This window comes from Gossypium raimondii, chromosome 10, assembly GCF_025698545.1.
Source record: "Gossypium raimondii isolate GPD5lz chromosome 10, ASM2569854v1, whole genome shotgun sequence".
NCBI classification, from domain to species: domain Eukaryota; kingdom Viridiplantae; phylum Streptophyta; class Magnoliopsida; order Malvales; family Malvaceae; genus Gossypium; species Gossypium raimondii.
In genome coordinates this window covers 42339297-42411385 of record NC_068574.1, presented here as the reverse complement: position 1 = coordinate 42411385, position 72089 = coordinate 42339297, and the positions used below count along the sequence as shown (strand labels likewise).

The window sequence follows — 72089 nt, the reverse complement described above, 5'->3', positions numbered from 1 at the left end:
GTAATGGTTACTATGAGATAAAATATGATCATATTGGGAGAATGAATTTATTCCAAAGAGATAAAAGATATCCCATGAGGGTAACAACCTTATGAAAAGGTCATTGGACAAGAACTGACTGATTTTGTAACGCCCTAAAAATTTGAGTTTTTAAGTGTTCGATTCTAGCATAATTAAGTATCTATATTTGTGGTTCTATACTCTACTTATGTGTTCGAGGTTGGAGTTTGAGTCGTATATTTAGAAGTTTTGTTCATTCAATTTTTAACTAATCTCTGCTCTTGAACCGTTGACTTAAATCTAATTTTGTGTAAATCTGTAACAAGAATGGGCCTACTAGTTTACTGGTTAAGCTTCTATATACCCTTTGGTCCTGTGTTCGAGTCTCAGCGTATGCGTTAGGAAATATTTTTGCTTATTATTGAAAAACTTATTGCTGGTTAAAACAAAGTTTTTAAAATATTTTCTCTTCTTTCCCTTTCTCCAAGTTCTTTTCTTTTTCCTTTTTCATATCTCTTTTTCTTTTCTTTTATTGATCATTGGACTTCTTGTTCTGATCTACTGTTCGAGTTGGGTAAGTATGTTTTCTGTGATATCAATTGAAAGTTAACTGTGTAATTCTGTTAGAAATTCTAAAAAACAACGGTTTCTTATTGCTATGATAATTTTGTGCTAATGAATAAATTCTTTTAGTTAAACGATTTTGGTTTCCTTATTTTAGGAGTAGGTGTCGGAAGTAGCGAACCTCAACACGTCAATTCGAGTAATCGTTGTTGACCTTTCTGTAAGTGTTCATTTTGTTAAACATTTTGTGTCAAAACTTCCGACATAAGTATTCTGCGTATAATTGTGCATTACTGTTGATAAATTGGTTGATTGAGTTATTGGATGGTCATTTTCGGCTTAGGAAATATTTTACGTTGTTCCTTCTTCGATATCACTTCAGGTACATACCAAAAACCTGAGTTTTTGCAAATTTCGAATGCCGAAAAACATGGTTGTTGGTGCTACACAGTTGTGTGGCAGGTAGTGTGTTAAGCTGTGTAACACATTATCTACCTAATACGAGCCACATGAGAAAAGGACATGGGCGTGTGTATAGGCCGTGTATGGTCATGTTAGTGCAGGGTTCACACGGGCCAAGGACACGGGAATGTGTCCAGGCCGTATATCTCACTGATTACAAGATAAGGATCACACGGTTTAAGGACAAAAGCGTGTGTCTAGGCCGTGTGACTCACTGTTTGTGATTTAGGACCACACGGGCAGACAACACGGGCGTGTGTTAGGCCGTGTGAGACACACGGGTGGGCACACGGGCTTGTGTCAGGCAGTGTGGAACCACACGGACGTGTAGGTCAGATTTGGAATTTATCTCTGAGGCTATAAGCATCGTCTAATGCAAATGTAGACCTTCCATAGTGTATTTATGATCTAAATGAGATAGTATGAGTACTATTTGAGATTGAGATATTTATTGTACAAATGTATACTGATTATGATGATTGTCGATGATATTGATCTATATCACTTAACTATGAATTGAGTCTGAATGACTGTGTGTACGCTCTTGACATATGTAATCTGCATTTGCATCGGATGGGGATTATGTAAAGGAGGAAATAATCTGTTCTGATTTAGTGGCTAAGGCACGACTTATATATGAATCTGGAATTTTATCGCAATTTGATCTAGCAACTAGCCTACATCTCATTCAACGTCTCAGACCGACACTATATGGTGTGTAGTGCTAGATAGGTATTAAATTCCCTTAACGGTGTGTTGGGATGGTCAAAGATGGTGTGTAGCGGATGGGGTAGGAATAACTGCATCTATTTCTAATCTATTCTATATCTAAAATGAATTGTTCTACCATATAAATAATATGTTAAAATTATACTGGATATTCTCTGATTCTTATTGGAACTTGAGTATAAGAATTCATTACCATAGTTGTGCTTCTAATTAAATCTATATAGGTTATACACTGAGTTCTCAACTGATTTTGTTGTTGACTGAATTTTAGGTAACTCATAGCCTTGATCGGCTTGACGCAGTGGAGCTTGGTCAATCTACTTTATTCCCCTTTATTTATATTATTAGTAGTTTCAGGATTCCTTAGTAATAAAGCTTATTAAGACTGTTGAGTGATTGATTGGCTTTTATAATTGTTATTGTCGAAACCACTTTTTTGTAATTTTAAAAAACAGGGATCGACTTCGAAAATAAAATGGGAGTCGCCACTGATCTTTAATGAGGCGTGATCGGATCACCTTGAAAACGATTTTAGGTCTACGAATTTTGAGAAAATAGGTTCGGGAGTCGGTTACGCACAAGGAAGGGTTAACACCCTCGTAACGCCCAAAATTGGTGTCGAATTGATTGTTTAATGTCTTAGTGTCGAGAATTTGAAACGATTTTAAAATACGATCCTCTGAAAAGAAAATTTGAATGAAATAAATTGGATGATGATACTCACTTATTTCAAAGAAATAAATTGTCGCACTCAGTAAGTTAGAGTGCAACATTTTAAATCCTCAAAATTAAGTTTATCTTCTGATTTTCAAAACCTATGCATTTTAAGAAGGGTATTTGGCTATTTGGGTCAAATGAAAAATCAAAACCCAGTAAGTTAGGGTTCAATTTCCCAAAATTCCTAAATACTACATATTGCCTTTATTTTTAGAAAATCCTCGTCTCGAGAATATAACATGTCATATCCAATGCATTAGGACACAATGTATCGAATTCTTGAGAATGAGCTTTTATTTATGTGTTTTGATTAAAGCATATCCTCAATTATTTAGATTCAACGAGGAAAATTGGAACCCAATAGGTTTGGGCTCAATCTTTTCGAAGATCCCAAATGTCGAGTATTGCGTCATTTTTTAAAACTTTTTGAATAAAAATGCTCTTGGTATTTGAATGATATTAAACGTAATCTTTTGAACAAATAAAACAATGAAATAATAACGTACAACGCAAAATGGTGATTCAGAAATTAGAATGTACACTAATGAATAATGAATAATCAATAAATAAATTTAAACAAGCATAGCAATAATTATCTCAACCATATATCATACAAATACCAACATTGGCAAGTAATAGAAGACTAATTGAAACCAAGTAAATTTACATAAACATAAATAAAACATACAAATTTAAAAATAACTTAAGAAATAAATAGCCACGAAAGAATGGGAATGATCATTGATAAACCTTATGCTAAAATGAATTTAAAGCAAATAATATATATATGAGAGTTTCAAAAGAAATCCAAAAATAGATTAAAAACATATGAAATATAACATACAAAATAATATATATACTTAACCTTAATAAGTATTCATACTAAAAATATATATATAAGACCAACAACATCATGTATGTGAGGTAAAAATAAATTTAATGAAAGTTATATATGTATAAAATATATATAGTTTAAGATTAAATAACATATATTACATATGTACGTATATATAATAAAAACAGTTTAAATATAATAGTAAATAATAAAGTAATATATATATAGAAATATAATCAAATATAATAATAACAATATAAATAGTGATGAAAAATAATAATAGCAATAATAATAAAAATAATTAAATGATTAGAGAATGCAAGAGGGATTAAACTGCAGTCAAAACAGAATTAACGGGCCGCAAATGTAGTTTAAAAAACATGGAGGGTCCAAACTGTAATTCGCGGATTATGAGGGAGCTAGATTGGAAATTATTCCATTCCCCAAAATGCAGCGCAGTGACACGGACCAAAATGAGGCAATATCAAAATGCAGGGCAAAAATTAAAAAAGAAAAAAAAGAGGACCGATTTAAAAACCCTGTAAGATCTGAAGGACCTTTCGCGCAATATACCCAAGTGTTGGAAAACGCGCGGATCCTTCCCCGGGTCGGGTCACCGCGCGGATCAGATGCTAATACAGCACCATTTTTGAGCCACTGAATCTAGCCCCAAACGGTGCCGTTTTGAACACTTATAAATGCCTCTTGAAACCCTAAAAACCTAAGATTCAGAGGACCTTTCCTTCTACTCCCAGTCGCCTCAAAAACCCGGTAACTCTCCACTATCAACTTCGATTTGGAACGGAGCTAGCAGAGGTTCCGACGTCGTGCCGAGGTAAGCCCTTTTCTTCCCTTTCTCCTCTCTACTTTCTTATTAGTAATATCAGATTTTAAAAAAAAGAATCAAAAGAGAACAACCGATTACCTCTTTTCAATATTTTTCCTTTTTGTATTCAATATGTATCTGTAGAAAAAAAAAGTTCCCTTTACATATTCAAAAACGGCTTTATATAGCCAGAAATAAAATAGAAATTTACAGGAAATTCTTTTCTAAATTTCTGCTATTTTTCTCTGCTATTCTAGTGTATTTTGCTGTCCAATTGTTGCACCTTTCTTTGCTATTGCTATATGTTTTGCTGCTTGTTTGTTTGTCCTTCTTACAGGTACAACGTACGGAGGGTGGACGTGGCGTGTGGAGGCGTCGCATGCGTGCGAGGGAGAGCAGAGAGGTGCTACTGCTGCAGCGTTGAGAGCCATTGCTGCTAGGGTTTCTGACTTTTGGTTTAGGCTAGTTGGGCTAGGGTATTGGGCTAGGCTAGTGTTTGGGTAGTTTAGGTTAAAATGATTTGGGCTATGTATTTGGGTATGGGTTTTAGATGTAAATGGACATTAACTGGACATTTTACTATGTTTATCTTACATATATATATATTTATATTTGGGTTTTAATACTTGGGTTCGGGTCAGGCAAAATTTGGGTATTACAGTTATAATTGTCGAATGGTTTTCTTTTATTTGTGTTTATGAAAATGGGTTTTTCTAGTAACGTCAATGTAACTCTTCGGACTTGTTCTTGGTGCCTAGGCAAGGTTTGGGGTGTTACAGAGTATGTTATACCCCCTACCCGTATTCGTCGCTAAAATGGGCTATGAGGCATTACCAGATTTTACCGAATAATTTTTTTGCAAAATCCTAAAGTTTTTTTTTGAACTCAATATAACCCCTTTATAAGTATCTAATCTTCCCTGAAATTTTAAATCGAGACCAATCCAACACAACCAATCCATTTCAACATATTTTCAAGATAGATTTAACGTATTCATAAGATAACCTCATCACATACCAAAACCAAAATTTGTTAGCCATACCAATGGCTAACCATACATTCATTTCACATTAAAATTTACTTTACTAGCTTATACATGCCATTGATTTTCAAAATAAAGTTTCTTTATATACCGAGATCTTGAGGTTAATAGTGCGATGCGTCTCCGACCAAATCCTAACACTACAAAACAGGGGAAAAGGAAACAAGGTAAGCACTTTGTGCTTAGTAAGCTCATATAACAATAATTATACTTACTTAATATTTTCAATACAATGCAATAAACATTCATACATCCATTCAATGCATTATTCCCTTAACATGCACAAACTCAACATTCAAGTTAGTTCAATAATTTCCATGTATCAATAATATATATATACCATGATTGATGAGCTCATCAATACCATGATTTCCATTTCCTTATTATTTTTCCATATTTATCACGTTGAACTACTTGGAATTTCGATGGATCTAATACATTTCATGTTCATATGTAACATTCTCTATAATTCCATTATTATTTATAGTGCATTCAAAGTTGTCTCATTGAGTCATATTCACAAAATTATTTATATCTTGAGATACGGGACTCCAAATCAAGATCCGCTAATTTTTCCTGAAACTAGACTGACATATCTTCTTACCATAAAATTTTCAAAATTTTTGGTTTAGCCAATAAGTACAGTTTATTCTTTAAAGTTTTCTCTGTTTCACTCTTCGACAGTTCCAACCCCTCTTCACTAAAAATTAATTATCTTATTGTACAGAATTTGGATAATGTTCTTGCTAGTTTCTTTCGAAAATAGACTCATTAAGGATTTTAAACATATAAATTTAAGCCCCTAATTATTTTTCTCCAATTTTTGACGATTTCCCAAATTCATAACAGGGGAACTCGAATTCATTCTGACCTTGTCTCACAAAATCTATTATCTCTCAGGATTTACAATTCCATTGCTTACATCGTTTCTTTCATAAGAAACTAGACTCAATAAGATTTAATTTTATATTTTATTCATCCTCTAATTCGATCTCTATAATTTTTGGTGATTTTTTAAAGTTAGACTACTAGTGCTGTCCAAAACTGTTTTAGTGCATGGTGTTAATTACCATTTTTCCCTAAGCTTTCAATAAATGATAATTTCATCCCTGCTCAATTAACCTCCCAATTGAGTTGATTTTTTTCTCAATTAACACTTTATCCCATCACTTTAAACTACTTTATAACCTTTGGATATCAGAATTTTAGCACTTGACTTTAATTCCAAACCTTTTCACATTAGGTTCTACAAATCAATTTCTATTGAAATTACCTAATAAAATCATCTAATAAACAAATTAAAGCTTCAATATCATGCTATTTCATCACAAAATTCTAGCACATATTCATAGAAACTTTCAATTTCATTCATAAAATCAAAAACTAATGAATTTAGTAATAGGACCTAGTTGTAAAAGTCTTAGAAACACAAAAATTACAAGAAAAAGGCAAGGATTAACTCACTTGGTGCAAAAATTATGAAAAACCAGCTTGAATAAACCCTTAGGATGTTTTGGCTGATGAGAATGCAGAAAAATAAAGAGAATTCTAGATATTCCAATTTGGTCCCATTTTTATGTTAGTAAAATTTGTTATTTTCCCATTTTACCCTTATTTCACCAATTCTCCTAATTTTTCTCAGCTTATGCCGCCCAAAATATCTCCTTTTGGGCTTATTTGCAAGTTATGTCCCTTCTCATTTAACAATTGAGCTATTTAATCCTTCTAGTAACTTTTACACCTTTTTCAATTTAGTCCTTTTCACTAAATTGACTACCCAAACACTAAAATTTTCTAACGAAATTTTAATACCATATTACTAACACTTCATAAATATTTATAAAAATATTTTAGACTCAGTTTTATGAGATCGAGGTCTCGATACCTTGTTTTTACCCAATTTCTCTAATAATTTCTTTTTCTAACTAACCACTAAATCGGTAAAATTCTTCTATCTATATTTTCATACAATTTTCCTATCATATCAATATTCGTGCAAAAATATTAAAATAAATTTATCTTTAAATCAGATTTTTGGCAACGAAACCATTGTTCCGATAACCTTGAATTTAGGCTATTACAACTCTCCCCCTTTAAGGATTTTCATCCTCAAAAATCTTACCAGTTAAGAGGTTCGGGTATTGTTTCCTCATTGCCTCCTCCGGTTCCCATGTCGCTTCCTCAATCCCGTGCTTTTGCCATAATACTTTCACCAAATTTATCTTTTTATTTCTAAGCTCTTTTGTTTCCCGTGCCAATATCTTGACCAGTTCTTCATTGTAAGTCGTATCTGGCTGAATCTCCACTTCTGTCGGAGAAATAACATGTGAAGGATCTGATCGATAGCGCCGTAGCATAGACACATGAAAAACATTATGAATTCTATCGAGTTCCGGTGGTAATGCCAATCAATAAGCGACAGGTCTAATTCTTTCTATGATTTCATATGGCCCGATAAATCTTGGACTCAATTTACCCTTTCGACCGAACCAGAGAACTTTCTTCCAAGGAGACACTTTTAAGAATACCTTATCACCCACCTGAAATTCAATCTCTTTTCGTTTAAGATCAGCATATGACTTCTGACGATCGGAAGCTACTTTTAGATTATCTCGAATCACATTGACTTTTTCTTCTGTTTCCTGGATCAAATTAACCCCATGTATCTTCTTTTCACTGAACTCTGTCCAATATAATGGTGTTCTACAGTTTCTACCATACAAAGCTTCATACGAAGCCATTTTAATACTGGACTGATAACTGTTATTGTAAGCAAATTCAATCAAAGGTAGATACTTCTCCCAATTACCTTCAAACTCTAACATACAACATCAGAGCATATCTTCCCAATAATTTCTTTTTCCAACTAACCACTAAATCGGTAAAAGTCTTCTATCTATATTTTCATACGATTTTCCTATCTTATCAATATTCATGCAAAAATATTAAAATAAATTTATCTTTAAATTGGATTTGTGGCTACGAAACCACTGTTCCGATAACCTTTAATTTAGGCCATTACAGAGTAGCTTTCATAATGATATGTAGTTGGGGAGAACTTAGTCATGATACTATAGTGGAATGACTTAGTGACTAAATGAGTTTATAATTAATAGAAAGTTGGAACTTAGTTGTAACTCATTTGAGCTTTAATAACATATGTCTAATTGGTCCCTCTACTAGCTCGTTGAAACCAAAAATGAATTGCATATTGAATCAAATGAACAGAAATGGATAAGAATGATAAATTTAGATAAATGAGTAACATTCAAAAATGAATGTGGTTTTCTCACTAAGTGTGGAAATTATTCGAGAATTAATTTATGGTTTTTCGATTAATTAATTAATTGAAGTTAAAAAATGGAATGAAATTAACTAGTCATTGTGAATCCGTTGAATGTAAAAAATAAATATATTTTCTCATAAATTCTTTTATGGTAAAGTTTCCATGATTTTAATGGAATTAGAATTGGGTTGAGAAAATTATTTAATTAGAAAATTAATTTATTTAAATTAATTGGATTGGATTAAATTATAAAGTGTTGGATTAAAAGTACAGAAACACATATAATTTGACCTAATATAAGAGATGTCTGAATCCTCATCATAATACATATGAAGGGAAGCACACCCTATTAGCCCCTCTTTTTCCTAGTTCAACTAGAGGATTGTTTTTCTATTAAATAGGCATTAAATGTATTCTACTAATTGAACTAGGGTTTCACTTCCTCTCCTTATAAATAGATGACACCGGTTGGGCTAAAAATACAAGTTATATACAACTTTGAGATATTGTTATTCTCCTAGAAAATAGTGAGAATTTATTTCTAAATATAAATTTTATTTTCCAGGAATAATAATTACATTAGTTTCTATAAGAGAGAACTAAAACTAAATACAATATTTTTTGGTTCTGTGTTTGATTCAAAAGTGTTTGAGCCTACACTTGAAGTAGTTCGTGGTATGAGAATAGCGGAGAAGGTCGTTTAGTTGAAAGCTAGCACGTAACGGCCCATTTTAAGTAAAATTGAAATAGTGGTTTCAAGACAACAAATCTGATGAGTAAATTAATATTTTATTATTATTTTAATGTCTATGGGACATTGGTAAGGTCGTATTAAAATTTTGTTAAAAAATTTTGACGTTTACATGATTAATTAAGTGAAAATGAGTAAATCATAAAAAATATAAAAGTAGAGTTCTATTAGTTAAAAGGGTTAAATGATTATGAAATTTTAAAGGAGAGGACCTAGATGGTAATTAGACTAATTTTAGGGTTAGTGGATATTCATGGATTTGGTTTTGTTGAAATTATGAATGTTTCTAAAGGTTAAAAATGTAAATGAGTAAATAAAGTTAAAATAAATAAAACAAAAACATTTCTCATTTTCACTCATCTTCTTCCACCGAAATTAAAAGAAGGAAACACCATAGAAGCTTGCTAGGCACTCAGCTAGGTTGCTATGCTTGCATGGTTTGTTTTACAACTCTATTTTTAATGATTTTTATGTTTTCGGGATCGTTGTAGCTTAACCTAGCTAGCTCGGAGATCAATTTGAAAATTTTTTAAAGATTTAGGGTTTTTCCATGAATTTCTTTGCATTATTTTTTATTTTTAATGAAATATTATGAATCCTTGTTGATAAATAACAAGTTTTGTAAAGTAATTTTCGATGAAAATGGCATTTAGGGACTTATTTGTAAAACTGATAAAATTTCATGGTAAATTTGTGAAATGATGGTTTGTATGGATTAATTTAGGTCCATAGAGAGTTTGGCTAGCATGATGAAAGGATTAAAATGTTTAAATTTCAATTTATGAGCTTAAGGACTAAATTGTAAAAAATTAAAATGTTAAGGGAAAATAGTAATTTTTCAAAAAAGATGAAATGTGGACTAAATTGAATGCTAGAGATATTAAATGAGTTAAATTTTTTATTTAGATCAAGATAGACCACGTAAGGAACTAGGTCAATGAAAAGCTAAAGCTTTAGATTAGTTGATCTCATTTCTACGTCCTTATCGTCGAGCTAATTTCAATTATATATTAATATATTAATTACTATGTAATTGAATGATAAATATCCAACGATGTCATGACGGTTATCGAGTCTCGGTTGAACCTTAAGAATCCGTAGGATACAAATGACATGTCATTAGGGATTTCATGTTTTGGATGCTGCTTTTAAATTTCCTACTGATGGCTGAGGTCATGCATTTGTTGTGGATATTCCAAAGATCGTGTGAGTACCATCATATAGCTTACATTCCGACCCACAACTTGTGTAAGTAGGCCCATTTCACAGCTCGTGTAAGCAAGGATGTAAAGAAAAGATAACGGTTATTTGTTTAAGCACACTTTGTGTGAGCTTTGCCGAGTATCTGATGATATTCTAAGTGGTTCAAAAGGCATGAAAAGGAAAGGAATGGTAAGTGTTCAAATAAACTAAATCATGTAATTATGAAAAGGGTTGAAATGGTAAGCTTCAATAGAAGTATGATTATGTTAAAGAAAATGATGAATTAAAATGAAGTATGTTCATGTATAATGGCTTACCTTATGTTAAATTCAAGTGAATTATGCATGAATGCACTAACATGTGTTGTTGATGGTGCTTAGGCTTGTGCCAAGCTTATGGTTGGATTACATTATACTTATTCTTAATCTTTTTTAATGAAATGGTAAGTTATTTTTCATGTTCTACGAACTTACTAAGCATTAAGTGCTTACCTAGCTTTCTTTCCTTTGTTTTATAAATAATCGAAAGCTCAATCGGTTTGGAAGCTTGTCAGAGATCTATCACACTATCCAACATAAATATTGATAGTTTTTAATGTTTTAAACAAGGTTATAATGGCATGTATAGGTTGAATTATAATGCCATAGTGATGAATGTTTAGTTGGTGAATTGGCTTGTAAAAGTTGTAAATGTTATCTTATTTTGGTACTTTGATGCATGGTCTAGCATACGGCCAGGTACACGGGCGTGTGTAGTTATTTCGAGAGTTACACAGCCTGGTACACAAGCGTATGACTTGGTCGTATGACCCAACTCAGAGAGTTACACGGGTAAGAACACTGGTTGGGACACAGCCATGTGTCCCCATTTTGATTGTTACATGGCCTGAGACATGGGTATGTGTCTCAGTCGTGTGAGGCACATGGCCGTGTGACTCCTGTAGTCCAATTTTTCTAACTTTTTCTTATAGTTTCTAATTGTTTCCAATTTTGTCCCAAATTGCTCCTAAGGTATTTCTAGGGCCTCGAGGGCTCGATTAAGGGACGTTATGTATGTGATTGAATGTAATTAGATTATGTTTGGAATGATGTATGGAATCAATGTTTTAATGTTCCGTTTGTACAGTAATGCTTCGTAACCTTATTCTGGCGACAGATATGGTTAGGGGTGTTACACAGAAACTATAAGGATCCGTCTAGCCCAAAGCATAGGTGCAATTTCGGGAAAGAATTTATTACTATAAATATAAAAAACAATCCCGGTCTTCAAAATTTTATTTTTTTTGCTATGCAAGAAAGCCAATTTCGAACCAAATATTTTCCATCAATATGTAACACCCCTTGCTCGACTTGATCGCCAGATCCAAACTATAAGATGCTGCATTTGTTGATGGACCAACTACAATAAATTTCAATACATTTTATCATTTCAACAAATTTGCTTGTAACGCCCAGGAATTCAAGTAATTGATTTGCTGGATTTAATCAATAATTTAGTATGTGTCTCAATGGTTGTGAGCCTTATTAGGAGGGTGAGGTTTTGGGTTCAAGACTTGTGGGAGTCTATTTATTTTGTGTCCACATGGGTTGTGGTCATGTTGAGATTCTGGTTAGTGGGAGGTGGTTAGTAGTGGGGTGCTAATTTTACTCCTAAAATCCCTCAACTTTATCCCCAAGTCTCTCATTTTTTTTAAAATATATTTCCATTATTTCATTTTGTTTCCTAACATTCTTTTCCTCTTTTGTTCTTGTCTGTTGACGTCTTTATCCCTCAACTTTGTTCTAAAAAGGTATGCGTTAGGAGTTTGATTCTATGAATGTGTTGTTTAGAAGAGGATCGAGAATCATTGGGTTTCCCTTCGGCAACCTAATTTTCGTTGGTGGGCTACTATTTTTGTTTGAAGGAAAAAGATTAATTTGATATGTTAGGTTGATTGTAACGACTTTGTGAGTCAGATTTGGTAATGATTAAAGTGACTGCTTTGGTGAGCTAATGTTCATTTTTAGGTTCTTGACGATTCATAGGGGTTTTGGCATCGAAATCGGGTCAGATGTGTAACGAGAAACTAAAAAACAATGAATGGAAAAAGCTGGAATTAGGGCCTATCGACGCCATACGGCCGTGTGCCTGGCCATGTGGTAGGCTGTGTGTGAGGTCATGTGTGACACACGGTCTAGGCCATTTTGGGCCATGTGGGCCACACGGGTGTGTAGACCTAAATTTTAGAAATTTTCCCTAGGGCAATATATGTCGTCCCGATTGATTGTGGGCCTTCCGTGTGGTCGATATGTTTTATATAAGCCTTAAAGCACGAAATCTGCTATTCTATTATTCTATTAGTATGAATTCGACGTAAATAACACCTAAATGCAAGTAATGTGATGCGATGTGTTTGATCTGTTATGTATAAGTATGTTAAATATCTGTTATTCGAGCATTCATGATATTTATATATATTCTGATATCTGTTAATCTGTTATATCTAGTATTTTGTTTGTATCTGGTTATGGGGGCGGGTTATGTATTATGTGGAGGAAGTGTTCTCTATGATGCGTTAATTTGCCATTATATTGGCAGCACTATTGCGATTATTCTAAAAAGTGTCGTAAAGACACTAAGTGGTGTGTAAGGCTGGGTGGGTGTTTTATACCCCACATGGTGTGTTGGGATAGTTGGAGATGGTGTGTAGCAGATGGGGGTAGGATTGTAATTTGCATGCGACTTTGATTCTGTATGAGACATTCATTAGTAACTGTTATGTTATGTATTCAGTCTGTGATTCTGTTTTTGTTAGTTACACATTGAGTTATAAAACTCACTATCTATTGTCTGTCACTTTCTGGTAACCTACAAACTTAGGCGAGTCGGTGCGACGGGGGCATGGTTACATCCATTATTCCATAAACTACTTTTACTTAAATGAAACTTAATTAAAATCCTAGGTTAAAAGCTTTTGTAAATTTTGGACTCTATGGACTTTTCGGTTTTATTTTGGATTTGGATTTTAATTTGGAATTTCTGGCATAATGTTTGATAAAACGACTTTACGAAAATAATTGTTTTATGCAATCAACCGTTTTGAGAAAACAAAGAAGGTTTTTGAAAAATAATATCTTAAAAACTTCCGTTGGAAATTATTCAATTTATTTTGAAAATGTAAACAATTGACGGTTTTAATTAATAAGTATAACAACACGATTTTAAATAAAGTGGCCTCTTTTAGTAACAAAGATATACGATGGTTTCATAGAGAAAAATTCAAATTTATAACTTTTTTTGTAACATTTCCAGATTCGGCCATAACGTTTGGGCCGAGAATAGAGTGTTACATTTAGTGGTATCAGAGCCAGGTTGCAAAACTTAGACTGTGAAAATTTTAGGTTCAAAATTATATTTGTAAAAATTATTTTTCGAGTAAACTTTATTTTTAATTCGAAAAGTAAGTTTGTGGAATATCAAGTCTCCAGCGCCAATCCTATAAGTACTTCTAACTTAAAAATACTTTAGTTAGAAATCTTTGAAACGATGAAAACTGCACTCTTGAAATTTCTGAAACTACTTCTGATAATTATTTGAAGCATAAAATACTTGCTAATAAATATAGAAATTGATACATAAAATTTTGTAATGTAGATAATCTAAGAAGATAAGTGCTCGTGGTCGTGGTATTCGTGGGTGCGATGGGTGCCGTAGAGGGACTCAAGTTGAGTCAACCTCGATGGGCAATATGTCTAATCTGGATACGAATTAGACACCGGTTACACCTACTGTTGAGACCGGGTCTCAAAGTCGCTCGGCTCGAGATGACGCATTGTCCCAAGCCATGCTTAGAGTGTTGGAGAGGGTCGCTAGGCCACATTCTGGATCTGGGTGCTGTGCGTCGGTAACTGAAGGACTTTATTTTAATGGTGCTGAACTGTTTAGGGGCATCACTAGGTTTCCCCAACCATGGTCGAATACTAGTTGGAGGCCACCGAGAGAATCATGAATGATATTGACTGCACCCCTGAGTAGAAAATGAAGGGTGCAGTATCTCTGCTTCGCGATGAGGCGTATCATTGGTGGTTAGTAATTGAGGAGGGTACTCAACCAGATCGAGTTACTTGGGAATATTTTAAGACCACCTTCTAGAGTAAATATGTGGGGGTGAATTATGTGGATGCTCGTATAAGCGCATTTATGAATCTCATTTAGAGGAATAGGACTGTGGCCGAGTATGAGGCTGAATTTTTGAGATTGAGTCGTTACACTCGTGGGATGGTGGCAATTGAGTATGAGAAATGTGTCCGCTTTGGGGATGGTTCAAGGATAATCTGAGAGTTTTGATGCTCCACAGAAGGAGTGGAATTCGGCGTCTTGATGGACAAGGTAAAAATTGCTGAGGAGGTTTAAACGCGTTAAGCGTTAGAATAGGGACCGAGAGAGTTGTAAGAATAAGAGGGATTTGGTGCCCTCTAGTTTTATTTAGAGGCCTAATAAATGGGCTAGGTCTGATGGGCCTTCGAGAGTTGGGGTTCTAGTTACTTCTACTATGGTTCAAACGTATGGGGATTGTGGTAGGCGTCATCCAGACGAGTGTTAGAGGAGATTGGAAGTGTTTCTACGATGTGGGTCGATAGAGCATTGTACCAGAGATTGCCCACAGCGTTCTGATTAGATGTAAGCTCCAGCTTCGAGTTTTGTTCCGCCTCAACAGGCAGTTTAAAAGCCATTTAGGGGTCATGGTCCGGCCAGGGGTGGTAATGGTATGGGTAGAGGGCAGAGTGCACCTGGTAGAGGTGCTAATCAGACTGAGGTGAGGTGGGTTGCGTTGGTTCAGGCTGCTAGACATTGTGAGGACAAAGATGCCACAAATGTGATTACGGGTACATTCTTTATTTATAATGCCCCTTATTTTGTATTGATAGACATAAGGTCAACACATTCATATATAGCTAGCTCTATTTCTGTAAACTTGAGGGTTTCAGTTGAGAGCACTTCTGGTGAGATTACTGTACTTAATCTGTTGGGCCAATTCATTCGGGTCAGTAAACTGTATAGGAATGTACCGTTGGAGGTACAAGGGTTTGTGTTTCTGGCTAATCTGATGGAACTACCATTTAGAGAATTTGATCTGATTCTAGGTATGGACTGGCTTGTAGAGCATCGAGTTAGTTTGGATTGTGCTACTAAGAGGGTAGTTCTGAGATCTGAGAATGATGTAGAGGTGGTTATGTTCGGCGAGCAGTGTGATTATTTATCCAATGTGATCTCCGTTCTTGTGGCTGAAAAACTGGTTTGAAAAGGGTGTGAAGCGTACTTGGCTTTTATAAGTGATTCAGCTTCTATGGATTCATTTGTTGGGAACATCCAAATGGTGATAAAATTTTTGAATATTTTTCTCAAAGAGTTACCGAGTTTACTCTGAATCGGGAAGTCGAGTTCGGTATTGAGCTTCTGCCAGGTACAACTCGGGTGTTCATTGCTCCTTATCGTATGGCACCGTAAGAGCTTATGGAGTTAAAGACTCAGCTTTAGGAACTCCTTGATCGTGGGTTATCAGTCCTAGTGTGTCTCTGTGGGGGGCACCGACATTGTTTGTAAAGAAAAATGAAGGTACTATAAGAATGTATATCAACTACCGTTAATTGAATAAGTTAACAATGAAGAATAAGTACCCACTTCAGAGGATCGACGACTTGTTTAATCAATTTCATGGGGCTTCTGTCTTTTCGAAGACAGATCTTCATTTTGGGTACCATCAACTTAAGGTTAAGAATGTTGATGTCCATAAGACTGCTTTTAAGACTCGTTTTGGGCATTACGAGTTCCTAGTCACGCCCTTTGGTTTGACAAATGCTCCGACTGCATTCATGGATCTTATGGATTAGGTTTTTTAGCCGTACTTGGATCAGTTCATCGTGGTCTTTATAGACAACATTCTGGTATACTCTAAGATCGAAGATTATCATGATGAGCATCTTAGAGTAGTGCTTCAGATATTTCGTAAGAAGCAGCTCTACGCTAAATTGAGCAAGTATGATTCTGGTTGAGCAAGTGTGGTTTTTACAAAGGGATCTGAGTTGATCCTAGGAAAATTAAGGTTGTGCTTGAGTGGAAACAACCCAAGAAGGTTGTGGCTTATGCGTCCCGACAGCTTAAGTAACACGAGGGCAACTATTCGACGCATGATCTCGAGTTAGCTACTATTGTCTTTGCCTTAAATATTTGGGGGCACTATTTGTATGGTGAGAGGTGTATTATTTATGCCGATCAAAAGAGCCTTAAATATCTCCCTACCCAAAAGGATTTAAACCTTATGCAGCGTAGATGAATTGAACTGCTTAAAGATTATGATTACACGATTGAGCATCATCTCGGTAAGGCCAATATGGTGGCCGATGCTCTTAGTCGTAGGGAAATGTCTAATTTGAGGGCAACGTTTGCTCACCTAAGTCTATTTGATGATGGGGGTCTATTAGCTGAGTTGCAAGGTAAACTGACTTGGATCGTCAGATTCAGGATAAGTAGTTGGGGGATGATTCTCTAATTCTACGATTCCTTTAGGTAAAGGATGGTGTAAGCCTGATTTTGGGCTAAATAGTAGCCTATTCTGAGGGAAGCGCATAGTAGCCTTTATGCTATGCATCCCAGTGGAAATAAGATGTATCGGGATCATCGTAAATTTACTAGTGGCCTAGTTTGAAATGGGAGGTGACAAATTTTGTTTCTCGTTGTCCAACATGCCAACAAGTTAAGGCTGAACACCAATTACCTGTGGATTTGCTTCAACCCATTAAGATTTCCATGAGGAAATGAGAGCGTATGACTATGGACTTCGTTAGTGGGCTTCCCCTAACAACTACTAAGAAGGATTCTGTGTGGGTCATCGTAGATCAGTTGACCAAGTCTGCCCACTTCATTCCTGTTCGGACAGATTATTCTCTTTAGAAGTTGGCCAAGTTGTATATTTCAGAGATCTTGAGACTTTATGGGGTACCAGTCTCGATTATTTCTGATAGAGATCCTCGCTTCACTTCTAAGTTTTGAAGGAAACTTCATGAGGCTCTAGGTTCGAGGTTGGACTTTAGTACTGCTTTTCATCCTCAGACAGATGATCAATCTAAGAAGGTGATTTAGAGACTGGAGGATATGCTTCAGAGTTATGTGATCGATTTTCGAGGTAGTTGGGAGGATTTTCTGCCATAAGTCGAGTTTGCCTACAAAAATAGCTTTCAGTCTAGTGTTCAGATTGCACCTTACGAGACTCTATATGGTCATAAGTATCGTACTCCTCTATGTTGGAATGAGTTTGGTGAGTGGCGGGTTTTTGGTCTTAAGTTGGTTTCTGAGACTGAAGATAAAGTTAGACTGATTCGGGATCATCTTAAGGCGGCTTCTGATAGACAGAATTCCTATACAAATCTGAAAAAGAAGGGATATTAAGTACTCCGTGGGTGATTATGTGTTTTTTAAGGTATCTATATGGAAGAAAGTTTTATGGTTTGGGCGTAAGGGCAAGTTAAGACCTAGGTTCATTGGGCCATATCAGATTCTGAAACGTGTGAGACCATTTGCTTATCAGTTGGAGCTACCTCTAAAGTTATGCCTTATCCATGATGTGTTCCATGTCTCTATACTAAGGCGATATCGATCGGACCCATCTCATGTTGTTTCTGTTGAGGAGATTGAGGTTAGACTGGATTTGACTTTTGAGAAGGAGCTAATTCAGATTCTGGACCGTGATGTTAAGGTATTGAGGAGGAAATTTATTCCATTAGTTAAGGTTCTATGGCAGAATCATGGCACAGAGGAAGCCACATAGGAACTTGGGGACTCGTTTCGTCAACAATATATGCATTTGTTTGAATCGGGTAAATTTTGAGGCAAAAATTTCTTTTAGGGGGTAAACTTGTAACGCCCAGGAATTTAAGTAATTTATTTGCTGGATTTAATAAATGATTAAGTGTGTGTCTTAATAGTTGTGAGCCTTGATTAGGAGGGTGAGGTCTTGAGTTTGAGACTTGTGGGAGTGTATTTATTTTGTTTCCACGTGGGTTGGCCATGTAGTAGAAGTGGGTTATGTTGGGATTCTGGTTAATGGGAGATGGTTAGTAGTGGGGGTACTAATTTTACTCCTAAAATCCTTTAACTTTATCCCCAAGCCTCTTATCTTTATTTTTAAAAAGAACATATTTCCATTATTCTATTTTGTTTCCTGACGTTCTTTTCCTCTTCTATTGCTGTCTGTTGACTTCTTTTTCTCAAAAAAGAAAGAATTTCTCTTTTCGATACTTGGTTGTGGGACTTTATTCTTGTTTCATAAATTCCTTCGGTGGTGGTTCTTAGTGCAAGGTAAGGTTTAAGTTTTATTTCTACTTGTGTTTATTGTGTTTCGGTGGATGGTGGCAAAAAGGTGTGGATTAGGAGTTTGATTATATGAATGTGTTGTTTAGGAGAGGATCAAGAATCATTGGGTTTCCCTCCGGTGACCTAATTTTCGTTGGTGGGCTGCTATTTTTCTTTGAAGGTAAGAGATTAATTTGAGATGTTAAGTTAATTATAACGACTTTATGAGTCGGATTTGGTAATGATTAAAGTGATTGATTTGGTGAGCTAATGGTCGTTTTTAGGTTCTAGATGACTTGTGGGAGTTTTGGCATTGAAATTGGGTCAAGTGTGTAACGAAAAACTCAAAAAATAGCTAACAGTGAAAGCCGAAATTGGGTCCTATCGACGCCACAAGGCTGTGTGCCTGACCGTGTGGTAGGTCATGCGCGAGGTCGTGTGTGACATACGGTCTAGACCATTTTGGGCCGTGTGGGCCACATGGACGTGTGGGCCCAAAATTTAAATTTTTTTGCTAGAGGCATATATGTCGTCCCGATCGATTTTGGGCCTTCCGTGTGGTCGGTATGTGTTATATAAGCCTTAAAGCATGAAATATGCTATTCTGTTAGTATCAATTTGACGTAAGTAACGCCTAAATGCATGTAATGTGATGCGATGTGTTTGATCTGTTATGTTTAAGCATGTTAAATATATGTTATTCTAGCATGCATAGTATTTATATATATTCTGGTATACGTTAATCTGTTATATCTGGAATTTTGTTTGTATCTGGTTATGGGGCGAGTTATGTATTATGTGGAGGGAGTGTTCTATGTGAGGCGTTAACTCGCCATTATACTGGCAGTACTATTGCGATTATTCTGAAAAGTGTCGTAAAGACACTAAGTGGTGTGTAGGGCTAGCTGGGTGTTTTATACCCCACATGGTGTGTTGGATGGTTGGAGATGGTGTGTAGCGAAGGGGGGTAGGATTGTAATTTGCATGTGACTCTGATTTTGCATGAGACATTCGTCAGTAACTCTTTTGTTATGTATTCAGTCTGTGATTTTATTTCTGTTAGTTACACATTGAGTTATAAAACTTACTATCTGCTTGGCTGTCACTTTCAGGTAACCCTCAGACTTAGGCGGGTCGGTGCGACAGGACCTCGGTTATGTCCATTATTTCGTAAACTACTTTTACTTAAATTAAACTTAATTAAAATTCTGGGTTAAAAGCTTTTATAAATTTTGGACTCTTTGGACTTTTGGGTTTTATTTTGAAATTGGATTTTAATTTGGGATTTCTAGCATGGCATTTGATAAAATGACTTTACAAAAACAATTGTTTTATGCAATCAACCGTTTTCGAAAAAAAACTTGGTTTTCCAAAAATAACGTCTTAAGAACTTCCGCTGCAAATTATTTGATTTATTTTGAAAATTTAAACAGTTGACAGTTTTAATTAATAGGTATAACGACACGATTTTAAATAAAATGGCCTCTTTTAGTAACAAAGATATACAATGGTTTCATAGAGAAAAAGTCAGATTTATAACTTTTCTTCGTAATATTTCTAGATTTAGCCATAACGTCTAGGCCGGGTTTGGGGTATTATATTGATAGAATAAAACATGTTTCAATATGATGTAAAATTAATTCCAGGTCTTATACTAGCTTACAAAAGCTCTTTCAATAACCTGAGGTCAGTTAAGGACTTAATTGAAAAGTTTTTAAAATTTGTAAGTTGAAGTCGTGACATCAGGGTCCTTAAATTGCGACTTCAGAATTCTCAATGTCGTGACATCACTCATCGTCGATCTATGTCGCGATGTTGGGGACTTGTGGTCATGACATCGCACCTGTTTTAGCAAGAATCACATTTGGTACATATTTCATGCTTCCAACAAAAACATTTTTAGTTCACCAATGAATATGCCAGTGTTACCAATACAAAATCATGCCAATCCATGCCAATTCAAGCCTATAACATTTTTGAAAATAATCATTCCAATGGCATAAAAACTCATGACAAAAACATAACCATTTTCAAACCTTTCACCAACTTGCCAAATTACTTCACTATGCAACCCTTAATATATCTAACTTATGCAAGCTTAAAATAATCACATCTAATGGCAACAAACATGACCCAAAATCATGCATCAAATAAGTTATATACCAAGCTTATCTTGCAAGTTCAATGTTAGCCACAAATTCAACCATGAAATCCACATCAAACAAGAGACCATTTACATAACCATATGTTTTATATACATGCCACAATACTAAACTCAAAATGAGCATAATTCTACCATCTGGATGATAGCTTATGATTCACGCTGATTCGACTTAGTGAGTTCCACAAGTTGATGATCTACAAGAGAAACAACTAGAGTAAGCATTTAAATGTTTAGTAAGTTCAGATGGAAATTACATACTTACCTTACTTAAAAGTGAGCATACTAGCTATAGTAGTTTTAACATAATTTTGGCTAGAACATGGAACTCAAATAACAACAAGGTAAGCATAATTGTTCATACATTTCAAACATTATAAACATAATTCACAACATCACCAATATGAACCAATTGCACATAACTCATCTTAATGTCACATTCGATCATCTATCCGAAAATTTGTACCATATCAAGTGAATTACATATAAATTATTTTATCAAATTCAACTCATTACATTTCAAATTTTAGATTCAATTATAATGTTTCGCCTAATAGAACCTACAATAACCTGTTTTCGGTGGTGTCAAAATAATGGTTTTGAGACCACAATTTTGACTAGTGAGTTAGTATTTTAATATTTATTTAATGTTTATAGAGTTATTATAAGGTCGTATTAAAATTTTGCTAGGAAATTTTAATGTTTAGATAGATAATTAAGTAAAAGAACTAATTCATAAAAGTGCAAAAGTTAGTTTCTATTAATTAAAGATGCTAATTGACTTTAGAAATTTAACTTGAGTGCTTTAGGTGGTAAATCTACCTATGTCATTATTATTGGATGATTTTGGTGATTATTAACATGAAATTTAATTAGTTTTTAAAGGGAAAATTTGTAATTTGATTAATAAAGAAAAATTAAAAAAAAAAGATGAAACAATCATTGTCTTCATATTTTCTTTTCACTTTAGACCAAAAATACCATGGTTGTCGTAGGAAGCTTTCGGCCAAAGCTATTTCTTGGTGCATGGTATGTAATTTTTATCGTTTTGAGTGACTTTTATGTTTTTGAGATTATTGTTGTTTAATCTATCTTACCTGGGGGCTAATTTGTAATTTTTTAAATGTTATAGATTATGCCTTTGATGAGCTTGAGGTGTTTTTGAAGCTTGATGATAGATTATTAAACTTGGTTGTTAAATAGGACTATTTTGTAAAGTAGTTTTTAGTGATTTTAATGTTAAAGGACTAAATTGTTTAAATGGTAAAAATTCATGAAATTTTTTAGAAATCATGATAAATATGGCCTGTAGAGAGGCCCTAGGAAATTCAGCTAGTATGGGTTGTAGTTAAATGTGGTTAATTTGTAAGTTTTGAGTTTAGGGCCTATAAGATAAGTTTGATTATTTAAGTTGATTGAATTGGTTAATTGAGTAAAAATTATTATTTATATCAAGAAACAAATCAATAGAACTCAAACCATGGAAAAGCTAAGTTAGGGGATTAGTCATCTCTATCGTATTCTTAACCGCTTTTTACGGGTAAATGCATATATTGATTAAGTTTATTAATTGATATTTTCGGTGAAATGTTGATTAGTATTTGTATTATGTAACTCAAAATGATTGTTATGTGATAATTAATAATTTGCATTAAATTATAATGTTAGCTAAATTTGAAGGTCATGATTGAAAATGGAAATTTTATTGTTAAGTACTCGTGATGAAATAATGTGTAAATAATTATATCATTTGGATAAAACAACAACTCGTTTGAATCTTGTGAGTGCTTAGGATACAAATGACATGTCATTAGAGTTATTACAATTTCGGGTGCTGCTCTTGGATGTCCTACCAATGGTTGAGGTCCTGCATTTGTTGCAGATTCTCCACAGCTCATGTGAACAGCATCATGTAGCTTAATATCCCGACCCACATCTCATTTTAGCAGGCCGTAACACCTTAAAATAGAGACTAAGAGTTTTAAGGGTATTTTAGGAATTTTAGCCTTAGAGTGCTCAGAATTTCGTAGCATGGTAAACCAAAATTATATTCGACTATGACATCTTAGCTGTTAAATCAATTTTTGAAAATATGGTTTGGAAACCCTTAGTTTTAAAAAAAAAAGACTGATTTGTAATAGAGTCAAAACTATGAGCATTTATGTTACAATTTTACCAAATTTTAAAAACCCAACCTAAAAACCCCCACTCCCAGCATATTTCACGAAAGCTTCTTCCCTTCTCTTTAAAGTTGTCGTCCCTTGCTTTTCCCTCACCATTGCAATTGATTTTTGATTCTCAAACCATAATACTTTGATTTCCTATCATTCCTAAGCATTAAACCTTCGTAAAACTCCAAGAAACACATTCAAAAACTCCATATATTTCATCATCTTCTCCAAACGTGGGTTTTTCAGATTTGCATTAAAACTCGTTTAATCTTCTATCAAAGGCAATGTTTCGAATTCTTATAAGTTTTTCACGATATCAAAAGGGTTATGGGTTTATGAGAGAGAAAATGGAAGTCAGAGAGAGAAAGCTTCGTTAAGGTAAAATATGCTGAATTCCATCTATCCTAACTTATTTTTTGATTTTAGTTATTGAATAAAAGTTTGGGAAGCTTGGATATTGATTTTGTGTTTATCAAAAATGAGGAAATGTTGATCTTTGGATTTCCAAGTTAGGGTGAGGATGAAAACAAGTATTTGGAAGCCCGATTTTGTGTTTAAGAGCATCAAAGAGGTAACTGCCATTGCATTTTCTTACTTTTTCTTAGAAAAGGTTAAGTATGAATTAAAAAAAGTTTAGTTAATAATTGAAGGTAAGTGTATGGAATATGAAACCATGGTTTATGGTATTTAAATTAGTTAATAAAACATGCTACGTGTATTGCTATTAAGGTTATGTTAAACTAGTGGTAGTTACTTGTGAAAATGGTATAAAACCTTAAATACCACGACGTAATTAGAGAAAAGTAGTATGGTGAAATAAATGTAATTGTTGTTTAAGGTAACTAAATATTCAAATAATTGAGTAAAAATATCATGAATGTGTGTTAAATGACTATTTTATTAAATAATGAAATTCGAAAGAAATTATGCATCATAAATCTTGCCTAGTTTTGGAATGTTTCTTTTAGGTTCTCTTAAAAAAAGTGGTTCTGGACCAATTTTTGGCTTGAGAGAAATACTTTTTCTCTCAAAAAGTAACTTGTTTGGGGATGATTTTCTCTCAAAAGTGTTTTTTTGTCTCAAAAGTACTTTTTAGAAACAATACTAAACACACCCTAAATGTGAATAATCTTTATGTCCAATAAGAGGCAATAAATGCCTTATTTCAAAAAGACTACTAAAAACCCATACGAACATTTGCACGAATGAGTATTGGTGATAAAGCTCACCTACATGGGAAATAAACATTGAAAGATTATAAATTGGAAATAAGATGGCTAGTAGGCACTTGGAAATGTGATCCTAGTAATATGAAGGAAACTTGTTATAATAAGAATGCCTAAGTAAATAAGATTGAAATTGAATTTGTTCAATGCTCAAAAGTGTTAAATAACTTAGTCAAATAGCTAGGATACGATTCACAAGCCAATTGGGATTCATGCGTGTGCATCATAGGAGATGTGATTTCGGTCGTGTTTAAAGCCTTAAGGTGTAGCCCTCTTGTGCATTATGGATCCATTACTTTAATATTTGGACTTAAGTTCTTCGACGTGTTATTTTAGAATGATTGGTTGGTTAGTCTTGAATATCCGATCTTGAATTTGCTAAGCTTACTAAGGGTGAGACATTAAACGATTGTGCTAATAAGAATTAAACATAAGTCCTACTATTGGTGGGATGGAAAAATGGAATAAGTTAATCAAACAAAAAAAGGATGATAAAGGGTAAACAACTAAAAGTGACTAAGAAATTAGCTATTGAGAAATGGTATTAAACCTATAAATGTGAAACGTCAAGGAGAATTTGCATTATAAGCTTTCCTCCTAATGATTATGTAGTTAATTAATGGAGGAAACTATGTGGATGAAATGTTAAAGTATGGATGAAATGTTAAAGTAAAGGCATGATCTATTAATGGTACTAAAAAATTCATGAGATAAGTAAGCATTATACATTAATATATAAATGTCACTAAGAAGTGATTGCCTCAACATTGATGCACAAATGGACTAAATGATGCATATCTAGTTGGTTGAGTCTTAAAACAAATTCAAGAATGTGTAAACTCACACCTTTGCATATGTGTTTAACTGGACATGTTAAACACAAAACATGTAAGTCTAAAAGACTCAACATTGATAAGGAATAAGGTGAAGTAGGAAAATCCTAGTGTACTTACTAAGCTCTGTGAGTTTAACGTATTAGTTGTTTTAAAACGCATAGGTAATGGATTCAACGAGAAGTATAAGGTTCGGGCTTGGGATATTCATATCATCAACCATCATGAGGTTGTACATTATTGTTTTGGATGTCTTTGTTATTAGAAATTGGCAAGTATACAAAGATTTAGATTGGTTTTGAAGTTTTAAGAAATTTGATTTGAAATTCAAGTCGTTTTAATTTAATTAATTAAGCTTCATTCTGATATTTGACTTGATTATGTTTATGCTTTGTATTAGGAGTTTTAATATGTTTGTATTAGGACTTGATTATGATATGGTGATGTTTGGACATGTAATTAAGGTGTTTTTAGCATATTTTTCAGCTTTGGCCTGAGGTTCGGTACCTCAGGTATCACCCTTGGTTTGGTAGAATGCTCCATTGGACAGTACAAGGATCTAGGTTTGGACCCCTAAGGCCTTAGGTATCAATACCTGGGGTCTTGACAGTGCTACTACATTATTTTGTAAAAAATGAGCCCTCCAAGGCTCGTATATGGTCCCAAACACCTCTAAACACATTTCAATCGATTTAGAATGGTTTTAACAATAAATTTAGAATGTTTTTAACAATATTTTAAAACTTAAAGATTGGTTTTATATATATTTTACGATTCTATAAAAAATATTCTCTTAATTAATTTATTAAATTAATTTGAGATTTTTTACATGAAAGTGGTTCGATGGCATCCTCCATCTATACCGGTCACTGAAACGGGTGAGGAGTGTTACATTACCAATGTACTTGGACTACCTAAGTATGGAAGTTATTGATGACATGTCCTAATATGAAAAAACAAGGCGAAAAAAACTTTTCAAAATTTTTTTGGATTAGTTTCCAAGGTTTTCAAGGATTTTTTATTTCATGAGAGATTTCACATTGGATTGTTTTCTCTACTTCAAGATTATGTTTCTGTATATTTTTAAAATAATAAAAAATTCAAAATATTTATTTTGTAATAGTTTAAAATTTTTTTAATTTTTTAAGAGAAATTTAATTAAATAATATGATACTAGTTTAAATATGACACTTAATTGGATAAGCTAACTTGATTTTTTTTTACCATATTCACAAATGTGACATTATTTTAAATTAGCACAGTATGAATGATTTTTTTTGAAACTTAATCTCATTATAGGTTGTTATAATATTTGCTCTTTTTATTTAATGTCTAGAACTACTCATAGTCCCTCTCCAACTCTTAAATAGGAGGATAATGCGCTTCAGCACACTCGAACCCATAACCTCCTACAATGCCATCAATTTCAATGCTAATCGAGTTAAGACTCAATCAACCAATACAAATGATATTAAATACTCTTCTTGTTCAGCAAGTTTTGGAGGTCCATTAAGGAATATTTAAAAATGAAAAATTTTAAATATATTTTCTTTTTGCCTTGAAATTTTAGAATTAGAACTAAATTGATAAATTTTGTAAATGTTGAACGTTAAATTTATTGAATTTTCATAAATCAAATTAAAATGACAAGTTTTTAAATATTGATGGCTAAAATTATTGAACTTTTTAGAGTTAAGATCAAATTGATAGAATGCATAAACATTGGAGGGCTAAATTTGTTATTAGACCAATAAAAAATGCCCACATCAACTTTTTGTAAGTTATCTAATGGGAAGGTGACTAAAATATTTAATTTTGAAAAGTTGAGTGATTAATAAAAAATTAATAGTTAAATGATCAAAATAGAATCCAAGGCATAGTTGAGTGACTATTTTTATAGTTTATTTTATAAAACAAACATACCAACACCAAAAACTTTTATTGGATCACGACTCTGATCTAATTGTTGTTGGAACATGAAGTAGAATAAGAGATGCATTCAAAGCTCCTATCAGTACTATTAGACTGACATTATACATTTGTTTTCTTTCTTTTAGAATTTTTAAATATACAAAAAATATTAATGTGTATATATCATGTTATCATATGTTTAAAAAATAAATATATCAAATTATTTGACGAAGTTAATAAAAAGGTTAACATTATAATTAAAATATATATCTAAAAAAGAGAGAATAAAATTAATAAAATTATAATAGATGAGCTAAATTTGTTAAATCATTTTATAAGATTTAATCTTAAATGTAACATGATGCATTTCAATAACATATATTATAGTCGATTGGGTCTTAGCTCGATTTACATAAATATTGTTGTCAATGCAGGAGGACGTGGGTTCGAATGTGTGAAGCGCATTCTCCTCTTATTTATAGGTTGAAGAGGGAATATGAATAGTTTTAAATATTGTGTTAAAAATAACATATATAATTAAAACCTATAATAAGATTGTTCAAAAAATCATATATTAAGTTTATATTTAATATTTGAACATGTTTAACTGTAGATTAATATTTAATGCGTCAGTGTATGACTGTAGTTTATATAAATAGGAATATTTTCCCTTACATTTATGTATATATAAATGATAAAAACAAATAAAAAAAATCCTTACACGAATTACAAAATCTACTTTCAAATTTCCTTCTCAGAAGTTGTCTGCACTTCCGAAAGAAGGGCCAAACAGGCGTTGATTATTATTTTTGGATTCAAGTATTTATGCGTCTGTTTTATAATTTATAAAAATTAAATTTTAATCCATAATTATTCTTCTAAATAATATTATTTCAAAATTAAAATTCTCTTTATAAAAATATAATAAAATTTACTAACTCTTATTTCACCCATTAGAAGAAGTTAACAATTTAATTCTTTCTTAAAATTAATATTCACCAAATTTGATGATAAAAAAAATTCATATAAACTTAGAAAAAAAGAAAACCATCAGCATTTTTATTTATTTATTTCTTCCCCCACTAAAATTAACCTCAAAAAATCTGTAGGCGTGACCATGCAAGTGGGGTGCATTATCATGGTCATCCCAATTTCACACAAATCCTCCTCCCCCACCTCTCTGATCTCGCCACGTTATCGCTCCTAAAATCCTTTCATCTTTCTACCTAAGTCAACCCCACATTTATCATCCTTTTCCAAACAATTAAATTCCTCCACATCATACTTCATATTTTTTAACCCTCCGATTTCCCTCCAAAAAAAAACTAAGGTTTTTTTTTCTTTGTCGTCTTTTACCGGCATTATTTCCGGCGAGCCGCCGTGAACGTTTGGTAGGATATGGTACCGGCGGCAGGGAACTCATCCATTACGAAACTCCGGCACTTGAGTCCAAGTGGTTGCAACGCACGCGCCATCTTCGTCCAAACTTCACGGCTACACCTTGTCGTCGAAATTGAAACCGTCGCCGGCATGAAAACTCGAACAGCTTTCTTCAAGATCTCAACGATATCATCCGGGTCGTCGTAAACCGATCCAACGCACTCGAAGCTAGCGTAACTAAACCCATCTTCAGGGGTAACATGGATGGTGGAGTAACGATCACCATCAATGCCATTCATGGAGTAACCGCACGGATCAAACGCGAAGTCACATATGAAAGCTCCAGCGTTAATGGTGTCAATCCCCGTCAGCTCCGTCATGTCTCTTCCGGCTAAATCCCCTGTTTTGCTATCCCGGGAGAAGAACTTACGTGCAATGAGGCGGTCGAGTTCCGTCATGCAAACTTCGACGGTGAAAGTAGCATGGTGGGGAGATTTCAATGGAGGCAACAGGGTAGCGGTGAAAACATGCCATGAATGAGATGGGAGCTTAGAAGGCATAACGGAGGCTTTTCGATAGCAAAGATTGTTGGGGATATTATGTTCAATGTAAATGACTTCTTCTTGGAAGCTGGTGTGGGGGAAAGGTTGGGATTTGGGGAAGATGAAGTTACCTCTGGTGTAACTACAGGTTTGCAAAGAGAGGCCAAGATTGTTGGCAAAGTGGATCAATGGAGGGATTGATTTGAGAAGTTGGGTTGTCCCACAGGTTTTGATGATGATCTTTGTAGGGTAAACAAATAAGCTTGATTCAGACAAAACGTAAGCATCAAAGAAAGGGTTCCCAACAGCTGATACAACAGTGCATTGGACAGCAAGTAAGACTTGCTCGAGTGATTCGAAATCAAGCAGCCTAAGCCCCAACATGTTGTTCCCATCATCATCATCAATATCCCCAAAGAAATGGAGCTCTAGGCGTTTCTCAAACCCTTCAAACCCTGAAACAGCCATTTCCAAGTGACAAAAAACCCAAAGACTGAAACAAGATTGAATTAATTAGATGGTGTAGAGGTGAGAGGTGTGGCATATGGGAATTTATAGGTGGCTTAAAGAGAGAGAGAGAGAGGAGGGAAGGGGGCATGCGATTGAGGCAACCAAGGATCATGATTGCAGGCATAATGAAGTGAATAAGATGATGATATGTTGTGAAATATTATCTCTTTTTTCCCTTTTTTTTTTCCCCTTGTCTGTGTGAGGGAAAGAATCAAATCTTTCTTTCGTTGTTTCATGAAAGAAAGGGATACAAAGGAACGGGATTTATGCCCACGCGCATGCATTTTTCAGGTTTTCTTTGTCATGCTCATGCACTCACTACTCCTGCCTGCAACTCTCCAGTAACTTCCATTTGGCTCCATTCCAACATATTGGAGTACTGTTTCATTGTACAAAGAATGGTATTTTTGGGGGATAAATTATTAACTAGCCATCCTCATTTCAAAGTGTTTGGGTTGAATAATTCTGCTGGGTAGTAATTTGAGGAAGATGCTGTTGGGGGAACTGATTATGTATGTTTGAGGGAGGGGCCCTAACACAATAATCATAGGCATAATCCTTGTTTGTTCTTCAACATTTATATGAAAGTCTAAGAATTTTGTCTCAGATTGATAGTTCACATGCATTACCTTTGATTTTTATTTTTCCAACATTCACTGCTGTCTTCTTTCGTAACCAGAAAATTTATCCATATGAATGTGGGATTTGGGTAAGTTTATATGAAAATTCTAGTCTGTCCGGGGTTTAGCATGGGATTATCAAATCATTGACAACTTTTTAGTGAGGTTTTCTTTTAATTAGAAAAATTGTCAAAATGGACTCCATCGAAGAAAAAAATGATGAGGTCAAAACTTAAGGAGAATTTCTACTGTTATTAAGTGATTGGCATGAGAGAGTTTTAAAGAACAGCAACGGCAACACTATCATAGGATGGACCAAATGTTTCAAAGCAGACCAAACAATCTTAATCATCAGTTTTGCAAATTAGAAATGAGTGGTCACACATAATTCGCTATTTCATATATGTTCCCAAGTTGCTACAGGTTTTATTTATTAGGAAGCAAACAATATATATTATAACCTACAGAAATATAGATATATTATAAAAAATACTCGTATTAAATTTAAAAATACCCATTAAATTTGTATATATCTATAATTGTCACCCATATGAATTAATATGTTTCTTGGTTGAAGAATAGAAAGTTGAAAATGCTTTTATTATTATTATTATTATTAATGAATATGATCCTAAGCCCAGCAAATTAAAATGGACTAAAATAATGGAAATAGAGGTAATTAGTGCTTTGGCTAGCTTTTGGAAGTAGTTTCCTAATTGACTTAAACTACCTTCCTCGTGACATTTTTAAGTCTCCTTGGCTTTTAATTTAAGACTTTACACCAAAGATTACTATAATAATAATAGTAATAATACTGCATGATAAGCTCCAAGGAAGCTTCCCATGAAGAAGTATATACGGAGAGATACATGAATAAACATAAGAGTAAATGAATTCAAAAATTTTCTTGGTTGATTTTTGCTTTCAATTTATAGGTCACTAGAGTTTATTCCCCGGTTTTGTGCAAGGTTAAATCTAATTTAATTATATTAAATAATTATAATTTTATTGATACATAGTACAATAAGGGAAGAAGAGGAGGAGTAAAGAGGAGATCAAGGTGGTGTAATGGAGGTCGATTTTCTTGTAAAAACTAAGGGTCGGGAAAAGGACAAGAGGACAGACTGATTGAGAGGATAAATGTTCAGAGTAACTTTAGAATGCTAAAAGGTTAATCCCTAGTTCATAGTTTTTCAGGGTATTTATAGAAAAGGTCCCATTTTCCATTGACATGATATGGCTAGATAAGCGTCCAATCTTGTTAAATATGTAATGGATAATCATAGGCGCGTATTATGAGATTCTATCAATATGAGGTAATCAAGCCTAAATAGACTCCTTGTTGTCGTGGAAGTGTTAGTGTGACACCCCAAACCTAGCTGGGATGGTCTGATCCGAATTTTGAGTGACACATTAGCCACTGAGTTGACTCTCCATTAAACATCTACAATTCACACTAACCATCCATACTCACCATACATATACAAAATATTTCATACAAGCATTTAGTCCTAAGAGCATGCTTTTTTAAATCAAACAATAAGTCATACAATCAGTGGTATAAGGTGTACCTGAATTTCGACAGGCTCTACTAGCTGCAAAATGTCTCATTAGTTCATATAAGTAGTATCATATAATTTAAGCAACAATTTCAACCAAACAATCAAACATGGAGATTAAAAAATCTCAAAAATTAAACAGTTCAAAAAGTCCATTTACAACCCTTGAAAAAAAATGTTTTATAAATTGTCCAAAATTATCTAGGTCCCATTTTAAGTCTCTAGCCTGGGAATGCCCCACATTGCCTTCTTGGGGTTTTATAAGCTCGATGCACATATCGTAGAAAGAAAATTTGTACGATGGATCACTGAACTGCCACCCTCCTCGCCATCCCGTTATCTAAAAGGGAAAAGAAGGTAAAGGGATGAGCTTGGGAAAGCTTAGTGAATACACATGCGTACAACACAAGAAAACACATCAATAATTCACATACTAAACAAATCACTTACAGACAGATCACATATAAGATTTCGCACATAAACAATTTTACATGTAAGTGATTTGCATACAATCAATACGCATGTCATTAATTCACATATAATTAAACCTATTTAGTTTAATGATATATTAGCAATTCGCGAAAAGGAAACATAATTAAATAATATGTTGGACAAAACACGTTAGCAAACAAATATAAATATAAATATTTATATTAAATATAAGATCTGAACAAATAATGTAAACAAGTATTTATATTTATGTAAAAACGCCAGATCTAAACAAAACAAATTAAATAAATATTTATATTCAAAGTTCGCACACCATATAAAATTTCACACATACAATTTCATGTTAAGAGTTTGCACAACGCATGGAAGAAGTTCACGCAATGCAAAGATGAGGTTTGCACTGAAACACCTCTTACCCGAGACCGTTGTCGGAGTCGAGCATGAGGTGTTACTTGACTTAACTTAAAAGTTCGGGGCATAAAAATTTACTTTTAAAAGTTATTTCACTGTTCATAATAAGACTGTCCACCTGCGCAGCAGTTACTAAATTAATTATAACTCGAGCTACGAAACTCAAAATTTAGATGTGTAAACTTTTCCTAAAACTAGACTCGTCTATCGTTTTACCATAAATGTTTTAGAATTTTTGGTTCAGCCAATTAGTACAGTTTATTAGTTAAAGTCTCCCCTGTTTCACTGATCAACTGTCTCGACCTATAGTCACTAAAATTCAATTATCTCATTTTACAGACTTCATATAGTGTTGTCACATGTTTCTACAGAAAATAGGCTCAATAAGGAATCTAGAAATATGAATTAAAACTCATAAATATTTTTTTACAATTTTTAATGATTTTCCAAAGTCAGAACAGGGGATTTCGAAAACCACTTTGACCTTGTCTAACTAAAATGCAAATACCTCAGAATACATAATTTCTTTGTCTACACCGTTATTTTTCTATGAAAATGGACTCAATAAGCTTTAATTCTATATCTTATCCATCCTCTAATTCATTTTCTACTATCCTTGGTGATTTCTCAAAATCACGTCACTACTGTTGTCTCAAAACTGATTTACTACCAATTTTTACTTTTTCATGATTTCTATTCATAATTTAGCACCTAGACTTTTATAAGAACAAACACCTTCATACTTAGAAATTTTAATAACTATTCATCATCAAATATTTACATATCATCTTTTGGTCATAATTTAGGAATATAAAATCGAAATGACTAAGTCCCTATACATGCCATAGCTTGAAACATTTATTGTCTTAAAATACCGAGTTGTGGTGGTTGATAGCGTGAATGCTCTCCGACGTCTTCAAGATCCCGACCATGTTTGATAATACTATATGAAAGAAAAAGAAATAAAAGAAGTAAGCATAAAGCTTAGTAAGTTTGCAAGTAAATAAATAACAACATTTATCATAAACCATCATACTCATAAATTTTCATCAAGCACTAGGATCTTTACTTTCTTCTTTACTTACTCACTTACTTGTTTACTTACTTACTTGCTTAAATAACTCACGATTACAACTTACTCTTCACTTACTGAAATTCTTTTTCTCAACTGATAACTGAGATATTTTCAATCCTTTATAACTCACTTGAATCTAGATATCATGCTTTTGCTTGAACATTCATGTAACTTAATTCATTTTCTAGCCCGTTGAATCACTTGGAATACTAAGGATACTCGGGTCTCTTGTCTGAATATAACATGCCAAAGCTATGTCCCAAACATAGTCTTACATGATATGTTTCCTGTACTGCAAATGCCATATCCCAAATATGGTCTTACATGGGAGTTCTCATATCGGTGCCCATGCCATGTCCCAGACATGGTCTTACATGGGACCTCTTATCTCGGTGCCAACGCCATGTCCCAGACATGGTCTTACATGGGACATCTTGTAACAACCCAGTTTTGACCCTAATCGATAATACCATTCGTGTCTTCGATGAATTATCCTGTACACTTGATGAGTGCCTGAAATGTGCTATATCCTTATTACGGGATTCAACTTACTATTGGTGGAACACTCTAGTTTCGATTATTCCGAAAGAGCGTGTCACTTGGGATTTCTTTCAGACAGAATTTCACAAAAAGCATATTAGTCAGCGATTCATTGATTAGAAACACAAAGAATTTCTCTAGCTAAAGCAGGGTCGTATGACCGTATCTGATTATGAGCGCGAGTTTGTGAGACTCAGCCGATATGCTTGAGAGTGTGTTCCGACCAAGACTGCTATGTGTAAAAGATTCGAGGAAGGGCTGAATAAAGACATAAAATTACTTGTCGGCATACTCGAAATAAAAGAGTTCGTAGTATTCGTCGAGCGAGCTTACAAGACTGAAGAACTCAACAAAGAGAAAACAAAAGCTGAGTTTCAAGCTAGTGATTTCCACAAAAGATCAGCGAGTAAAACTTTTCAGACGGCAACAAAGAAGATCAGAGATGTTAGTAACCGATCTAAGGCTACTGCTGGGCTTTCTATACAAGAACGACCACCAATGAGTTCAAGAGCCACCTCAGTTGCTAGTGTTGGTAATAACCGACTGAATAAACCTGAGTGTCAACAGTGTGGTAGGAGACATGTTGGTGAGTGTTGGGGGAAGTACAACAATCGAGTTTGCTATAAATGTGGATCGCAAGATCATTTTATTCGGGAGTGCCCAGAGTTTGCGGATCAACATTCGGCTCAGAATACGAGATCGGGCAACACAGCAGCTCGGGGTAGACCACCCAGGAATACGGGTAATGTGAGTGGCAGTCAGAGAGGTATTAAAGATACATCTATTAGATCTGAGGCTCGCGCACCTGCCAGAGCTTATGCCATTCGAGCACGTGAGGAGGTGTCATCCCCAGACGTCATTACTGGTATTTTCAATCTTTATGATACTAGTGTTGTTGCGTTGATTGATCCTGGTTCGACTCATTCTTATGAGTGTGAGACTTTAGTATTTAGTAAGACTTTGCCTGTTGAGTCTACTGAATTTGTAATTAAAGTATCGAACCCCCTGGGCTGGTGTGTTTTGGTTGACAAAGTGTGTATGAATTGTCCATTGATGATTCGAGATTCATGCTTTCTGGCTGATTTGATGTTGTTACCATTTGATGAGTTTGATATAATTCTGGGTATGGATAGGTTAACTTTACATGATGCTACTGTGAACTGCAAACGGAAAATTATTGACCTACGGTGTCAGAATGATGAGATTATTCGGATTGAATCTAATGATCTGAATGGTTTATCAGTAATAATATCCTCGATGTCGGCTCACAAGTATGTGAGAAAAGGTTGTGAAGCTTACCTTGCATTTGTTCTTGATAGTAAAGTGACCGAAAAGAAGATTGAATCCGTACCAGTTGTGTGTGAGTATTCAGACGTGTTTCCCGAAGAATTACATGGTTTGCCACCTATTCGAGAGGTAGGGTTTGATATTGAGTTAGTACCAGGGATGACTCCAATTTTGATAGCTCCGTACCGTATGGCACCGACTGAATTAAAAGAATTGAAAGTACAGTTGCAAGAGTTGACTGATAAAGGTTTCGCACGACCGAGTTTCTCTCCTTGGGGTGCACCAGTTCTATTTGGGAGAAAGAAAGACAGAACGATGAGAATGTGCATTGATTACCGACAGCTCAATAAGGTGACTATAAAGAATAAGTATCCGTTACCACGGATTGATGATTTGTTCGATCAGTTGAAAGGGGCTACTGTGTTTTCGAAGATAGATTTGAGATCAAGCTACTATCGCCATGAGTTAAAGACTCGATGTGCCAAAGATCGCTTCGAGCGAGGTACGGACATTATGAGTTTCTGGTTATGCCTTTTGGACTTACTAATGCACCTGCTATTTTCATGGACTTGATGAATTGGATCTTTAGATAGTATCTGGATCGATTTGTGGTAGTATTTATAGATGACATTTTAATCTATTCTCGTGACGAAACTGAGCATGCCGAACATCTGAGACTTGTGTTACAAACTTTGCGACATAAATAGTTGTATGTAAAGTTCAGTAAATGTGAGTTCTGGTTACGCGAAGTTAGTTTTCTGGGCCATGTTGTATCCGCATCGGGTATTTGGGTTGATCCGAGTAAAATTTCAGCTATACTTGATTGGAAACCTCTGAGAAATGTCTCTGAAGTACGAAGCTTTCTGGGGCTCACTGGTTATTATAGACGGTTCGTGAAAGGGTTCTCTATGATTACGACCCCGATGACAAAGCTACTATAAAAAGACATTAAGTTTGAGTGGTCAGAAAAGTGTCAAAAAAGCTTTGATCAGTTGAAAGTTCTTTTGACCGAAGCTTCAGTCTTAGTTCAGCCAGAATCAGGTAAAGAGTTTGTTATCTATAGTAATGCATCTTTAAATGGTTTGGGCTGTGTTTTGATGCAGGAAGGAAAAGTTGTAGCCTATGCCTCGAGACAGTTAAAGCCGCACGAAAAGAACTATCCGACGCACTATTTGGAATTGGCCGCTATTGTATTTGCGTTGAAAATATGACGCTACTATCTGCTTGGCGAAAAATATCATGTTTATTCCTATCACAAAAGCCTGAAGTACTTGATGACTCAGAAAGATCTGAATTTGAGACAGCGCTAATGGTTAGAATTGCTAAAAGATTACGAGCTTGTGATTGACTATCATTCGGGAAAGGCTAATGTTGTTGCTGATGCCCTAAGTCGAAAATCACTGTTTGCTTTGCGTGCAATGAACGCACATATGGCTATATTTGATGATGGTGTGATAGTAGCTGAATTGAAAGCAAAACCGTTACTTGTTCAACAAATTTGTGAAGCTCAGAAAGCTGATGATGATTTAATTGCAAAACGAGTTCAGTGTGACTTAAATGTTGATTCAGAGTTTCTAGTTGATGCTAAGGATTGTTTGAGATTCAGAAACCGATTATGTGTTCCGAGAAATTCAAAGTTAATTCAGGTGATTTTGAATGAAGCTCATAATAGTCAATTTTTTGTTCATCCGGGTAGTACGAAAATGTATAACGATCTGAAACAGCACTATTGGTGGCATGGTATGAAACGAGACATTTCTAACTTTATTTCGAAATGTTTAATTTGTCAGCAAGTTAAAGCCGAGCATCAGGTACCATCTGGATTGCTTCAGCCGATCATGATACCTGAATGGAAATGGGATCGAGTCATAATGGATTTTGTATCCAGTTTACCTTTGACACCGAGCAAGAAAGATGCAATCTGGGTTATTGTTGATGGGTTGACAAAATTGGCACACTTTATTCCGATTCGTACAAATTTTTCGTTCGATAAACTTGTTAAATTATATGTTTCTTAAATTGTGAGGTTGCAAGGTGTGCCTATTTCTATTGTTTCGGATAGAGACCCGAGATTCACGTCGCGATTTTGGAAGAAACTACAAGATGCTCTAGGTACGAAACTACATTTTAGCACCGCTTTTCATCCATAAATAGATGGTCAATCCAAGCGAATCATTCAGATACTTGAGGATATGTTGAGATGTTGCATTCTCGAGTTTGAAAGTACGTGGGAACGATACTTACCTTTGATTAAATTTGCTTATAATAATAGCTTCCAATCTAGTATCAAAATGACACCTTACGAGGCTTTGTACGGTCGTAAATGTCGTACACCATTGTATTGGACTGAGCTTAGTGAAAATAAGATACACGGGGTCGATTTGATTAAAGAGACTAAACAGAAAGTGAAAGTGATTCGGGACAGTCTGAAATCAACATCGGATCGTCAGAAATCCTATGCGGATTTGAAAAGAAAGGATATAGAATTTCAGATTGGGGACAAAGTGTTTTTGAAAGTCTCACCATGGAAGAAAATACTCAGATTTGGTCGCAAAGGTAAATTAAGTCCCAGATTCATTGGACCGTATGAGATTATAGAGCGTGTCGGGCCGGTTGCTTATAGATTGCTGCTGCCACCTTAGTTAGAAAAGATTCACAATATATTCCATGTTTCGATGCTTCGTAGATACCGATCTGATCCTTCACATGTGATTAGTCCGACGGAGATTGAAATTAACTCTGATATGTCATATGAAGAAGAACCGATTAGCATTCTGGCTCGTGAGATCAAAGAATTACGAAATAAGAAAATTCCGTTAGTTAAAGTATTGTGGCATAAACACGGAGTTGAAGAAGCAACTTGGGAGTCAGAAGATACAATGAAAGAGCGTTATCCAAACCTATTCACTGGTAAGATTTTCGGGGACGAAAATCCCTAAGGGGGGAGAGTTGTAACAACCCGGTTTTAACCCTAATCGGAATAGTGGTTTCGGGACCACAAATCCGAGTCTAAAAAATATTTTAATATTATCTTGTGTGTTTAAGATGTGTGAATTTATATGTGTGAAAGTTTGATGAATTAATTTTATTGTTTGTGTGCTTCATTTAAGAAAATGGCTTAATCGCATAAAATGAAAATTTGATGGTTAAATATAAAAGTGCCTAATTGTTGTTGTCTTCATAATTTGGAGGTTTTATGTTGAAATTTAGCCAATAGTAATGGTAGTGGACGGCATGATGGCTAATATATATATAGTTTTTATATATATATTAAATATAAAAGTAAAATAATAATAGTATAAAATAATGTAAATAATATAAAACATAAAGAAAACAAAGCCATGCATATTCATCTTTGGGATAACCGAAAACAAGAAAAAGAGTAAGGTTTTAAGACTTTGAACATTTAGCCTTTGGTGTTGCTCAATTAAGATCAAGAAACCAAGAAATCAGATTTAGATCGGGGGAAATCGAAAGTAGTTGAGTAGTCGATCTATTAGTCAACGACATCCGAGGTAAGTTATTAATCATATATATAAATTGTATCTTTTTAAAATCAACTTAGTATCTAAGTGATTATGCTGAATAGAATGGTATATATATATACATGTAGTGATAAAATTATTGAAATAAGATGTATTGAGTTGTTGACTTTCGTCACTAAGTGTGAGAGTTTAATTGTAAAGCACCAAGTGTGCGAGTTTAATTGTAAAGCGCTAAGTCTGCGAGTTTAATGGTAAAACACTAAGTGTGCGAGTTTGATTATTGAGCACTAAGTGTGCGAACTTATTAAATATTTTCGAATAACTATTAGTATTGAGTATTTGTCTTATTGAGAAATCATGATTATTGAAATGAGTAAATACTTGGAATTCTTGAGTAATAACCATTATGGTTGTATTTTAAGGTTAAGCTTTGTAGGTATTAAAACTATGTGGTGATTATATTTGGAATCATATATATATAATATGATTCTTTATATTACATGATGAGGAAATGCATAATGTATTTGGTCTTGTGATTAAATTTGAAGAAATGTTTATGGTCGTGTAATTATATTAATTTTAGTTAAATCATAGTAATAAGTGAATAATTATCTTATGATATGGTAGGCTAAAGGTAAGATGATTTAGTAGTATGAATTGGTTGAATATTATTTGAGATATCGGTTTAAATAGTAGAGTTTATTTGCTTATAACTTACTAAGCTAAATTAGCTTACAATATGTTGGATAATTGTTTTGATGTATAGATTTTGGTGATCGCTATGTGTTCAGGGATCGTCAGCTAAGCTCGTCACACTATTGATATTTTCTTTTGGTATTTTGCTAAATTGTTCTCAAATATATGGCATGTATAGTATAGTTAAAATATTGATTTTGGAACTAATGTGTATATGTATCTAAAAGCCATGCGAAAATGGCTTATCTCCTTTGGTTTGAATTCAGTATTAATGTATATGCTTTAATGGTCTAAAATGTGGTATATGTTCATGTAATTTTTATGCTTAAATGCTACCCAATTTGTTGTATTTATGCTGCCCAATTTTGGTGAATAAATGCTGTCCAATTTCGTATATACATGCTGTCAAATTTTGTGTATAAGTGCTGTCCAAATTGGTATATATATGCTACCCAATTTTGGTGAATAAATGCTGTCCAATTTCGTATATACATGCTGTCAAATTTTGTGTATAAGTGCTGTCCAAATTGGTATATATATGCTGCCCAATTTTGGTGAATAAGTGCTGTCCAATTTTGTATATACATGCTGTCAAATTTTGTGTATAAGTGCTGTCCAAATTGGTATATATATGCTGCCCAATTTTGGTGAATAAATGCTGTCCAATTTTGTATATACATGCTGTCAAATTTTGTGTATAATTCCTGTCCAAATTGGTATATATATATGCTGCCCAATTTTGGTGAATAAATGATGTCCAATTTTGTATATACATGCTGTCAATTTTTGTGTATAAGTGCTGTCCAAATTGGCATATATATGTTGCCCAATTTTGGTGAATAAATGCTGTCCAATTTTGTATATACATGCTACCAAATTTTGTGTATAAGTGCTGTCCAAATTGGTATATATATATGCTGCCTAATTTTGGTGAATAAATGCTGTCCAATTTTGTATATACATGCTGTCAAATTTTGGTTTATAAATGCTGTCCAATTTTGTATATATATATATATATATATATATGCTGCTCAATTTCTGATGTATAAGAGCTGTCTAAACAGGGTAGACTACCTATGTTTGTAATATGTAGTATAGTTAGTAAATTGAAATGAAATAAATGCTTGGATAAATGTTTGATTTATGATATTAAATTTTGATTAGGTAAATGATAATGATATGGATGAATTGTTGAAACATGGTTAGTATGTGAAACTTGATTAAAGATGTATGTTTGATTTTAATTGGTTATGTGATAATATATATATATATATATATACATATGAAATGAAATTTCGTGGTTGAGTTAAAAAAAAACAATTCTGAGTCGGATTTTGATCAATAATGCCTCGTAACTCTAATCCGACGACGGACACGGGTCGGGGTGTTACACCTCTTTACCCAAAGGTCATGACATTTGTATCCGATACATTCCTTTTGTTTCAAAGGGACTTTTTAACAGTGATTCTCTGTCATCTCATACTTGAGTTAACATTAGATATTTTCATGAAATAAATATATAATTGCTGAAAAATAACAGCATTAATAATAATTATCAAAATATTACATTTATTTACTATAAACTTACCTCAGTACAAAAATATGGTCAAATCTAACACTTTAGTCCGCAATCTTTTTCTTTCCCCAGTCTAGCTCCGAATTTCTTTCTTCGTGATAATCGAGCTTGGAAGCTTGAAAAACCATAGCCATTGTTTCCCCTTGTGAAATTTGGCCATGGGGTTGAAGATGGAGAAAAATTTGCTTTTAATTTTGTTTTTAATTCATTTTAATAACTAAATGACCAAAATGCCCTTAATGAAAAACTTTAGAAACATGCCTAACCATGTCCATTTTTGTCTACCAAATTAACCAATGGTCTAATTCCCATATAAGGACCTCCAATTTAAAATTTCATAACAATTGGACACCACTAACACGTAGAATCAACCTTTTGCACTTTTTACAATTTAGTCTTTTTGACTAAATTGAGTGCCCAAACGTCGAAATTTTTGAACTAAATTTTCACGAAATCATTTTGTGAAATCATAGACCATAAAAATATAAGAAAAATAAATTTTTCCTCATCAGATTTGTGGTCTCGAAACCACTATTCCGACTAGGCCCAAAATCGAGATGTTATATGCGCAATGCATAAGTTTAATACACAACGTTAAGATGGGGTTCACACGTCTTACTTGGCTTTCAGTCGTGCGCGACCTTGTTTTCAAGAGTCGTACACAGAGTACTCATGTTGGTTCACCACAGCATCGATTATGTGATCTTCTCCTTGACTTTGTCTTTGCTAGTCGATGTTCCCCCAATATTTTTAGCTTCGCATGAACAAATACACATCACATTTTGTCTAAAACAATTTAATTCATTCACTACTCAACAACAGCCCACTACTTATGTTATCTCCTACAAATTTTTATTGCTCTAATACTTGCCTCATTTCCTAACTTTTAACCCTCCTAACCTACATGTATTTGCAGATCTAGACTATTAATTAAAGGTAACCTCACTAAACTCTATTCTTTCGAAAACAATCACTATTCATTGTCTTCCTCAAATGCAAAACCCTTATATTTATAATTTTTCTTAAAAACTTTGCCAAATCAGATCGTAAACCTTTTATTATTATTAAAGCCCTTTGAAAATCATTTTGGAAAACATTTCATAGCTTTGCCAGCTTCAATCCACCATGTTCATGAAGCCAAACATTTAAAAAAAAGAAGCAAAGATTATTTATAATTCCTATCTATACCGTAAATACTCTAGTCAAAAGCATTTTATGCGGATTTGATATGAAAATAGGTTGCTTACCTTCGATCTAGCTATCCCTCGCAACTCCCAAGTGGCCCGCTCAATAACTAAACCAAATTTTAAGAAGAAAAATGGTATTTTACTTGAGACTTTAAAGAAGAAAATGGTGCTTGGTTGCTTAGAAAATGTAATGCGCAAGAAAATATTGAAGAAAAATTAACTACCAATGCAACAACTTTTGAAATGAAGAAAGTTTGAAAAGAAATAAAATACTAAAAGAAAAAAATAAATTAAAACGTGAGGAAGAAAATAAGCAGTGTTGACTTTTATAGCCAAATACATTTATAAAATTGGTTTATTATCCTATAGATCCCTCCTAATTTTGCCCTTGTTTTAATAAATCCCCCACTAACCATTAGTCTTAATTTACCTATTTAAGTTCTCTATTTTAGCTTCTATTCCTTTTTAGTCCTAATTACTAACGTGTTTTCTATTTACTCTATTTTTAATCTATAATTTAATGCCAATACTACCGACTCAGTTTCTAGGATGTGACAGTTAGGTTCCGTTTTAAGGGACGGGTGGTTATGTTCAGGAGGTCAATGCAGAGTCAACCATGCCTCTTGTGCTAACACATGCTTTCTTGGTGGAGGGGTATGACAAAATTAAATATTTTAAATGAATAAATATAAAATTTTATTTTATTATTTTAAAAAAAATAAATTTTAATAATTATGATAAATTGTGTAAACTAAGAAATACAATAAAAATATTACATGAGAAATTTAAAACATGATACCGCATTAAATAACATGAAAATAAATGAAAATAAAATTTATCTGATCCTTTTAAATGAAATGGATCAATCCTTTAAATAATTATATAAGGTGATTCAATCTATGAATAATTGTATGGACTAACTTACTTAAATTACATTATTTAAAAATAAAAAAGAGTTCTAAAGTAATAAATCATGTATCCTAAACCAACTTGTGAATCAACATGCAGGTCAAGTCCTTCAATTTATTATTTAAAATTTTATGTTTTGAAATTTTTTTCTTAGAAAAGTTAACCAATTAATTAACATATGGGCCAACATTTTAAATATAAAATATAAAATAAAATGAAAATAATTAATAAAAATATTTTTAAAAATAATTACTATGATAAATTATTTACTTATTTTAAAACTAATTATTATGGAGAAAATACAAATATATAACATTTCTCCAATTTAAGTTTGTTGACTAGTGAGGTAAACTAAGGGAAAATGATAATGGTAGAATGGAGGAAAATGAAGTGAAGGCTGGTAAGTGTTTCAACTTTTGAGAGAATTAGGAGATTAGGAAGAGAAAGTGTCTACGTGAGTGCGTATGAACTGTTTGCATATCCCTTTATAGAGGGGGACAAGTCTGGATATGTTTCCTAAGGTCATTGACGTGGAAGTCTAATTTTGTACTCTTGGCAGTTACAGTGATGTAAAGTCTTAGGACAACTGTTAATCAATTACTTTTTGGATTGTCATTTACATGGAGAAGAAGCCTCTGTAAATTTATTTAGGAGGATATATATAGTAACCCCTGCCAGTGAGACAAATCAGAAGGGATTCATGATGCTTACTACTCAAAGGGGAGAGAAAGCATTGTTGATAATACCTCTAGTAATTTGTATTTGATGAAGGAAAAATACATCAAGATTGAACAAATCTATAGAGGAGAATTTTCTTTCTCTTTATCTTGGGTGAGATCTTCTACAGAAAGGAGTAATTGGTATTCTCGTTCATTGAGCGAAGCAGAGGAAGCTGAGTTGAAAAGTTTGCAAACAAGTTTGCCTATAAGATATGAGCAAGTTCACAACTTGAGAAATGTGTAGTGGTTTTGTTTGATCGAAAAGAGCTCTAATGACTTTGATGATGAGAACTTCAGTACTCTTAACAAAAATCAACTTGCTAAAGCGAAGCCATGTATTGAAGCTTGGCCCTTTAGAGATGACAATGTAACCACAAAGAATTTTTAGGGGTTGTGTGAAGAGCCTAAGGATTGGTTATCTTCCTATGCTCTTTGTCCCAAGCGAAAGTAGGATTATAGAAGTAATAAAGGATAAAGCAGTGGTACTATTGCAAAGGTTTCTATGGCTCCAAAAGTTACAAATGAGTTAAAAGTTGTGAAGGTTCCTGAGAACATTGAAGGATTCAGAATTATTGACATTACTCAGGAGCCTTTTGAATAAAGTGAGGAACATAATTTAGAGGTTTACACAAAGAGAAAAAAATATGTTTGCTCTCTTTGTACTGTTGTCGAAGGTCCATTAAGGGGTGATATGATAGATATTAAATCTCATGCGGGCTCTGATACACAATCTAGTGTTGGATGTATTACTTTGATTTTTCTAATTTTTTGTATCTAGTTTTGTAGGTTTTTATATTTTCTCTACAAGTGAACTATTGTAATCAAGTGAAGCATTCACATTAGAGATGAATAATCATAGTAAGGAATCTAGAGCCAAGATTCGTTCTTTAAGTCTTTCATTGGGCTATGGCACTTTTGATGAAGTTTTTCTTAAAACTTTTAATTGGTGTTCTAGTAGTAGTAATGGTGTGTGTTGTTTTTGTCCTGTTTATTTATTTACTAGAATTTTCATACTAATTGTTTGTTTGTCATGCAGAGGACTTATGCGGAGGTGGAGGTTCACATGTGAGAGATAGTAATGGTAGTTCCATTAATCTTGAGGTCAAGTTAACTTCTCCTACAACTTAGGTGTCTATTTCTCTTCCTACTTCAACCATTTCTACCTCAACTACACCTGCCTCAATGCTTTTTCCTTCATTGCATTTACATTTATCTCTTCTAGTTCACCAACCTTAGTAACTTCAGACTCAACTATCAAGGAATTGGTTAATAAAAGTCTAAGTGCTTTGAGGAATGAACTGATAAATGAAAGGCCTATTATTCCTCTCTAGGATTAGCAACAGAAGAAAAAACGTGAAAATGTTGCTCACAAGAAGACTAGTTCTGGGAGTTCAACTGCGAGCAATCTAGCCTCTTTTACTGCTTTTTTAAGTGACTCTAATAAATTTATTCCTTTAATTCATCTGCTTTCATCACGTTTATAAAACCAATCTACTCCCTTAGTTGCTTTGTCTTCAAGTTCGCGCAACCTAACCAATGGTTTTGTCTGCTCTAATTTTTCTGGTGATAATCCTACAACTATACATTGCTCTTTTAATTTATCTACAAACTATTTAAACTAAAACTAACAACTTGATTTAATTTTGGCCATGTAGGTTCAATCCCCATTGCATATACTATAATACACATGTCCTGAAGTTCATCCATTTTGCCAATTTTATCAACTTTATCAGCTTCATCAACTATTGGTGTTTTAGCAGCTTCATTAACTTTATCAATTGTTGTGTTCTAGTAACTTCATCAACTTCAAGAACTTGACCTTTTGTAGGGCCCTTGCTTACATCCAAAAGTCTATCTTAGAGTGTTCCCTTAATGAGTAGTACTTCTTCAAGAATCTATCCTAGTGGGGGTAATGAAGAGTGCTACGAATCCTTATTCCCACTATTTTATTTGGAGAGGATTTGAAGGATTAACTAGCTTTTTTCATCCCGATAAAGTAACGTGGAAGATGTCCGGATGGTTTCCTTTGAGCTAGATTGAGGGTCCACCTGTGGTGCATCAATACACTTATGGAAGACTATTAATAGTCTGGAATATGAGCAGAATTTTGTGCACCAAAAATTGGGCAGATCTTTAAGACATCAAAAGCTCCATGTGCGAAATTGAACTACCTGAAGATAAATCTTAAAGAAATTAGTTGCTAAAGCTTCCTCAAGGGAAAACCATTTTATAGGAAAAAGTTAAACCCTTTGAGGAATCGAATGCAAAATTAAAGGAAGACACCGCAAAGTTAGAAACAGAAAATGAGGGCTTGAAGAAAGAGAAGGTTAAGTTCAAAGCTCGAATTAAGAGTTGATTTCGAAGCATGTTAGTGAGGTTGCTGCCTTGAGGAGATCTCAAGATGGTATGGTTCCCAATTGAAAGACCAACATAATGCAAGTGTTGATGCCATAAAATAAGATATGAGTGAAAGCTTACTAGAAAAAAGATACTAAATTCGAATCTTTGCAAGCCGCAGTTAAGGTTCTTAAAAGGGAGAAAGAAATTGAAGTTAATTTGGCTAAGGCAGAGAAGAACAAAAGTATCCAAGAAGCCATAGCTATAGAAAAATCTTATGTTAAGAGTACTTTTAAGTGGGCTCAACATGGTGAACTTTGATGTATTTAATCATGTGGGTCCCAAATGGGAAACCTTTAAAAAGGCCTAACAATTTGTTGTAATGCTTCCTCCCAATACCCTTACTAGCTCAGTTTTTGAGAGGAGGAAACAAATGATAGGGATGGAGAAGACTGAGCTACTAAGTAATGCCATTATTTATTTCTTTTTTTTTGTAAGACAATGTGATTTGTACTTTATTTCATTTTATAGTTGAAATGATTTCTTCAATTGCCGCCTTTATATTTCCATACTTATTTAAGAATAACATTAAGATAAATTTGAATTATGCATCTTTTCTTAAGTTATTTTACCTCTTTAAGGTAATTTAGAACTTCAACATTTTTTAAAATGACTTTACTTCTTTAAGGTAACACACTTCTTTAAAGTAACCTATGTTATACACTTCTTTAAAGTGGATTTACCTCTTTAAGGTAACATAGTTCTTTAAAGTGAACCTTTATTACACATTTCTTTAAAGTGGCTTTACCTTTATAAGGTAATACACATTTTTAAATTAAACTTGTGTTGCCACACTTCTTTAAAATGGCTTTACCTTTTTTTAGGTATCACGCTTCTTTAAAGAGAACCTATGTTGCACAATTATTTAAAGTGGCTTTACCTCTTTAAAGTAATATGCTTCTTTAAAGTGAACTTAGATATCAAAGCAACCATTAAAAAAGAATGAATATACATTTGACCGAAGGTTACTTATAAAATTAAAATAAAATATTTCTTTAAATGTCTCACATTCCATTCGTGAGGTATAACTTTTCCTTCCATTTGGGCTAATCTGTAAGCTCCAAATCTTAGAACTTCTATAACTTTATTTATATGATCCTTCCCAAGTTGGAGCCATTTTTTCTCTTTGTCTGCTAGTGTGCTTGCTTCTGAATTTTGCATCACTAAATCTCCAACTTGACATTGCTTTTTTCCCACTCTAGATTTGAAATACTTGGCTACGTTTTGATTTTTAACTTCTAAACAAATCTCAGCTTGCTCTTATGTCTATTGTAACATATCCAAGTTAGCGCGTAATAACATATCATTTTCTGTAGCATTATGTTAAACTAAGTTTTATTTGATAAAATGTTTTCATATAACAAATTGAAGTGTTTTTAAATAAAAGTTAAAATTGAACAAAATTGATAAAAAGATTCTTCAAATTGAAGTATAAGAGATAAAATTTTGAATATCTACTTTGAGCTCTTAAAAATTTTTGAAACAAATTTAAAATCAAGTTAAAATGATTTTAACCAAGTTAAAATCTTTTAACAAATCAAACTAATTTTCAAACAATTCAGATTGCTCCAAGCCAAAAGTATCAATACCTTTTTGGCCAAGTATCGATATTTTTAAAATATCGATACCCTTCAAATAAATGATACCAAATTGACATTTTTTTTCACAAAATCAATTAAGTATCGATCCAGTATCAATACATTTTTATAAGGCATCGATAAATTTGTTATGGTATTAATATTTAAACTTCAATGGTCACTAAATTTAACATTTATTGTAAAAAATATCGATACCTTTTTATCTCGTATTGGTATTCACTGTTGCAGGTGTACTAAGTGCTCTGGTTTTCACATCCCCAACGGCTTTATTAACTACCACAACAACCTAAATGGCTGGAAATCAATTAGAGGGTATAAATACCAGCTTCTAAAGATCTTACAATAGCAAGAAATCATATTCAAGCAAAAATAATCAATCAAACAACCTTTGTACTCAATACTTCCATAATTCTCTTGTACACACTTGTGAGTTCTTATTGTTTTTCTTTTACTCAAGTGTATTCTTATCTATTTGTGCTTAATCGGCAAACATTCTAATCTTGTTAGGATTATTTCTTTGTTTGCTTCTTAGTAATTCTTTGAGAGGGTTTATCTTAAGATTTGGGGTAGAAATCTTAAGAGAGTTGTAAGGTTAAACCTTGTTCTCAAAGGTTGAACAAATTAGTGAATTTGGCAAAATCCTTAGCTGTGGAAAGCTAAGGTAGTGCAGTAGGCAATTGGGGTCAAACCACTTTAAATTTGTGTGTTCATTGTTTCATATTCTTTCTTTACTCCCACCAAAATTTTTAAAGGCCAATTCACCCCCTCTTGGCAATTTCGGTTTGATTAATCGAGCTAACACATTATAATGTATAACCCTGTGGGTTTGGTGACCTATTTCTAATGGAATATGACTTTGGTGACAAACGTTAAATTAAATGGGATATCACCTGTGCATTGTAGTATAGAATTTTTATTACTTACAATCAATTCAATAACTTTCTATAGCTAATATCATATGAAGTTATATTTACATCTCCCAGTGTGGGATGTGGTTCTTAAGGCCTATAGTATACCTGAAAATTCACCAGTCCATGCTCCTTTTGCATCACCTACTTTTTTCTTCAATTCTTGGTAAATCTTCTTGTTGGTTGCTTCTGCTTGTCCTTGGGTTTGTGGATTTTTTACTGACCTTTTAGTCGATAATTTATGCAAATTAGAGAAGAAGTATTTAAACTTTCCCTAAAATTATGTGCCATTGTCAGTGATAATGAGATTTGGAATTCTGTAGTGACAAATGATAGACTTCAACACAAAGTTTATCATTTGCATTTTCATGATCTTCGTTAAATCGTCAACTTCTATCCATTTTTTAAAGTACTCAATAGCATCAACTATGAATTTCTTTTGAGCTATTTCTATTGGAAAAGGTCCTAAAATATCAATCCTGCAAGTTGAAAAATAATTGAATGAAGTGGCTCCATTGGTTTTCGTGGGACTAATGAGAATCTTTGACATGGTTCGCACTGCATAACTAAATCCACCAAATCCTTTTGAATAGTTGGCCAATAGTATCCTTAATGTAGAACCTTATGGGCAATGTATGTGGACCTAAATGATGCCCGCATATCCCTTCATGTATCTCCCTAAGTACATAATTCACTTCTGATGGCCTAAGGAATCTAAGAAGAGTTTGAGAATAACCTTTTCTGTACAAGGTACCATCTATTAGGATGTACCTGGGCATTTTCTTATTATTAAACTAGAACTTATCAAAGTAGTGAATTGTATAATTCAAGGTGACTAAAGGTTATTATAAGCATACGTGGTCATTTTTTTATAAATCTTTATTTGTGCCTTCTTATCATTTGACAAATCTCCTTTTTCTATATATTTGATTATTAGTGTTGTAACGGCCTGTCTGATGTAGACTGTTTGGCATATAGTCGATTAAGCCAAGGGTAGAATAAGCGATAGACTGGTGTTTTTTCCATTAAATGTTTGGGTGGCATATTGCGTGGATTCATAAGTACGCCAAATGAGGAATGCCTCACTGGAATTTGCCATTTGGCAGAATTTAGGTTTTGGCGGACTCTTTTGTGAGACAATCTGCCAACCCTAGATACTTTGGGTGAACTTGTTAGTTCGCAGATTTAGAGACTTGTTTTCCATGTTTTAGCATAAAAACGATGGCTTGGTGAGTATCATAAAATTTTAGTTGAGACCTAGTTGGAATTGAACTAGATTACTGTAGATGACAACTTGATGTGTTTAGCTAAATGACTTGTTTAGTTGGCTTGTTTTAGTGTACAAGCAACATTTCAGTTCTTACTAGGCTGGTTAGTGGTAGCATTTGTGTTTGGTAGAAATGATTGACTATAAAATTCATGTATTGCTTTGATAATAGGAAGGAAAATCAATTTTTCTTTCATTCCTTGCTAGCACTTTTGTAAGCAAACTCTCAAGTTCTCTGTTCTTCGTTAGAGAAGTTTCCAGTAGCTAGTCAAGACTCCATTGTTAAATACCAGTTTACTGGTAATTTTTGGAAAAACCTTAGATTGTTATCGAGTGGGATTTATATTTTTGCGATGGTGCATGCATAGATTTTTAAAACTGGTCCGTAAGGAGACTTTTTGATTTTGGGTTGCATGCAATTGATTCATGCATGCATGTTAAATGTTAGTAGATAAATGATTTGATGGTTATAATTGTTTCTTATTTTGCTCAAGAAGCTAGTAAAGGCATGAGCAATTGAGGTAAATGACCAGTAGAGTAGAATTTGTTCTAAAGTTTGCTGGTGAGTTCCTTCTTACTTTCTTTAAGTTATGAAACTTTCATGATACGTGGGATGTGTATGGTAAGTTGTCTCTACCGTAAATGGGTCGATGTGTTGTGTCCGGACGTATGTGTAATAAAACAATGTTCTATGAGTGATAATAACCATTATCGATGTAAAAACACCCTCCTTGTTGTACAAGCCCAGTACCAGTAATCTGTGATATGTGAAAATATGGAAAGGAGATTTGTTTTTGATGCCTCCAGTAGGGCAGTTATATTGCAAACCGAACTGGCAGATCATGAGAACACATGTTTAACTTAACAAGAGTGATGTAAGAGGTTATAGATGGAATATGAACATGATTGCTATGTGATTCTGATTTCTGAAATATGGGTCTGAGGCTGGCACAACGATGGGTTATTTGTAATCACGCATGACTGTGGGGGGTATGTTTATGTTGGTGGATAGTGACTGCCCATGTACTGTATGGGTTATATTTAAATTGGCGAAGTGTTGCCGCTAGAGAATTGTGGATGAAAAAGTGGCGTATTGTGTTTGTATGACAGAGTCTCACGAAAAAGTTTATTTTTCTTTTCTTACGGGTCTTGATGCTTGTTGATTATCGGTATTCTTGTAAACTATTTGTGTATATTTTTGGAACTCACTAAGTTCAATTGAAATCATTAGTGTTATTGAGCCACTTGTTTATTTTGTATGGCGGGTGGCGTATAGAATTATTTTGAATTCAACTTATGTAACTATCTTTGACGTTTGCAATATTTTTGGTTTAAAAGAGAATTGCCCCTTCTCCCTAAAAGTGTATGCCTAACTTTATAGATTTGATGTTATGAACTTATCATTTATATGTATATACCATAGATGGGTAGTGGATGGATAGTAGATTTTTTTTATAATACCTAAAAATTTTCTTTAAAAATGCATTACAAAATGAATGAAAAATAGTAGTTTTTAACAAAAAGAGACATTTTTAAAACTGTCTTTCCAAATATTTAAGTTAAGTCGAAAGGTTTGAATCTGTCAGTAGTGCCATAGTCCATTGGGTGGTCTGTCGGTTGAATGTAATACACCATGTTTTCTTGACGAGCTAAGGGGTGTTACAAGTGTCATCCAAGTTTCACCATCATCGATTTCACAAACTTGTTGTGTAAGGTTGTAACTTGGATTTTCCTTATACTCCAGTAAAATTTTCCTTTCTTTTGGATCTTAAATGATGTTGCAAGCTTGGAAAGAGCATCCACTTGAACATTATCTGTCTTTGGCACTTGTTGTATCTCATAAGAATTGAATTTAGATGATAGTCCTATCCCCAAGGCATGATAATTTGTTAAAGTTGCGTCATGGATCTCATATTCTCTAGATAGTTGTTTAGCCACCAATTGAGAGTCTATGAATATCTGAAGATTTCTAACTACCAATCTCTCTGCTAATTCAAGCCTCACAATTAACACTTCATACTCTACTGCATTGTTTGACATTGAAAATGAAAATTTTAAACCATATTGCCAATCTTTTTTTCCTTTGGGGTTAAGCAGTAAAATTCTAGCTCCTGCGCCAGTATTTCTTACAAAATCATCCACATGCAATTTCCACAAGCAAGTGCAAACTTCAGAGGTTTGTGTCTGAGAAAAACCTACAACTTTAATAAGTTTATTAGAGTTTCCTTCAGATTGCACTTCAATAAAGATAGGCTATTGATCTTTGTGATTGTTGGAGAAAGTACACTTTCCTAGAATGTCCACTAGCATTTGTGCCTTTACCATTTTTCTTGGTGAAAATTCCAGTCCAAATTCACTCAACTCTATGCTCCACTTCATCATACGACCCTAAACATACACCTTATTGAGTATTTCCTTCGAAGGGTGACTGGATAAATTGATCACTTGATGAACCTGAAAATATTATCACAACTTCCTTGCAACTACTACTAATGCAAATACTAGCCTTTCAATTTGAGAATACCTTACTTCTAAAGGCTAAAGTACCTTGATAACATAGTACATTAGGTTCTATTCGGATACCTCCTCTTTAACCCATATCGAATATATTGTCTTGTCTATTGCAACTAAATACAAGTACAAGACATCTTCTAGAATAGGTGAAGCTAAAAGATGAGGCTTGGTCAGATAAACTTTCAGTTGTTCAAAATAATTTTGAGACTCATCTATCCACTGGACGGGAGCCTTAAGAGCCTTAAATAAAGGCAAACATTTGTCAACCAGTCTCACGATGAATCTGTTGAGGGCAACGATCTTTCCATTGAGTTGTTGAATCTCTTTTGTATGTTTCTAGTGGGCTGAAATTCAGTATGACATTTATTTTCTCCAGGTTCGCCTCATACGTCACTAAGAAATAATAAATCCCCAAAACTTGTCTACTCTAACCCCAAAGACATATTTCTCTAGGTTCAACTTTATATTATACAACTTGAGTGATTTTTCACAATTCGTTAAGGCAAATTAGGCTATTTTCACCACTTATTGAGTTGTACTCAATTGATTTTTGATCTTTTACTTTTTTTTCTAGAATTAGTTAGTTTTGAAGTTACATTAAATAAATTGAGCTTTTAGTGTTGTTTTATGAATTTTTAGGCCGTAACGAAGAACTAACAATTGATTAAGTGTGCATAACAATATTTATGGCTAAGGAGTCAGTGGACTGCCTTTTATGTCACAACATTCAAAGAGAATGTCGCAACACTAAAGCAAGCTGTAACACCCCTCACCTAGCTCAGGTTCTGGACTTGAGTTACGAGATGCTACTATTGTTACAAAAGCATTTCACAACAAAATCTCAACAGTAATTCAGTCCAATCATCAGTTCTTAACACTAATGCATGCACGACACATTATACAAGTAAAATCAAAACTCAATCAAGCTTACGAAAGCTCCCAAGTTGACCAGGCATGAATAAAACAAAACTATAAACTTTTCAAACTTTAAGTAAGGGTATCGATATTCAAGTCAAGTACTGGTGCCATATTTAATTTCGATGTTTCAAAAAGCAAGTTAAAGTACACAAGTATCGATACTCAAATTAGGTATCAATATCCTTTTGGCATTCTGCTAATTTCAAATTTTGAAAATGAGCCAATTTTATCGATACTTTTATAAGTATCGTTCCTTGGTAAAATAAGTATCAATACCATATTGGAATTATGTTGATTTAAAATACTATTCATTTGGTAAAGTACCTATACTTCGTTCAATAATATAAATACTTTTTGCCTGAAGATTAAAATTCTCATGTTTTGGTACTTTTTTATGCTAAAAAACAAGACTAAACATAATTTATGCATTAGGCATAATACAGCCTACATAAAGATCAATTCAAACCATGCTAATATATTACAATCATCCATTTCTCAATCCATAATTCCATCATGTTCTTAATTAGCTTTCGACATGTAACAGCCCGTCTGACGGAGTCTCTGTATTTGATTACTGTTTGATGTATAGATGGTAAATTAAGGATAGATTTCTGTAAGTAAAGTAGTTTTCCTAGATAAGTATAGAATTATGTGTAATTTACCATTTGGAAAACTTCTAAGCTTTGGCGGACTCTTCTGTTAAGTATCTGCCCACCCAGATGCTTTGGGCGAACTTGTTAAGTTCGCAATTGTTTAGATTTGTTTATTATTTTATTTTATAATTATTTGATTAGTCAAATTAAGATTTAGCTAGAATAGAACTAGACTATTTTGGATGATAAGACTTAAAATTTGTTAAGTGCACTTAATCACGAGAATCAAATGTGTTAGTGGAATTATTTGATTTTTCCACTAATTCTTGTCTTTGTGGCTTAAATATATAAGAATAGTGGTGGTCTTTTTGAAACACCTTTACATCTTCTTCTTTCTTGAATTCCTCTGTAAATCTCTAAAAAACCTAGGTTTAGAAGAACTTCATCGAAGTGAAGGTTCGCAGTATTTAGTTAACATCTACTTTAGTACTAGCTCCTTGGTAATTATTAAAGAACCATGTTACCTGCATAGATGTTAGAATGGTGTGTGGGGAAGGAAACTTCTTGATCCTAGATTAAGTATTATTGATTCTTGCATGCATATTAAGATTTGATAGATTGGTGATTCGATATGTAGAATTATTTTTTTTAGCTCAAGAAGCCAACGAGGGGCCAAGCGATAAAGACGAGGGACATCCTTTATAGATTTGTGCTAGATTTTCTGGTGAGTTCCTTCTTACTTCCATGTATTGTAACTTTCATTGTTATATAACTTGTGTAAGGTAAGTATCCTTCTTCAGTGATGCATGAATGATGTGTGTGTGGATGATGGTTGTCTTATGTCGTTAGTTTGAATTTAGTCTATCTGTGTTATGAAGTAAGCGTCATCCTTCATACTTAAGCAAGTACCATCTATTTTTGATATATGAGATATGATTTGTGGTAATGGAAAAGATGAGATATGTTTTTGTAGCCTCCAGTAGGGCAGCTATATTGCAAGCCGGATAGGCAGATCACGATAAAACATGTTATTTTGAATGAAAATGATATGAGGAGTTATGGGGCAGTATGTATGTGAATGAGACTATATGATATGCTTCTCATTCTGAAATATGGGTATGTGGATGGCATGAAGATGGGTTGTCTAAGTTGTATTAAGTTGGCATATTGTATACGCCCAAGTGTTAACTAAATTGGCATACTAAGTCTGTATGTGTTTTGTTCACATCATTGGGCATACTTTTAATATCGTGTGTAAGTCACTCTGAAAGGTTTAATTGTCTTGTAAGTAATGATACGTATGATTTCTCTTTGGAACTCACCAAGTTCTTATGAACTTACTCTATTAACTTTTTCCTTCTCAGGCTTGCTGTTTGAAGGAAGATTGTTTGTTAGAAGGGCTACGGTAGAGAGCTGTTGCTTTTGTGAGCTGTTTGTTTTGTTTAGTATCATGCATGACTCTTGGGGGTGGTGTATAAATATATTTTTGAAGTGATCTGTATAAAGAACGATTATTTTGACAATACTTTGTTTTTTTACGAGCTTTTTACTAAATATCAATTCCTGGATTGAATCACTGTATTCTATTCAATAAAATTTACTTATTAAAAACTTATTCGCCAGATGATTTTGAAAGACCAATGATGTACATTGGAATCTTTATAAAGTAAAAGCCCATCACATGTTTTATACTCTTAAATTTGTAAAGTTTTACGAGATTTCACTTTCATTGAATTATTTGTATAATAATTAGTCTGATTTTGTATTGTTACACATCGTACTCGGATCCAATTATCAGGTTTGGTTTGATGTGTTACACACATATACATTACCAACACAATCCATACCAGCTTAACTATGCTCAATAAAAAACATGAAAAATTTACTTACCAACCAAATATACAATTTCCCATTCACAAAATTAATCAACCATTGAGCCTCAATTAGGTGCTTGACAACCATATCAACCTAAAATATCACCACTCACCCAAACATATAATACCATTTGCTTTCATCTAATACTCAAGCATTCCACTGTCAACCATAGCTAGCACATAGCCATTATGCATATTTATAACACAACATGTAATCATCCAAAATTAAGCATATCATTGATTCAAACTCATAAGTATTCAAAATAAACACATATGAAAAATATCTTTTATATACATGCCACATAACTGAGTCCAGAACGATTAAAATTCTACCAAATCGAAGGCTTGATAGTGTGAGCTCCGAAGTGATCCGATCGCCTCGTTCCGCAAAAGACAACTACAAAACAGGAAACATAGTAGAGTAAGCATAATGTATGCTTAGTAAGTTCATAGGAGTTAAAACAATAAACTCACCTCAATTCGTAACTAATATAATGAATTAACTAAATATACGACTTTTCTATCATCACGTTTCACATTAGTAAAGTGAGTTCATCAGTTACAAACTTGTTATACTTAGCTTTATTTGTGTTTTGATATAATAAATTAAAATGTTTCTGAATAAAAGTTAAAGTTGAAAAAATTAGCAAAATGATAAAATCAAGTAAAATGGCTTCAATTGAGTTAAATATTTTCAATCATGTTAGCGATTTCTAAAACAAGTAAGTAATGCTCCAGCCAAAGAGTAAGAATAGTTTTCAATATATCAAAACCCATTCTAAAATTGATACCAAATTAAGAATAGTTTTCAATATATCAAAACCCATTCTAAAATTGATACCAAATTGATATTCTATTTCCAATCAATTACAAAATGTATCGATACCGTTTCAGAAAAGTATCGATACCTTTTACCAGGTATTGATAAATTGTCTTTGGTATCGTTGTAAACCAACATTAAGGTTACTAAATCAGGCATTAAATGCTAATAGTATCGATACTAGTAGAAAAAGTTTCAATACATTTTATTGTAGGTGAATTTAATGATATGGTATTTTCATCCCCCAATGACTTTATTCATGTTTCCAACCTCCACAACAGTTGGAAATGCATTAGAGGGTATAAATACCATCTTCCAAAGGTCCTACAATAATAAGAGAGATCATCAAGCTTAAAGATCAATCAAAAGAACCTTAGTGCTTAATTTATTCATACTTTTCTTGTACACACTTGTAAACTTTCATTGCTATTCTTTTGCTCAAGTGTATTCTTGTTTATTTGTTCTTAACTGGCAAACATTTTGATCTTATAAGGATTACTTCTTAGTTTGCTATTTCTTATTATCTTTGAGAGGGTTGAATGTTAAGGTTTGAGTAGAAACCTTAAGGGAGTTGCAATATTAAGATATTTGGTAGAAATCTTTTGGGAGATTGTAAGGTTAAACCTTGTCCTCAAAGGTTGTCAAATTAGTGAATTTGGGAAAATCCTTCATTGTGGGAAGCTAAGGTAGTGAAGTAGGCAATTGGGGCCAAAATAACTATAAATTGAAGTGTTCATTGTCTCTATCCTTTTCTTAGCAACTACAATGTTTTCAAAGGTCAATTCACCCCCTATTGGTGATTTCAAGTTGAATTATCAAGCTAACAAAACTTATAACATTTCAATATATGTAATACATTTCCATTCAATGTCATTTTGTCAGAATCATCGAAAATATACACCATTTCATCATTCCAAACATATAACCATTTCCAAATACAATACATTTTATCAATTAGAAATTTTCTGTTTTACACTAACTGTTTAGCCTGATGAACTAAAATAAATTGATATGAATACACAGGTAACCACCAAAACACACTAGATTGCTCATCAAAGCGATATCTCCAATACACAGCTAAGCACCAAAGTGCTAAGCCGGTATACATCATATGTCATAAGACAATACATCACTTTAGAACACACCAAGGTCTCCATAGAGACAAATCTCGATAATTCGTAACAAACGTTGGATTTCAGTTTAAATAGTAAATTCTCCATACACCAGTATCATCTCATACCATATAACGTACAGTGCAAAAATAACCCTATTGGCATGCCAATCGTATCCTATTATTTCTTACGTTCATCCGGGCATATTTAGCACATTAATTCAATTCTTTACAATCCATTCAATTTCTCACCTTTTTGTACCATTTTGTAAACCATAAAAATATTTTCACATAATATAAAATTTTAAGTCAAACACATACATTACATTTATGTAATTAACTATATCATATGAACTTACCAAACAAAACAACAATGAGTGAAGTGTCGTGGACTAATCCACAATTTTCCATTTTCCTCGATTATCTACCGATTGGTCCAAATCTTGATCTATATGGTAACTCATTTCAATTTATCAGTTTCCATTACCTTTTAAAAATTTATTTTATGCATATGGCCGGTCAATTTCATTTTACAAAAATTCTCTGAAGTTTTGTATTTTATTCAATTTAGTCCCTAAGACCAAAACAATCATAACTTTCACATTTAAGCCCCATTTTTCAATCCGATTTCAGTCACATCTTTCTATAGCCTTCTAATATCTATATTTATAGAAATTTAATATAAATTTTGAATTCTTTACACTTTATCCCTATACTCAAAATTAACAAATTTCATTTTACAAATTAGTCCTTTTTAACATCTAAGCTTAAAAACTAACCATTTAACATCAATAACTTCAAGAAAGAACAATGAAAACATTTTGAAAATTTAAAATTTTACGATCTAATCCTCGGGTCATTTAAATCACGCGACAACAATATGAAAAACATAAAATTATAAAAATAGACTTTGAAATCACTTACATTCAACAATGGTTTTCTTGGTTCCCTTTCCATGATAAACAATGAAGAAAGAAATAAAGATGGTGGTTTTCTTTTCCGAGTTTGTTTTATTATATTATTAGTAAATCTTAATTTTAATTAAAAATTTAACATGTAAATCTTTCAAACTAAACACTAACCGTCCACCCATTTTAGAAATGGTCTTATTTCCATTTAAACCCTTGAACAATTTCTATTTAATCCTTTTAACTAATAAAAGCCAATAGTGATTAACTTTTACAATTTTTATGATTTAGTCCTTATACCTTAATTACTAATCGTTCAATAAATTTATCAAACCAAAATTAATATAACTCTATTATAGACTCGTAAATATTAAATAATAATATTTACTGACTCGATCATCAAAAAATAGGGTTTCAAAACCACCGTTTTCGGCTCCACTGAAAACAGGCTGTTACACAAGCCTCAACACTTGGCTAATATTCAAATTCCAACACAAATCTAAGAGATGAGATACTGGAGACGATGTCACAACATCATTAAGCCAAAATAGCAACATTCAACCCAGATTCCAAAAAGGAATCATATTGCCAACAATGTCGCAACATCAAGAAGCCAATGTCACGACATTCCATCAAATCTCGAAGACCAAGCATTATATCATCGAAGTAGTGGCACTAGCTATAGGGTGTTGTGACATCGGTTCAACGAGGCCCATATGACTGCCAAGGTTGTTTTTATCCATACAATCTTATTTAACCTATTACACAGCTTGTAATTGACCTAAATTGGTCATACTACACAAACACTATAAATATTAGCTTCTAAGACCTGATTAGGGGGTTCTGATTTTCGTTCTTAAAGTTATTTTCATAGGATTAATTAGGGTTTCAGAGAGATTTCAATTTCGGTGTCAGTTGTTAAAAATTGAGCTAATTTCAATATCAATTCCGTTTTTGTTTTCATTTAATTACTCTTTCTATTATTTTCTTCTTCACCAAATCAAAGATCAACATCATTCGTGGGTTCAAAAATCCAAGCAGTGATTCAAGATTTTCAGATTCTGAGCATTATTTTCCATTCTCTTTATTTTTACATTTATTTGAATGTTTTATAATTGGGTAGGAGAGATTGCATCTAAAATGACCATGAACTAAAACTCTATAAAGGTTGACAAGCAGAAGTGGGAGTCATTAACTTGGGTTAGGGTTTCAAAACTACTTAGCTGGATTAGGTTAAGTGAACTAAACCTTAGAATTTATGACTCTAGGAAGTGACATAGGTAGATGAGGCCAAAATGATAGTCTTTTTAGCACCAACTTAATCTAACTTGATTTAATTGATCAGGTCAAAAGAAAAGTAAATTAACTCGATAAATTAATCTAGTTTTAGGCCAAAAGGTATTAATTAGGTTAATTGTTAGCTAATTAATAAAAACCCTATATCTAAGTTAATCATGAGCAAGGAAGTGAGTCACTCCTCTGTTTGCTTATATTGATTGTGATTTATATACTTTAGTTTTGTTTTGTGATTCATCTCGTCATTACTTTGTTGTAATATGATCAGCACGTAAGTAGCTATTTAGACCTCGGTAACGTGTTATTTGTTCTAATAATTTAGTTTAAACAAACCTCCCTTGGGTACTATCCTCAAAATACTTTCTAGTGTTTTGTTGTAAACTTTACTATAGTACAATTTGACCTGTACACTTACATACACCACCCTTCACATATATATTCAATTGCATTTTCTTAAGCCCCGATGCGCACACGCTGGGGTGCAGTCAGTGAGGACATCAAAAGGTTCTTACAAGTCCACCAAATATTGTTCAATCGAAGGACTCGTGGTCAAAATATCATCAAAATATACTGCCATATTACGACCAATTTGGTGGAAAAGAATTTTATTAACCAACCTCTGGTATGTTGCTCCAACATTCTTCAGTCGAAAAGGCATGACTTTATAATCAAACAAGCCATATTCAGTTATGAAGTTGTTTTCTTTTGATATTCAAGGGCTATCTGTATTTGATTATATCCTAAAAATTGTCCATGAAGCTTATATACTTGTAACACGCTAAAGCGTCAACCAATCTATCGATGGATGGAAGTGGAAAACTATCTTTAGGGAGTGCTTTGTTAAGATGAGTGATGTCACCACACACCATCCACTTCCCATTGTTAAGATGAGGGAATCATTACCACATTAAAGACACATTCAAGATACAATACCTCTTTTAATAAGTTTGCAAAAAAGAGTTTTTGCGTCTCCTACCTAATTGCTTAGATTTTTACTTCTAGGAACTTTTTTCTCTACTTTTCAAGTTTTGCTATAGGATTGACATATAAACAATTTTGTATCATTGTAGGATCAATTCCTGACATATCCACTGTGGAACATCACAAATGTCCTCATTATTCTTCAAGATATTCATCAATGATCTTTTCTCTTGCTTTGATAACATGGAGGTGGTTTTTTTTTTAGTTTTCTCTCTATCTCTATGGAACAATTCAACTATTTTATTCTTTTATGTCAGTTAAGCTTTACTAAGCCTCTCTCAAGTCCCGACATCCAAACATTTTGTAACCTCCCAAACCTGGCCTAGACATTATGGCTAGATTGAAAAGGCTACATTAGCCACTGAAATGGCTAAGCTAACTTACATTACTTTTGAAAACCTTAAATAAACTCATTTTAGAGAAAACCATAATTGTACTTTGAGTTACATTAAAAGCATTCATTCATTAGGTCGTGTATACTTAAGATTCATTTTATTGTTGATAGTGTTGTTTTACAAAAACCATTTGCTTGTCGCTCTTCTTTAAAAAAACCTCGATGTTAAACTAATGTAGCTGAAAAACCATTTTTCAAGTCATTTTGGAAACTTAGTTGCCTTATCGATTTGTTTTTCAAAAATAGTTCCTTTGCAAACTAAGGAACAATATCAAATTTTACTTAAGTCTGATATCATGCATTATTCGGTTATTATGCTTGAGTAATGCATGGAAAAATCCCCAAAAGAAAAGTTACCAAGCCACAGACTAGAGATAATTAAAAATTACAAGCCAAAACCAATAAAGACTTAGTAATACTTATTAAAAATAGTCCGAGCTCCAAGGTGATTCTCTGAATGCCGAGTCCAGTCCTAATTTCAAGATTTACTTGAAAAGTTAAACACTATTGGGGGTGAGCTTATGAAAAGCTCAGTGTGTTTCGAGCAATTATTTAAACAAACATAAATATCAAATATAATGAAACAAATTGGTTTTAACAGCAGAAAATAGAACCATCATAGGAATTTCATATCATTGCATAGCCATTATCAAATTGATGTCAAATGGTGTATGAGCGTGGGAAATCATTCATACGAGTAACAATCATTAATTTTGATACCATTCAATACAACACAATAAAACACATATCATAAATCAATAACATTCGAATATGTCGTGAGCATGATGCAATGCAAAAAGGTTCCTACATATACCATCCGCTACACACCACAAGTTCCTTAGAACCTATCATATGAACTCCAAATCATTATGGGCATAAGCCTGTCGTGGTTAAAACCATCAATAACAATATGCAAAAAATTCTGCCAGTAAAAATGCAGACAAGCTGCCAGTAAAAATACGATAAATTGCCATTCCTCTCGATACTCCAACTGCAGTGCACTGACTACGAATAATGCGGACTTAATATGCCGCTGGTACTCCACGGAACTCCTCTGTCAACCATAGGATCCCACCCGAGTGCATATGCAATATGTCACACAATCTCATACATAATTATATTTCAATACTTTTCACATTCATTTGGCACGCTCAGCATGTCCTCAATAATCACATACTTTTATTAAATGGAAATAGTGTTCCAATCTTTCAAATTACCATTGTGTTGGTATCAATCAATATCATTCAATTTCCATTACTTTACAAATTTTCATTGTGCATAAATAGCCCCCTTTTCAGTACATAATATAACAAATATCTTATACGTTTAAATCATACATAAGCTTAATATCTTAACAAATTATATCATTCAGTCACACATTTTCTTATCTCATAACTCCAATATGCAATTACAAACTCAATCAAACATTCATACTATTAAACTAGCAATTTTGCCAACATGTCAATCTTTTAAGGCTCGAAACATGCCTGGTTCAACCACTCACAAAATCAATAATTTGGAAATTAATACAATCCAATCAACAAGATAATCTATAAAATATAACATGATATTTAACATTTTCAAACATTTTTATGAGTTTAGGACTCACACATTATTTTTCGCTTCCTCACAGCACACTAGCGAATCTTCCAATTTTCCTTAATAATTAAACGAACCAAAACCAAAATTAAGTATAAATTTAATAAATTTACCATTAAACAAGACCCAAAAAAATCTCTTATGATTTCAAAGCAATCGTTGAAATTATAACTATTTTATGAATCCAAACTAGTTAGATTCCTTACACTGTGTCGATGCGAACCGTACGTACAATCATTCTTCGCCTTTACGAATGATTTGGGGCGTTTGGGTTAACACATAATTCAATAATATAATGGAAAATCAGTAGCTAATAATGATTAAATTCCTTCATTTAATAAACTCATAACCTTTACCCTACAACTATGTCAAAACAACAATTAATTTTACGCTTAATTGAACTTACGCTTCCCAATTTATGAGTTTCGAATGCCCAAACGATCAAGAAAATTTTTCCCTAATTGACATGTGATTAAAGGCTGATTATGAGGTTTCAAGAACACAATTTAGTGCTGGAAAAATATGGGCAAGACCCAAGAAACAAAACAACCCCCTTTCTTGCACATAGGCGCACGCACCACCACCCATAGTGGCCAAAATTGGGGCTAAATTTTAAAACAGTCTGAGATCTCACTAAAATCTAGAAAAATACCTTTGAAATTATTTAAAATCCACCAAATTCTAGATCTAGAAATTTTGGTTTTTAATTGACAAGATTAATTCAGAAATTGAAGAGAAAAGAGATCTTACCCAAGCTAGTTGAGAGAAACGACAATGACACATTCTTAGCAATATTCGGGATCGATCTTGGGTTTCAAGATTTCAGATTTGGGCCTGATTTAGATGATAATAAATGGTAGCAATAGATTAAAGGAGATGGTGCACAATCTTGATGCAAAAAGAATAAGAAAGAGATGGTAAATTGGGAGGTGTAGGCGACGACAACAACGGGATAAAGAAAGAAAATTGAAGAGAAAAGAAGAGAAGAATAGGGTGAACGGCTAGGGTAGGAAAAAAAATGAATTAAAGTCTCAAAAATATAATGAAAATTTGTATTTATACTTAGGTTTCAAGGGTATGGATGGCACACACATAAAAAAAACAAGGGATTTTGCAAAATTGAATTATTTCGCAAAGGAAAGGATTCAAACTTAGGACCTCATTTAATTTCCATGATTTCTCATATTTCTTTTAACCATTAGGCTTTTTCCTCATTCTCAAAATAATTTTGCAATATCTATTTTAAAAACAAGGCATGTCATATACTAGGGTTTAAGGCAAAATTTACAAAATAATAAAAATGATGTGAGAGAAGGGATTTGAACTTGGGTTTCAAGAAACGTTTCACTAACACTTAACCAACAAATCAATACCTCATTTTATTTCCTAAAAATCCATAGATAATTTAAAAAATTAAGGCATGATAACTCTCTCTTGATTCACAAACCCGATTCTACTAACCCCTGATTTTTGGGATGTTACACTTTCCAAATTCATTATCAACTTATTCAAAAGCTTAACCACTGACCCACCCTCAGGAAATCTTATTCCTTTTAAAACATGTACATTAACTTTTTCTTCTTCTACCAACTATAAAGAAAGAATATGGTAATTTCTTGCTATTTGTTTATCAGGTTTCATATGTCCTTCACTCATTAAGGTTGAAAATTTTACCTTCAAGTAATTAGTAGCCACCACCATTTTTATTTTCTTCCTTAATGGCTTGCCAAAGATAACATTAAGGTTGAAAATTTTACCTTCAAGTAATTAGATGGAGTTGTCATTAAGTCATGGTATGGTTGTAACTGAATATGATGAGCCATTTGGTTTCCTCGTTGATCTTCCTGGTAGCTTCTATTTGTTCTCATCTATCTCTGGTAGCCTTAAGAATCATTGAAATGATATCCTTGTTGCCCCCTATGTATGATTGTTGAAAATGATTTCTTCTAGTTTTATCATGCAATGGGAGCCTACCTCTTCGTGCATTGTAGAAATCCCACGAAGTTTGCACACTAGTTTGTTGCACTTGCACATTAGCTTTCTCGGACTCATCACTTTCAGCAAAAAGACATGAGCCTTCTCATATAATGCTGATGAATTATTTAAGGCTTATTGATCAAAATATACTTTAAAAATTGGTGTTTTGTTCTAGACATGAAAGCTTGGATACTAAATTCTTCAGTAACGTCTTTTGTGATCATAGTTACAACATTCAATATTTTTACAAAATATCTCAAAGGTTCATCTTCAGGTTTCTTAATAGACATGAGGTACGCAGAAGATTGCTTCAATGTCTTGTTTGCTAAGAACCTGCTCAGAAATAGGTCCACTAGTTTTTCGAAGTTTGTGATGGAATCCTAAGACAATTTCAAATACCAGCCTAAAATGAGCCTTTTAACTTCATTGAAAATTCCTTGCACATAACTCCATCCGAAGCTCTAAATATATTTGTATGGTTCACATAATAGGCTAAATGATCATAAGGATCCCTTTGGTTTGAATATTGGCAATCGCGTTCCAAGTGGATGGATTCTTCCTTTCCATGCCTTGGATTCTAATTACGATTCATGTAGCATATTCTCATCTCCTTAATGAGTTTTTCATTCCTGTCATTTATTTCATTTTCTTACTTTTTTCTATCCATTTGCTACTGGATAACTTTCTACTTTATTCATATCTTTTTTTGTTGGGAGAACATTTGTTCCTCCATGAATCTTATTTTCTCTTTATGCCTAGATACTTTTGAATATAAGAATGATGATGCTGAAACCCTTGGTCAGTGACTACCTCCCGACATGCCAACATCAAAAGTGAGAATACTACAACAAAATGTATAAATTAGGTCGTGTTCGCAAGTATATAGGTTAGGTTGTAATATAGTTTGTACAATGAAGTACGAGAAGTACTCCGAGATTGTACCCAAATGAGGCTTGATTACACTAAACTTAATTACTATACTAACAGGTCTAATTAGTACTTTAACTAAATTATATTACAATAGTTCATAAGTAGGTAATAAAATGGAATTTTAAAGAAAGAGTAAAATAGTGACAGAAACATATTGTAAATATGATCAAATCTAGAGGTAGAAGACTAACTCGTTTCAATGTTCATTGTTAACTCCTATTTTCGGTTCTATCCAATCAACTAGTCATTGACCTAGCAGGGCCTCGTGGCCTTCCACTAACCTAATGAGTCGGCAAACATTCCTTATCTCTCGATGTCATAGGTCATACTGGGTTAGAGTAAGGTTTTCATGGTAGATCATAGCGATTTTAGGTTCATTTCTACCTACATGACTTCCTAGGTTCGTCAATCCTAAGGTTCAAGTTCTTCTTATCTTAACCAACTAATTCACTAAGAAACCCTACATAGTCATTAATTAATCCCATATCCACTCGTTAATCTTCCTAAGGTTTTAGTTACTCATGGATCTAATTGTTGGATATGGTTCCCTGAGTGTAGTATATTCATTTGTGAACTAGTAATTTTTTTGAACAGACTGGTTAATAAAATAAATTCATTGATTACAATTAATATACTTTGTATTATTTTCCTCAAATGATTTTTGCACACAAAGCAAAATTGAAGTAAAGGTTGCTCATTAGTTGTCTAATGTTTAACTAATACTAAGTAGTATTATGTGGTCTGATCATAATAAGATAAGACAACTTGTATTAGTAGACGAACCTAAACATGTCCTTAGTCTAATAAAAAATGAGAAAACTGATTGAAAGACTAATATGTCATCTTGGGCAACAGAGCGGATGACTCCTAGAAGATAGAGACATAGATTTGACTAACTAGACTGACAGTACATCAGGCAAGACACAAGTGGAATAAATCATGAATTTGTTTATGGATTTATTCACTTGTGACGTTCATAATGTGGCATAGCAAAATCATGAGTGGATGACAGACTATGTATGTGTGATTCCTACACTTTGATGTAAGTAAAAGCCTGAGTTCAAATAGATAAGGAACCAAAATTGGTTCCTTAGGTGTACGACTTCTGTAGTATGTAACATCATTCACAACAGTGGAATCTATAGCCCGAGACATGGGTAAATGATATCCTCTCATTGGCATTACATGGTTGATGAAAAGTAAACATGGCCCTAGATCTTTCGTCTTTGTGATGAAAGACTTAATTATTATTCGATAGTAATTAGCTTTTCATGACGAAAGATGTAATACATGAGATAAAATAGGATCATGTTAGGAGAACAAATTTTATCCCAAAGAGATTAAGGATATCATATGAGGCTAACACACTTATGATAAAGTCATTAGATAAGCACTAAGTAGATGTTTTCGTAATGGTATGTCGTTGGGGACAGCTCAGTCAGGATACTATAGTGGAATTACTTCGTGACTAAATAAGTTTATATTTAATGGAAAAAAGTTGAAACTTAATTATAAATTATTTGAGTCCTAATTACATATGTCACGACACTATAGTGGAATAACAATTCTACCAATTTCTATTAAGAAAAGAGAATTTTCGTTTTCACCCGAACTAAAAGAAAGAAAAGTTTTTCTAATTCTATGTTTCAATTCAATTGGTTTGAGCCCATATTTGAAGCAGTTCGTGATACGAAAATAACGAAGAAGATCATTTGGTTGAAAGTTGGGAACAACGGATGTTCACTAAGCCGAAAACACATGTATGAATTCACTTCGGGTTTATTGGTATAAATACCACAAACCAGGTCGATTTTTAAAATTTTATTTTTTTGATGTGCAAGAAAATCATTTTCAAATCGAGATTTTTCCACAATAGGTATCAGAGCCAGGTTGTGTTATGTTTACAGTGTACACCGAGACTGAATTTTTCTCTTCATCTTGTTTGGTTGATATTTGATAAGATGTGGCATCATTGTAATTATTTACATGTTTAAGGGAATATATGAAAATGAATGTGAGATTATATATTTATTATATAACTGTTATTTTTCCAAGGTTGTAGTTATTTGGAAATAGACTTTGGACTATCATCTCCATGTAAGATTATTTTTTTATATAGAATTCTTGTGAGCCAAAAACAGATAGAACTTAAATGAATTTTTTTCCAAAAGGAGTCCATGACGACGAGAAGATTGAGCGATGTTGGTTGTAGGCACAAGGAATGCCTTGTGGTGAAAACTATATAATTTTTGGTGTTTCATTTATTTTTTAGAAATAGAACAGTGGGAACATTACTTAGCAATTTTATTTTAATTACTCATATCTTTATATATATGTTTAGTAATTTGTTAAAGATATCATTGTGATATATATGTATGAGATGATCCACAGTTGTCGATTAAAGATAAGAAGTGTGCTAATGAGAAAATACATGTGTTGTAGTGTTCCATTCACTTCTTTAGGTTATTCGATTATTGTGAGAAGTGTGGTAATAAGAAAGTGCATGTCTAAGATTGGGTTTGGCAAAGAAATACTTGGTTTTGCAGTGGTCAAATATGACTCACCTCCCTTTCTTGGGACCCTACTTGGTGTACAGTTTGTATTCACTTCTTCGGTTTTTCCCTTAAAAGAAAAATTATGGAGAATCAAAATTATCGATTTATGAATACATGAATGTGAATATTATAAAATTGTCATAGCATGTCATGCATATATGAGATAAGCATGCCATATAGTTTAGGAAAGAATGCCAGATGTACTTGTCATGCAAATATTAATCATTCATGATTGGAACCGCAAATTAAAAAACTTTCACGTTTTTAAAATATTGAGTGGAAGAAGGTCCCTAAACAAGACATACGACCTCAATCAATGGTCTCTTGTGATGGCATGACAAGTGTACTACCCCACGGTAGAATTGCTATGTTGATTTCACTAAGGAAATTTTCTAAAAGAATGAAGAGTTCTCTTATAATCAAATGATAATTGGACCGGCCCTTGTAGTAGGCATTATCATGTGATAAGTCAAGAAATTCTATCTTCAAAAGAGGACAACTAGTCAAAGCATTCTACTTAGTGAGATTGTCCCACGACGAATCATTTGTGGTGTATGATGCAATAGGTGTTGAGTTTATGGTTATACACTCAAGATCTTCTAGTTAAGTAAGTCCCTACAGAGCTCTACTTAAGTTAGAATGATGGTAAAACATAATACGATTATTGGTACATGTGAATGCCTATAGAATTAGGTTCATGTACTAATTGGATGGAAATTCATGTTCTTACTAGTTGATCATGATCACCCCATGATGGCTTGATTCAATGGGTGTGGGAATTATCGTTGCAACGACCTATAAATGTTTTTCAAGGTTTAATGTAAGACGTATGCATATTAATTGAACATACTCACTAAAAACAAACTGAACAGAAATAACTATAATAAATGGACAGAGAACCTGATAATTATCCTGAGCTATGAGAAACTTAAAAAAGTTCTTTATACAAGGCACCCTCCGACCACTCAAGGTGAGGCTAGAAATTGTTAGGAAGAGTCTGATGAGATAGCTCATTACTATATGCTGGCAAGCACGACCAACACTTTGTATAAGCAACTAAAGAGTTGTAAGACTACTAAAGCGATTCTAGATAAGCTAGAAGAAATGTTCGGAAGCCAAACTACCTTGGCTCGATAGTTTTCCATAACTAGCTTAATGAATGCCCATCAACAGCCCATCACTCTGGTCAAAGGCCATATGATAACTTTTATGGGTTACTTTACTAAGGCCGCGAATAATGAAGCTAATTTGGACCACAACACCTAAATATAGATGGTGTTCAAAAGTTTGTCCAAGGATTTTACTGGTTTTTAGGCCACTTATAACCTTGGGAACTACAATCTAATGTTTACATAAATAATGAAGGAGCTACAGTCCTATGAGTTGATGTTCAACGACGGTGAGTCAGTCTGAAGAGAAGAAGCAAAAATAATTGTCGCTTCTTCCTTAAAAGGGAAGGGAAAGCGCGTTAAGAGAGGAAAGGCTAAGATCTCTAGGCCACCACAAGTTGAAAGAAAGAGATATAGGAAGCCTAAACACTTATCTAAGTCCAAGTGCTCCATCTACAGTAAGAAATGTCACTTCAAGGTGAACTGCAAAGAGTGGAAAGAATACCTAGCTACCAAAGGAAAAGTTACGGAACACTTTTTTATAGAAGCTTGTTTAGTGGAGGATTCAATAGACCACTAAACCATTGATTCAGGAGCCACTAATCATGTTTTTCTTATAGGGGTTTGAGGAGATAAGAGATATTAAAGATAAGAATTTATCATTGTGGACCGGGAATAGGACAAACGTGGCAGCTGAAGCAGTGGAAGATGTACATCTTCATTTTGATAATTTTATGAAGATTATTTTAAGAGAATTTTTCTATGTACCATGTTTCCAAAGAAATTTTCTATTGCATGTTTATATAAAGACAACTTGATCGTGACTTTTAATTACAAAAATGTAATATTTAGAAATCACAATCTTATTGTAATGGATGGATGTCAAATAATCTATATTTTATCAAACTTAATATGTACACACTACTTGAGACTAAAATATCGAATAAAAGGCTTAAAACTTCTCACTCTAATCAAGCGTACCTTTAACATTTGAGACTTGATCATATTAACCAAGAAATCACTAGACTTGTGAAAGATGACATCTTAAGTTCACTTAAAGAATTTGATCTTCCACAATATGAATCTTGCGCGAAAGGTAAGATGACTAAGTGATCTTTTAATTCAAAAGGAACGAGAGCCGGGAAACCCTTAGAACTTATGCACATTTATGTATGTGGCCCCATGAGCGCTAGTCAAGGAGGTAGTTACGAGTATTATGCAACTTTTATTGATGACAATTCCATATATGGAATCTATACCTAATGCACCGCAAGAGTGAAGCATTTGATAAATTCAAAGAGTTTCATGCGGATCGGGACTAAATCGAAAACTCAGAGAATCTTTCACAAAATTTCAAATTTTTTTCTAAGTACAGGAGACACACGCCCGTGTGGCCAGGCCGTGTGGCTCACACGGCCAGAAGACACGCTCGTGCCTTAGGCCATGTGGGCATTTGATGCGAGGCACATGACCGTGTCCTAGCCCATGTCCATACCCGTGTAACTCTCTGACTTGGGTCACAGGGCCAACCACACACTCGTGTGATCAACCATGTGTAAGGTGTAGGGGTCACACGACCAAGCCACACGCTCGTGTACTAGGCCGTGTGCAAAAACTTGGGCATTTTGTTCCTAAATTTCAAGGTGCAGGGGACACACGGCCAGACCACATGCCCATGTGCTAGGTCGTGTGTCACACACGGCTGAGACACATGCCTATGTCTCTACCCGTGTGGATGAAAATAGGCCATTTTAAGGCCACTTTTCTCACCAATTTTGACATCAACCTATACACAACATTTCAATACTTCAATATATCCCAAATCAAGCAATCAACACAAGCTAAACACATGTTTTAAACATGACATAACATCACAAATACTTAATTAACTATTATACTTACTTGTTTAACCCATTTCATAGATTCATCAAATCTACTACTAATTACATACTTACAAACCTATATCATTTACAACCACAATTCAACTATTTCATTGCCAAACTAACCCTAAACATGCCCTATAAACCAAAATTTACAGTGCAAAAACTACCGGATTAAACTGGATAGTGTGGCTTGATGTGTTGATCCGATTCCTCGACCTCACGTTAATCTACAAAGACATAAAACAAACACAAGTAAGCTTAATGAAGCTTAGTAAGTTCGTTGGTTTTAAACATAAATCTTACCGAATATTGAGCATACTATAATTGAATCGAGTAAGTAAAGCATTCAAACTACATTTCCTGCCAACCACAACTTCAATTTATGAATTCTCTTATTTCACATCAAAACCATTAATAACTGTAAGTCCTCATATACTAATTTCATATGTCAGTTACCAACCTTTCC

At 33.5% G+C, this 72089-nt stretch overlaps 1 protein-coding gene and 1 long non-coding RNA gene across 2 annotated transcripts; both read right to left on the bottom strand.

The window, feature by feature from the left end:
• Positions 1 to 28084: 28084 nt before the first annotated feature.
• Positions 28085 to 29646, bottom strand: LOC105778356 (S-adenosylmethionine decarboxylase proenzyme 4). The gene has a single exon (XM_012602043.2). The coding sequence runs from the start codon at positions 29433 to 29435 to the stop codon at positions 28407 to 28409; it is 1029 nt and encodes a 342-aa protein (XP_012457497.2). The 5' UTR covers positions 29436 to 29646; the 3' UTR covers positions 28085 to 28406.
• An 11455-nt stretch (positions 29647 to 41101) lies between these two features.
• On the bottom strand, positions 41102 to 42590 carry LOC128034128 (uncharacterized). The gene is made up of 2 exons (XR_008190239.1): positions 42424 to 42590; positions 41102 to 41930 (listed from the first exon to the last, which is right to left on the bottom strand). It is a non-coding gene; the product is annotated as an uncharacterized LOC128034128 (long non-coding RNA).
• Positions 42591 to 72089: the final 29499 nt, after the last annotated feature.

Coding starts and splice junctions, on each gene's coding strand:
- LOC105778356 (XM_012602043.2), bottom strand. CDS start 29,435: ATGGCTGTTTCAGGGTTTGAAGGGTTTGAGAAACGCCTAGAGCTCCAT.